Genomic DNA, 51966 nt, shown 5'->3' with positions numbered 1-51966 from the left:
AAAATATATATACTAGTACCTGTTGAATTTTTTCATTGCACATATCACATGGCACTAAAAGAATGAAACTAAGAAACATTACACTATATTTTTAAAAAACCTCAAAAAACTTGGCTCATTTGGATTTGAAGAAGTGTGACAGTTTCACAGATATCCCATCATTAAAGCATGATAAATCTCAAAGTTAATGATTACTTAATAGTGAAATTGGCTTTACTATATGTACCTGGTAAGAAAACAGTATGACACAGATTTCCCATCTTACAAAAAGTCCCATAAAAAAAAAAAAAAAAAAAAAAAAGAGCCCTGGGTGCTACAGTGCTGAAATTCAACTCTCTAAAACTAATGTAGCCCCCACTCCAAAAAAGTGAGAGTTAAGATATAATTAGATATTCACAGATTTGTATGAATTTAGTTTTCCTTCTCACTAATGGAGAGAAGAGTAAGATTACTTTGGAGCATTTTAGTGGTAGGACATTGGAGACTCATAGGTGCAGAAAGAAGTGCAAAGGTAGATGTTAATGACTAACACTATTTTTGGGGGAACTGGAAATGAGAAAGAAACCCTTTTTTCTTGTTCCTCCTCTTTCCTCAAACACTACAAGGTTTCCTACCCTAGAAAACAGAATTCAGGCTACCACCATTGTGGTTAAGTTTCATATAACTTAATTGCCTTTTGTGTACTTGCCAGCTTGAAATCTAGTCACTATAACATTGTTCACATATAATAGTGCATTCTGCCTTCCAGAAAGCCTCCCTGCGTACAATACAGTTTAAAAAAAAACACATCCATTTATAATATGGGACTGCTTTTGCTGCAGGTTGAGGCAAAACCAAGAGACAGTCATAGTGTGTCAGTGATATTTAGGTCTGATTAAGTTAAGAGATGTTTTAGGTTCACGCTGAAGAAGGTTGACATAGTAGAGATCTGTTGATAGAATCACTCCCATTCTCCTAATTGTTCATTTAAAATTTTGTTGAATGCCTATTTTATGCCAGACCCTGAGCTAGAAGCTGAAGATATATAGATGAAAGACATAGATGTCACCTTTAAGAACGTCTTTTAAAAAGCATTTGAAATCTTGCTTCCTGGCAATGTTGTCAGTTTGTCTCAAATAAACTCTTATATAAAAAAAAGAACACCTTTTAATTGGGGGGACCATTAAGAATCAGACAATTACCATAATGTGTTCGATGACATAAATGCATGTAAGCTGAGGGTAGTAAGAGAAAGTTTCTCGTGGAAGAGAGTTATCTTTAAACAAATGAAGGTGGAAAAAAGAAAAGGGAGAAAGGCTCCCAGACAGAGGGAACAAAGACAAGTGTCAGAGAACTTAACCTGGTAAGTTTCCAAAGTACTTTAGCTGCAGGGAGGGGGGATGGGGAAAGAGAGAGGGAAAGAGAGAGAGAAAAAGAGAGAGTCTAGAGGTGGTGGTGGTGGAGGGTATTGGTGGTGGGGAGAGAAAAAATAAGAAATTAAATGAGACAACAGCCCTGGTCGGGGATGTGCAAGAGGCAGCTGATAATGTTTCTCTCCTTCTCCCTTCCCCTCTAAAATCAATAAAAAACATATTTTAAAAAATAAATGAGACAAAAGTTGAAAGACAAAGTTGGATGGATATCTTGAGGGCCCTAACATGCCATGTTAATGAGCTCAGATACTATTGTGAAGGGTACAGGATGGGAGTGTTGAATCTTTAGCATAAAAAAATCTTGATCAGATTTTAATTCCAAAATGATAACTATGATAGCAATGTGGAAGATGTAATGAAAGTGTGTGTTGGTGTAGAGACTAAAGGCAAAGAGACTACTTGGAATGCTATTAAAATAATCTAGATGAAATGTGGTTGTGAGAAAGACCTAAAATAGTTGCAGTAATTAATAGTTGCAGATACTAAGGACTCATAGTATAGGAGATAAATTTAAACTAACATATTAAATGTGGGAAAATATAAACTAATAAAATTAATATCAGCTACTGGATTTTTATTTTTTACAAATTGCCTCTTAAAACAAAAAATTACCACAATTTAGGTTTTTAAAATTTGGCATGTCTCTACTATGCTGTGTGTTCCACATATAATAACAAGTTTTCTCTACTAGAACCTTTAGGAGACCTTTGTTCATTCTTTCATTGGTGTCATTTGGCTTTCACATTGCCAGAAAGAAGCATTTATTATCTATTTCTGTTCTCATTTGCCTAAGATAAAGTACTATTACATGTGCCAACAAGATCATAAATCTAAACACAACACAGGCTCTGGAATCACATGGCAGTACTTAGCTATAAGTGGGAATCAAGGTGATGTAGGCTGTGCTTATGTTAATTATTATAAATTAATGAAATCACAAAAAGGAAAAATATCTGGTAGAGAATTAAAAGATTCTAGTTTGAGAAACACTGATATAGAGGTTTTAAAAATCCTGTTGTCACATACCTAAAGTCAAATTTGTTGCCTGATCTTGTGACTCTTGAGTAGAGCCAAGAAATGCTAGGGCAGGTAGGACAGATGAGTAAATGGGATTATAAAGTGAAAGTAATGGGAGAAAGAAAGGGCATAGATACATTTCAAGGTTCATTCCTATTCAGGGATCAGAATATGATTTCTAATAAAAAAAAAAAGTAGTTATGTCTCCAGGTCTACCCACACAGGGCTTTTCTCTAAATCCAACTTCTCTGTATGAGTTACAACCTATGAGAAAATGTTCCACAGTGTTTCATTGATACAGCAGGAATGATCTATGTCTTTCCTATCTGAATGAGGCATCCTACCTTTCTATTTTATTAGCAAGAAATTCTCTTAGCTTCAAGCAATAATAGTTACTTCCTATGCTTTAGGGCAGGGGTGGAGAACCTTTTTTCTGCCAAGGGTCATTTGGATATTTATAACATCATTCACAGGCCATATAAAATTATCAATTTAAAAATTATGTTGCTATGAAAAAAGCTCCTAGATTTATGGAATTTCGAGTTCCGCCTGCGGTTGCCTTGATAGGGCCAGACCAAATGATAGGGCCTGCGCGCTGGAAGTTCCTCACCCTGTAGGGCAACTATTCAAGCAAAGCAGGAAGAATTGGATTTAGGTTAAAATATTGAGTTGTTGGATGAAAGCTTTAGAAAGTTGGAGATTGGTTGCCAAAGAATTTGTACATTTATACTTGGGTGTTACTGTATGGTTTAGGTTGGCTCTGTGGCCCGCTTTCAGTGTCAGATTGGTTCACCCACATTACCCTCCACTGCGATTGTCAATTGCTTCCTAACAAGAACCAACAAGTTTTCTCTTCTGTTCACTATGGTAAAGTATAATCTCACAGGATTAATTTTTCCTTAAACTTTTGTTCCTAAAGCAAGTTTGTGTCCTAAGTTTTCATAGGGATTTCTATTTCTGGCATTAGGACTTTTGTTTATATATGATTTAAGCAAACAGCTGAGAGTATGAAGGTTAGCAGGAGAGTAGCTAAAGGGATAAAGAACTGAAGAATTCTCATTTGATCCTGATTTCCTTTTCACCACCACCCCAAAGCCCCCACTAAACAAATTAGACTTGATAGAAAAAGTCACAAGATTCAACTATTTTTTAAAGGAAAATTAGAAATGGTTGTTGTCATAGTTCTTTGTGTAACAAATTAGTACAAAACTTAGTGACTTAAAAACCCCAGTTATAGATTTGGAGCTCAAAAACCTGAAATGGGTCTCGCTGATCTAAAAGTATAACAGGGTTGGTTCTTTTCTGAAGGTTAAGGCATAATCTGTTTTCTTGCCCTTTCTAGCTTCTAGAGGCCACCAACATTCCTTAGCTCATGGCTGCCCTTTCCATCTTCAAAGCCAGCAAGGCTGGTTGAGTCTTCCTCACATTACATCACTCTGACACACTCTTCTGCCTCCTTTCATTTATCAAGACCTTTGTGATTATAGTGGGCCTACATGGATATTTCAGGATAATCTCCCCCCTTGAAGGCAACCTTAATTCCATCCACAACCTCACCCCCTTGCAATGTAACAACATATTCACAGGTTAGGGACCGGGATGTGGACATCTTTGGTGGGGGTAGGGAAGGGAGCGTACATTATTCTGGCTACTATAGCTATTTATAATTTATTGGGTACTTGAGTTTAAGAGCAACTTTCCCCATCCCTCCATTGATTCCCACTTTGGTCATCCAAAAGATATTTGACCACCCATTCCAAATATCATGTGTCAAATGGTATAGAAATTTCGAATATACTGAGGATTAGAAATCTGTCAAATTTTGCCACTGATGACTCAGAATTTTAGTGATGTTGACATACTTTAAATTTACATAGGTTGGAAAGTGAAAAAGTGGAGAGCATGGCCATGATAGGAAACTAGAAGAGATAATTAACTTAGAGCAGATATTTTCAACCCTTAAACTAATTACTAAAATTCTTTGGCATGCCAAAAATATTTTTTGCCAGTCTGACAAAAAAAAAATAATTTTGATTCATTCACACTGGACAGTTATTGTTGTGTTGGCTGTTGTCATTTTTTTAAAATAATTTCTTTATTGATTAAGGTGTCACATATTTGTCCTCATCCCCCCATTCCCATCCCACACCCCTCCCCACGGATGCCCCTACCCCCCTGTTGTCCTTAACCATTGGTTAGGCTCGTATGAATGCACACAAGTCCTTTGGTTGATCTCTCCCCCCTACCCCCACCTTCCCCTACCCTCCCTCTGAGGCCCGACAGTCCGATTGATGCCTCCTTGTTTCTGGGTCTGTTCTTGTTCATCAGTCTATGTTGTTCATCATTTCCCCTAGATGAGTGAGATCATGTGTTACTAGAAGTATACTTATAAGAACCGAATGTGAGACGAGCAATAATAGTTATGCTTCAGTCTGTAGTGAGTTTCTTTCTGGACCAACAGTTCTTTTGAGACCCAATTTCAATGTCCACCAGTTCCGTATGTGTACATGTCGGCACTGACTTTTCAGCTCTGGATTGTTGTCATTTTTTTTATTTGACAATCTAAGGAAAAAGAGATCAGGTATTGCATGTTTAAAAAATTCTTGTGGCACATTAGTGTGCCTCTTGCAATATACCAGTTGAAAATTGCTGGCTTAGAGGAACTTAGGGTCAAAGGATATTTTTTAAAATGGGAGAGATTTGACTATGTATATAGTCTAGAGGGAATCATGAGAAAGATGAGATAAGAACAGAGGGATCAATGGTTGGAGCCAGTTTCTTCATAAGATGTGATTATAGGTCAAAAATAGAGTACAGTTGACTCTTGTATAAAACAGGAGATACAGGCACCACCACCCCACCACATGCAGTTGTAACTTTTGACTCCTCCAAAACTTAGTTGTTTCTGAGTATCCTCATGGGATTGGCTCTAGGACCCCAGATACCCAAATCTGCAGATGCTCAAGTCCCCTATATAAAATGGCATAGATCAGTGCATGCAGTTGGCCCTCTATATTTGTAGACTCCCAACAGTGGATAGAAAACAGTACAGATATTTACTGACTAGAGGCCCAGTACATGAAAGTTATGCATGGTTAGGGTTCCTAGGCTTGGCCAACGATCAGGGCTGATCTGCGGGGTGACCAGCGGGGCAATTGGGGGCCCATGCTGGCACCCGTCTTGGCTGACCTGGAGCCTGTGGGCTGGGGGCAGCTCCTGTGTTGAGCATCTGCCCCCTGGTGGTCAGTGCGTGTCATAGCGACTGGTTGTTCCACTTGTCATTCTGCCATTCGGTCAATTTGCCTATTAGGCTTTTATTATATAGGCTAGGCATATGTATAAGTGGACTTGTGCAGTTAAAATCCTTGTTGTTCAAGGGTCAACTGTATTTGATTTTGAATGATACTAGAGGGAAGATGATTAGAATGGGTAAAAATGAAGATAAATTTTAGATGTGAGGAGACAGGAAATTGACCATTATTACTCAATGTTCTCAACTTAGTAAAATAGGAAGGAGGGCTATGTGATGATAATGAGCTGGGCAAGAGAAACGTTGGTAAGTTTGGAATCACTGAAGAGGGAAACTAACCAAAGAAAAGGAAAAAAAAAGGCCTTGTTTAGTGCCTAAGGTAGAAGATCATGATTATGTAGGGGCTATTTTCCATGTGGTTGTATGATTTTTCCACCCCTCAGTCTTTAGAACGCTTTTGTGTATGTAATACCCATAGGATTTGTTAATAGAGGTTTCCATTGCTAATGTGTGAATATGTATATAAAATTCGTCATTTTAGGAAATGGGGCTCTGGCTGGATAGCTCAGTTGGTTAGAGTGTTGTCCCAATATATCAAGGTTGCAGGTTCGATTCCCGGTCAACACACATACAAGAGTCAACCAATAGCCCTAGCTTGTTTGGCTCAGTGGATAGAGCATTGGCCTGCAGACTGAAGGGTCCCCAGTTTGAGTCCTGTCAAGGGGGCATGTACCTTGGTTGCAGGCTGGATCCCTGGCCCTAGTTGTGGCGCATGCAGGAGGGAAACAATTGATGTGTCTCTCACATCAGTGTTTCTCTCGTCTCTCCCTGTCCCTTCCACTCTCTGAAAGTCAATGGAAAAATGTCTTAGGGTGAGGATTAACAACAACAACAAAAAGCATCAATCAATAAATGCATAAATAAGTAGAACAACAAATTGATGTTTCTCTCTACCCTTGCCTTTCTCCCCCTACCTCTTTCTCTCTAAAATAAATATATAAATAAATGAAAATGGTACACTTTAGTACATTATATCTAAATGTACTTCTGTGTGTGTAAAATCAGGAACTCTTCCTCAGAAATTAGTGTTACCACCTCAAGAAACTCAAGTGACAGAATAAAAGTTTATATTGCCAAATAAGAAAGGGAGTGCAGAAAGAAATGAGGGGCATTTTAAATTTAATTAGATCAGGCTCTGAGCATGGCTCAAGGATAAAACTTAGATGATTTTCATATTTTGCTTTTTCCCCAGGAGTCCTTAAGTCTGTAAAACTAAGACAATGCCTGGGTTGGAGGCTGAGGCCTTGCCCACTCAGCTTCTTTAGAACTTTCCCTTCACCTCTAGTCTGCACTCCAGCTCAGGATGCCTCAGAAGGTTCTGTGGATATCCCTAGTGTTCAGAACACCAAAAAACCAACGGTCTAGTGCATATTATTACAGAAATCTCATAAGAGTAATAGTCATGTGTAAAACAATCTGAAATATGTTAGGGACAAATGTAAAGAGAGGCACTCAGAGAATCTGGCCTAACAGCAGGCATGTGGTAAAGACATAAGAATGACATCCCCCAAAGGGTCCTTAGTGCTGCTGCGGAGGTGGGAGAGGCTCCCAGCACTGCCGCTGCCCTCTCCAGCCATGAGCCCTGCTTCTGGCTGAGCAGCACTCCCCCTGTGGGAGTGCACTGACCACCAGCGGGCAGCTTCTGTGTTGAGCATCTGCCTCGTGGTGGTCAGTGTATGTCACAGCAACCGGTCGTTCTGTTCAGTTGATTTGCATATTAGGGTTTTATTATATAGGATTTTAAAAGATACTCATTATATTTGTATAACCACTCTGTGAGTTAAACTAAAGTTATTAATATTTCATTCCATTGAAGGCCTACAAGGTGACTGGCATGTCATGTAAATAGGAAGCAGAATCAGAAAGGTTAAATGACTTGTCCAAGTTGACAAGACCAGTAATTAAAGTCCTATGATTCTAATGTCATCATTCTTTTCATTACACTATGATGTCTCTCATTAACTCATATTTGGTCTATTACTGTAAATTCTTATGGGTTTCTTTGCCTCTTCTCTGGTTTATGTTGCATATCACTATCAGATTAAACACAACTTTTATTAAAAGGTATCACAATAAAGAAATTTCCAGTGGTTTCCGATTGGATAGAGAATAAAAATCAAAATTTTATCTCTGCTTGGGCCCATTAAACATACCTTGAAATTTCTTGAGATAATGCCATTGATGTGAGAGAGACATATCCATTGGTTGCCTCCTGCACACGCCCCAACTGGGGCTGGGGATCGAACCTGCATCCCAGTTAGGTGCTGTTGATTGGGAATCAAATCCAAGACCCCTCAGTGTGCAGGCCAATGCTCTAACCACTGAGCAACACCAGCCAGCACAATGCTTTTGTTTTTAACAGTATTTCCCTTATTTGAGTTACAAATGCCTAAGAGTTACTGCAGGGGACCTGGACATTTATTATATACTAGAGGCCCGGTGCACAAAATTCATGCAGGGGGGGCGGGGGGTGTCCCTCAACCCAGCCTGCACCCTCTCCAATCTGGGATCCCTTGAGGGATGTCTGACTGCCCAGTGGGATCGGGCCTAAATGGGCAGTCGGACATCCCTTTCACAATCCAGGACTTCTGGTTCCCAACCGCTTGCCTGCCTGCCTGCTTGATTGCCCCTAACCACTTCTGCCTGCCATCCTGATCACAGCATAACCACTCCCCTGCCAGCCTGATTGACGCCTAACTGCTCCTCTGCTGGCCTGATTGCCCCTAACTGCCCTCCCCTGCCAACCTGGTTGCTCCTAACTGCCCTCCCCTGCAGGCCTGGTCACCCCCAACTGCCCTCCCCTGATGGCCCAATCACCCCTAACTGCCCTCCTTTGCCAGCCTGGTTGCCCCTAACTTCCCTCCCCTGATGGCCCAGTCACCCTTAAATGCCCTCCCTTGCCATTCTGGCCACCTCTAACTACCCTCCCCTGCAGGCCTGTTCCCCCCCAACTGCCTTCCCCTGCAGGCCTGGTCACCTCTAACTGCCCTCCCCTGCAGGCCTAGTCCCCCACAACTGCCTTCCCCTGCAGGCCTGATTGCCCCAACTGCCCTCCCTTGCAGGCCTGGTCCCTCCCAACTGCCCTCCCTTGCAGGCCTGGTCCCTCTCAACTGCCCTCCCCTGCAAGCCTGGTCCCTCCCAACTTCCCTTCCCTGCTGGCCATCTTTTGGTGGCCATCTTGTGTCCACATGGGGGCGGCCATCTTTGACCACATAGGGGCAGCCATCTTGTGTGTTGGAGTGATGGTCAATTTGCATATTAGGCTTTTATTATATAGGACTAGAGGCCCGGTGCACGAAATTCATGCACGGGGGGGCGGGGGGTGTCCCTAAGCCCAGCCTGCACCCTCTCAAATCTGGGATCCCTTGAGGGATGTCCGACTGCCCATTTAGGCCTGATCCCACACTAAACGGGCAGTCGGACATCCCTCTCACAATCCATGACTGCTGGCTCCCAACTGCTCGCCTGCCTGCCTTCCTGATTTCCCCTAACTACTTCTGCCTGCCAGCCTGATCACCCCCTAACCACTCCCATGCCAGCTTGATTGATGTCTAACTGCTCCCCTGCCAGCCTGGTCACCCCCAACTTCCCTCCTCTGCCGGCCTGGTCACCCCTAACTGCCCTCCCCTACAGGGTTGATCGCCCCCAACTGCCCTCCCTTGCAGGCCTGGTCCCTCTCAACTGCCTTCCCTTGCAGGCCTGGTCCCTCCCAACTGCCCTCCCCTGCTGGCCATCTTGTGTCCACAAGGGGGCAGGATATTTGACCACATGGGGGCAGCCATCTTGTGTGTTGGAGTGATGGTCAATCTGCATATTACTCTTTTATTAGATAGGATAGAGGCCTGGTGCACGGGTGGGGGACGGCTGGTTTGCCCTGAAGGGTGTCCCGGATCAGGGTGGGGGTTCCCCTGGGGCGTGGGGCGGCCTGGTCGAGGGGCCTGTGGTGGTTTGCAGGCTGGCCATGCCCCCCGGCGACCCAAGCAGAGGCCCTGGTATCTGGGGTTTATTTATCTTCTACAATTGAAACTTTGTATCCTGGAGCGGAGCCAAGCCTCCTGCTCGCTCTGTGGCGGCAGCCATTTCTGTTGGAATTAATTTACCTTCTATAATTGAAACTTTGTAGCCTGGAGTGGAGGCCTAGGCTGGCCAGGGCTGCAGAAGCTTGGCTTCCTCCATCGCCCGGGGAAACCCTAGCCTCCTGCTCTTCCAGCTCCGTGGCTGCCGCTATTTCTGTTGGAATTTATTTACCTTCTATAATTGAAACTTTGTACCCTTGAGTGGAAGCCTGGGCCTGCCAGGGTGTGTGGAAAGCTTGGCTTCCTCTATTGCCAGGGAAACCAAAGCCTCCCTCCTGCTCTCTGTGGCCACAGCCATCTTAGTTGGGGTTAATTTGCATACTCGCTCTGATTGGCTGGTGGGCGTGGCTGGTGGTGTAGCGGAGTGGTGGTTAATTTGCATATTACTTTTTTATTAGATAGGATTATATATAAGTAATATATATGTAACATATGTAAATGCATTATTATATTTATCACATACTTATAGTTTATAGAGTAAATACATATATAACTACTGCCTGTGTGTTTTGATGGAGAGGGGGCAAGGAGCATCCAGTAAAATTTCTGACATTGAAAATGAGTCCTCACTCTGCTGGAGTGGCTCAGTTGATTGAGTGTCATCCTGTGCACCCAAAGTTTGCACGTTAGATTCCTGGTCAGGGCACATACCTGGGTTGTGGGTTTGATCCCTGGTCAGGGCGAGTAGGAGAGGCAACCGATTGATGTTTCTCTCTTATATCAATGTTTTTCTCTTTCCCTGTTCCTCTCTAAAATCAATAAAAACATGTCCTCGGGTGAGGATTAAAAATCCTAATATATAAAAAGCTAGGGGCCGTCACAACTGAAATGACTGGACGGACGACCGAACAGCGTGTGTGTGTGTGTGTGTGTGTGTGTGTGTGTGTGTGTGCGCGTGCAGTGGGGGCGGGGCTGCGGCAGAGTCCTCTCCACATGCCTGCGCCAGGGGTCTGGTTCAAGTCCTGGATTGTGATAGGGTGAGTGAGAACTACATAGGCTAAGGCAGTGGTTGGCAAACTCATTAGTCAACATAGCCAAATACCAACAGTACAACGACTGAAATTTCTTTTGAGAGCCAAATTTTTTAAACTTAAACTTCTTCTAATGCCACTTCTTCAAAATAGACTTGCCCAGGCCGTGGTATTTTGTGGAAGAGCCACACTCAAGGGGCCTAAGAGCCACATGTGGCTCGCGAGCCGCAGTTTGCCGACCACGGGGCTAAGGGATCAGCAGGGGGTTAGTGGGGGTGGAGGCGATCTTGGATAAGCAGGGAGCTGAGGCTGAGCAGAGGGCAGAGCCCTGGCCAGGAGGCCTGTGGTCTGGGTAAGGCAGCCATAGGAGGGATTAGTCCTGGGGATGACACAGGACTTTGGCGTTGTGGAAAGAATAACTTCATACATCAAAGATCAAACTGTACACCCCAAATGCTTTTTCTTGGATGGTCCAGGTGGTAGTGTAAAAACATATCTTTATAAAGTTTTAGTACATTATATTAGAGGTCGTGGGGGTACTGTTTTACCCACAGCATCTATAGGAATTGCTGCAAATTTACTTCTCGGTGGAAGAACCTTTCATTCCCAATATAAATTACCAATTCCATTAAATGAAACTTCAATTTCTAGATGATATAAAGAGTGAAGTTGCTAAAACCATTAAAAATGCCCAAATTCTCATTATTGATGAATGCACCATGGCATCCAGTCATGCTATAAATGCCATAGACAGATTACTAAGAGAAATTATGAATTTGAATGTTGCAGTTGGTGGGAAAGTTCTCCTTCTCAGAGGGGATTTTCGACAATGTCTCAGTATTGTGCCGCATGCTATGCAATTGGCCATAGTACAAATGAGTTTAAAGTACTGTATTGTTTGGGGATGTTTCAGAAAGTTGTCTCTTAAAACAAATATGAGATCAGAGGATTCTGCTTATAGTGAAATGATTAGTAAAACTTGGAGATGGCAAACTTGATAATTTTCATTTAGGAATGGATATTATTGAAATCCCCTGTGAAATGATTTGTAATGGATCTATTATTGAAGCTACCTTTGGAAATAGTATATCTATAGATAATATTAAAAATATATCTAAACGTGTGATTCTTTGTCCAAAAAATGAGCACATTCAAAAAATAAATGAAGAAATTTTGGATATACTTGATGGAGATTTTCACACCTATTTGAGTGATGACTCCATTGATTCAACAGATGATGCTGACAAAGAAAATTTTCCCATCGAATTTCTTAATTGTATTACTCCTTCAGGAATGCCGTGTCATAAATTAAAATTGAAAGTGGAGGTTAGGGCTAGGTTTAGAGGATTAGGGACAGGGTTACAAAAAAAAAAAAAAAATTGAAAGTGGGTGCAATCATCATGTTACTGAGAAATCTTAATAGTAAATGGGGCTTGGTAATGGTACTAGATTTATTATCAAAAGATTGTGACCTAACATTATCAAAGATGAAGTATTAACAGAATCTGCAGAGGGAGAGGTTGTTCTGATTCCAAGAATTGATTTGTCCCCATCTGGCCTCCCATTTAAATTAATTCAAAGACAGTTTCCCGTGATGCCAGCATTTGTGATGACTATTAACAAATCACAAGGACAAACTCTAGACAGAGTAGGAATATTCCTACCTGAACCCGTTTTTGCACATGGTCAGTTATATGTTGCTATCTCTCAAGTTCGAAGAATGTGTGATGTTAAAGTTGTTAATACTTCATCCCAAGGGAAATTAGTCAAGCACTCTGAAAGTGTTTTCACTCTTATGTGGTATACAGGAAGATATTAGAATAAGTTTAATTTATCAGTCATTGTATCAGTGTTGTTTTTACATCATGTTTTCGTTGTTTTTATAGCACATCTTTGTTGTTATATCATGTTGTGATTGTTTATTAATAAATTTATATATTATTTTCATATACATTTTACTAATTTTCTTTCATCTGTGACACTTCTATTATAGAGAAAGGGCAAATAGCAATATTAAAATATTTCCTCTAATTAATTCCCTTTTAATGTGCATGAATTTCATGCACCGGGCCACAGTTCTATATATATTGATCTGGATAGTGGGCACATCACATTGCACATTTGGCACTTGATCATTATGTCATCTCTCTTAACTGAAGTATATACATTTTAACTCCTTTAAAGAAAAACTCCTTAGAAGCCTTATGAATCTCACTCAACACAGCTTTTGTCCTTGCCAAAATCACAACCTGTAAGAGACAAATATTTAATGGCATTCTCCAAGCTTTTCTTACCCTAATGTGCCTCACTTCCAACCCATATCTATCTCAACCATCTCCTCAATGGTGTCTCTATGTCTGAGCAGAGATTAAAGGTAACTGCCAACAAAACAGAGGACAAGGATGTTTGAGATCATTATATTCAGGATAAGCTCTAGGGTCCTTCCTTCTTCCACCAAACCAAAGTTGTAGGGAGCGGTTATAGGGTTAAGCCTCGGACTGACCTGCTGGCAAAGCTGCAAACAAGTCTTGATCTTGTGAGTGCTTGATCTTGTGACTGCTTAAGCTTGATCTTGTGACTGCTCCCTAGATATTTCCTGGGTAGCTAATGGGCTGTGGGAGGTGCAACAAGTGCTGCCAAAATAAGTGAAACTTATAAGAACATTGTAAATTACTTTGTTTACCCCTGACTATAAATAAAGCATCAGCATTGCAGTCTGGATCTGTTCTGTGGCCTCAGCAAGGCACAGAAGATCCACCTAGACTCAGCTTATTCTCTTTGTCTGTCTCTTTCTTCATCCTTCACTGCCCTCCTTCAGGCTCGCCGAACCTTTGGCTGTGCTGGCGTGGCACAAGTGGCACCCAATGTGGGGCTGAGCGTGGCCCAAGTGGCGCCCAACGCGGTGCTGAGTTCGGCCCCAGTGGCACTCAATGTGGGCCTTAGTGTGAGGGAACTGCAATTGTCAGGTGAAAGGACGCTCCAGTGAAGCACGTGCAGAAAGCAAAAAGGAAGGTAAGGAGCGCAATTTAGTACTAGCTAGGTGTAAAACATGGGAAATTCAGGATTGCAGGGAAAGAATGTATGCGTATCCATGCTTAAGGCTATGCTCCAAGCAAGGGGCTGTTCTGTGAGGTATGAACAGCTTTTCAATTTTTTGGATTTTGTAAGTAAAACCTGCCCATGGTTTTCCAAGGAAGGAAAGGTAAATATAGAGGCATGGCAGAAGGTAGGAAAACAACTTCACGATCATTATATAGCTGAAGGTCCAGAGGAAATGCCTGCCTCTACTTTCAGTCTGTGGTCCCTGATTCGGGACTGCCTAGAGCCCACTCCAGAAGGGGAGTGGAGGAATGTGGCAGGGAAATGCAAATCTTGGCCAAATTGGGTGATTAGTTATTACTTTGGAAAGCGAAAAAGAAAGAAAAAATTTAAGATCTGTCTTTATATATTAAGCATGAAAAGAAATTTGGCCAGATCTGTTGCTGAAACTTGCCCCGAAGTAAGCAGGATGTGAGGGAAGGGAAACACGTGGCGATCCTATATGGAAGCCCACTCTCTTAGTAGGCTAATTTAAAGTTTCCTTTTTCGCCATGAAAAAGTCGTAAAAATTTAGAAATGTGTCTGGAATTTCTGTGCTCATGGGGAGAGAACCTAGCTGTAAGACAAAATGCGCACATGGTCCGATTTCGGACATTTAGATTGTCTTAAGATGGAATCTCTCTGCAAAAGCTATAGAAAATGAAAAACCCAGAACTGTTTTTTTTTTTTCCTAAGAAAAAAGGCAAAAAAGTCTTCTCAAAAGAAATTCAAGCTAATTCCAGCAACCGGATTCGCATTTCCATAATAAAGAGTAGTTTTCAAAATACTAATGAACTTTGTTAAAAAGTTAACTTTTAAGGCCTTCAGGAAAACCAGTAAATTCTCTGTTACAGAATTTATCCAAAGTAAATGCCTTAAAATAATTGGAATTGGATTTGAATCTCAAAAAATTGTTGAAATATAGATAAATAATGTATTAATTATAAAGATCTAAATAGCCCAGGTAACTGGCTACACCTTTTGTTAATGGAGGAAAGGGTAGACGCCCTTCCCCCAGCAGACAGGTAATCTAATTTCCTGCCAGGAACCATCTTTGAAAAATGTGGTAATTTACATTCGAATAAGCCAAACCTAGTTTTCCAGAGCCACTGGAAATTAAAAAGTAAAGTTTAAATTTGCCTCATAAAAAACCTAGAGGACAGAATTGAAGCTCTTGTATTTTTCTTAGAAATTAAAATGCAATTACTAAAACAGAAAGGGGGAGATGGATGTTATGGGTCACCTCAAAACAAACTCAGTTATGTTCTTTATACTTTAAATTTTTTTAATTGCGATGCAGAGGGTCATACAGCAGCCAAAAGGCATCAGACCTCCTGTACAATAGCCTCCACGGGGTTAGCCCGATGGAAGGATGCACAAACTGGACAATGGTTTGGACCAGATCCAGTAATGATGTGGGGAAGAGGTTGTGTTTGTATCTTTCCAGAAGGAGCAGCGCAGCGCAGCCAATTTTGGTGCCAGAGAAGCTCCTTGTCCCATCGTTCAGAAGACTGAGAGTTGCCCTGATGACAGCAAAGCGGAAAAGGAAGATGACGAAGGCTACGCAAGAGACCGAGGTGCCAACATGGGGTCAGCTGAAGAAGTTAACAACTGAGGCCCAGCAGATGGCAGAAGAGCAGGAAGTAGAAGCTACTCCCTCAACCATGTTTATTCTAGACCCAGCTTATTCTCTTTGTCTTTTTCTTTATCCTTCACCGCCCCCCCTCAGGCTCGCTGAACCCTTGGCTGTGCTGGTGGGGCACACAAAGTAAGCTCCCAAAAGGAAATTGAAAGGAAATCCTAATGTCAACACCAACCTTTTAATCATCACTTTGTATATCACTTTTATATTGCTCACCCTCACGAACGTGAACCTGTATCTAAATATCTTCATAGAATTTCCATTGTAATTGTACTTTGACAGTTTTGAATAGGGTGAAATGACAGATAATAAGTTTATCTAGGTTCCAATTAATTCTCTTACTGGTTATTTAGTCCATGACGATCACAAATTTAAATTTAAACAATCCATTGAAAAGCTGCTTTAAAAAGATTCCTTCTCTTTCTCACTTTAAAATGAAAGTACCAAGGAAAAAAATAAAAAATGAACCCTATTTATTACAGCTGGCTGTTATATTAAGTCCTACAAAATGAAAACTGGACCATGCGCAGTTTTTAGTTCTGTACGTTGTTGGCAAGTGAAGTTCATTACTGGTAAGAGGCACTGAATTAAGATACAGGATAGACAACACTCAGCAAGCACATTACTTCGGATATTTTACATCAGAACATGAAACAAAGTCATGTCAAGGTGTTTCAAGAGTGAAGCTGTCTCCTTACGCCCCTCAATTTTTAAAAATGTTAATAACTAAAATTGAAAGATCTTAATGGATACTAAAGATGGTAGCAGAAACCCTGCAACAAAATATAAAAGAAACCCTAAGGCTTTATGTTCTTTTATCACGTTCCCAGTTTTAGTTACCCGAACAAAGAACTGGTCTGCAGAAGGAACTGACAATACGTAAGGAAGGGCGATCGCGGGTCTTGTCTGAGTGGAAAAAACCTCAGGGCCTCGGAGAGGAGCTGCCACAAATTCCGGAGGGGCAGAGCTGTACTAGTAAGCATTTCCGTTGAGGTGGAACATACTGCTTTTTAAAAAACCGGGCGTGTAGGGGTGGGAGCAGTCAGGCACCGCGGAGGTGGAGGTCCTCTCAGGTGAGGATGCATTCCTAGAGCACCAACCTTTTCATGGAGAGGAGGCCTGAGGAGGTGGCAGAAGTCAAGAGAGCCGTCGGGGAACCACTTTAGAAAGGCCCTTTCAGATTACAAAGCACTCTCACCGGCTTTATCTCCTCCGACACAAAATCCTTTCTGCTGACCTCCAGCGTCCACAGACGTAAAAGGCCCCTCGCGAAGGCCCTCTTCAAAGTCCGGACCCAGAAGGGCCCACTACTGACCCGTTTCGCGGCTCCGAGCCCGCGGCCGCGCGCGCCCCCACGGGGTCCAATAGGCGCGCACGTCACTCACCCGCTGCCAATCGGCGCCGGGCAGCTCACCTCCCGCGAGCGCCCGCCGACCGCCTCTGCTCTCGGCGCAGGCGCTGCTGGGGCCCAGGGCTCGGGGAGGAGCGGACGCCGCCGGTGAGGATGGTGCTGGAGAGCGTGGCCCGCATCGTGAAGGTGCAGCTCCCCGCGTATCTGAAGCGGCTCCCAGTCCCCGAGAGCATAACCGGGTTCGCCCGGCTCACAGGTAATCCCCACCTTCAACCCCTGCCCATCCTCGGGCGCGCCCCCAGGAGGAGGCGGGGGGAGGGGAGGGGGGGCGTCTAAAAATCCTCGGACCAAGGGGCGGGGCGGAGCTCGGCGGGTGGCGCGTGACCCCGTGACCCTGTGGCGCGTCGGCGCAGCCGCCGAGGGTCGCCTGTGCTGCCGCCTTGGACGGGGCGGCTAGGCTTGGTGCTTGTCCTCGCCTCTGTCTCCGGTGTCCTTCCGTGGGGAGACCGGTTTTTTCCAGAGAAGTGAGCTGGGACCTGGCTCATCTTACCGTCGCCATCGCTCTCTGTGGTCTGCTGGTTTTTTATCCCGGCGCCGTAAACGTTAGAAATAGTCTCATTCCCATAGGGGAGACATGACCTATCCGGGGCATTTGAGGTCGCCTCCGTTACTAAGGGTCTGGAGGCCGTTGTGATAACAAGTTGGAGGAAAGGTACATTAGCCAAAAAGGGTTCCAAAACTACTACGGTGGTCCAGATTTTAGAAATTAAATTAAATTTATATATGTAACATTATGTACTTACAAATAAATAAGTAGCCCACAACGCAGATTTCAAATCTAAAGGATGAAATTTTCCAAAATGCAGGCAACACTTGGGAGATTTTGAGTTCTGAGCATTACTTTGTGAGTGGGGTATTTGTAAGCCAGACTGAGAGATTGATCAGGATGTTTAAGGGGGGAAAGCCACATTGATTCGGCCAGCATGGAACTCCTGTTCTGAGTTTCGGGATGGTAAGCATGTATAATAATTTTGAGGTAAACAGGCTTGCTTAGCTTGCAGCAGTCTGGAGATCTATGTTAACTGACTTAAAATACAGCGCTTGGAAGCCTGACTGGATTTATTTTGTGTAGACCAAAAGACAACTAGGACTAATTTAGTGAAAGTTACTTGGAGATGATTTCAACCCCACTACAAGGAAGTTAAAAAATTAATTTTTTAATTAGGAAAACTTTCCCCAAACAAGTGATTTGGGAGATTAAAATAATAATAAAACATAAAAAGCAGAGTCTGGTGGGCAGATAGATTTAGATGGGAAAACTAGATGACTGTTACAAATCTAGAGATCTTTGAGTTATGGACAGAGTTGCTCTGTAGATAAATGGTTGTGAGATATTAACATTTTAGATGTTAAAGGGTTTGGTAGAAAGCTTGTAATTGATTTAATAGAAACCCTGGTAATCAAATAATAAATATTAAACTTCTGAATATCAGAAGCCACATAAAAGTAACATAAAATGATAAAACTGTTTCAAATCAAGTGTTTATAAACATCAAAATCTTATGGTCCAAACAGTTTGCTAGTATCTTGATAGAATTGCAGCAATTACGTAAAATCGTGTTTTTTCCCCTTCATCATTTCTTTTACTTAAGCACTTTATTTTTATGTATTCCTCATCTTGTTCTAACAACTATTTTATCTTATTTTAGATTAACATCACAGTAGGCCTAACACTTCCCCAGCAGCTGGAAATTTTGAATGTTTATATAAATATAAGTATATGTATCTTTTCATAATGCTCAGTAGTAAGTAGCCCTGTACCAATACCAATTGTGGTGTTTTTTTTTTTTCTCTTTTGAATTATACCTTGGGTATAATAATACCAGGTCAAAAGGATGTTACATTTTGTGACATTTGTTCCCAGTTGCCAACTTACTTTTTTAATAATTTGCATAAGTTAACTGCTGAATTTGTAACAGTCAAGAAAAAAAAAAAGCCCTCTTACTCCCACCCCAATCCTGAATTGTGTGTGTTAATTCTGATGATGGATGGTTTTATATTAGTTTCCCTTTTCTGTAAATAGAGTGTAGTTGAAGCATATTAGGACCTATGATATTTGATTCAGGGGCTAGAAGATTTTACAAGTGTGGTGTTTTGTTTTTTATTAAGGATCACTCTTGTCAACAAATATTTAATTGCTATTAAAGGCATTAAGAAAACAACCTAAGTCTCTCTTTAAATCAATAATATATAGTAACTTCCTCTTTAAAGCTTTTAAATATTTAATTCGAGGACTGATTCTCAGAAACAATGACAACTCTGGTAAATACCTTAATAGTACATACTTAAGTCCCATTACAGTGTGTCTAGTTGTTATTGTATTGCTTATTTGTTTAGGAAACAAACATGTTTTTAATAGCTGCTTTATGAAAAAAAAATGATAGTCTGTTTCACTCTGGACAATGACAGTCGTAGACTCTGTTTTGAAGGCTATGGAGGAAAAGCTGTTTCCACTCTGAGTCTGCCCTTAAGAATAGATTGTAATAGCTAGTGACATTTGGCTCCCTTGAATGAGTTACTTAGAGAATCATACTTAGACTTTGTTGAAATAAAAATCTGAAAGATGACTTTTCAGCAATTGTGTAAATGTCTAGGAGACCAAAAGTATTTTCATTTTCTATCTATGACAATTAAGGCAAAAAAAAGTTACAGTTCACATTGTTGCCTGTTTTTCCTTCCCTATTTAGATACAGCGGTTAAAAAAAAAATTGACTCTCATGATGACTCTGCATTCTTAGTAAACACTTGGAGATCCTTAATTACCCATTATCGTATAGTATTTACAGACAATCCTTATTTACCAGAGACAACTTATCTATTTTAGTTTAGGTCACATTTTTAAGACTGAGGCTTTTAAGATAAATTTGTATGATTTTGCCCTTTGGAAGTATAGTGTATCCTAATACTTTGACCTTTAAAAAGCTTTACCTGTCATATAAACTTTTAAAATAGAACAATGAAAAACATCTTCCCATTCTAAAGTCAGAAAATTATTTACTTCTAGATCTAAAAACTAGCTCTTAAACTTTGAATATAGTAGTTATTTCCCACTTGAACTAGTTTGCTTTGAAATGAAATGGTTTTGATCCTAAAGGCAACTTTTTTCCCAGTGAAACAGCTTTAAGGGCATTAGCTCTATTTGTCTAGAAAGGGGCAATTTTGAACAGAGAATTTAGAAGTGGAACAGAGTTAATAACATATTTCCACAAGAAGACATACAAGCATGTTCATAGCAGCCTTATTTATAATATTCCCAAACTAGGAGCAATCTAAGTATCTACCAACAGGAGAATGGATAAACAAATTATGGTATATTCAGAGTGAAATACTGGTTAACAATGAAAAGGAATGAATTACTGATCCACTGATGAATCTCAAAAACTATAATGAGTGAAAAAAGCTTCCGTTATAGAAATCCGTTGTGGAAGATAGACTAGAAAGGGGCAGGAGAATATTTTCTGGGGTGATAGAAATATTTTACACATTTTCAGCGGAGGCTACAGGGTTGTATTTAATTGTCACAACCCAGAGCTAAACACCTGTCAGTTTATTGTATGTAAATTGTACCGTAGTTTTTTTTATTTAAAGAAATGAACCCAAAGTGAGTTTTCTCAATAGGAAGGTATAATAAAACATTAAGTTCAAATGAAAAGAGTTGCATTTATTAATAAGTAAAGTTATTTCTGAAATATTGAATAATTTTATTTCAGAAAACTTTTTTTTTGAGAACTCAGGAAAATATTTACTTAGTTACTGTAAGTTGTAAATGTTCCCCCCATTAGACCAACTATAGTTAAAAGTCAGTTTAATTAAAGATTATATTATATTAGCCTTTGTAGAGAACAATTTCGATCTCATTGAAACATTTTCTTCCATATAACTATTTTGCAATTTAAAATTCCTCAAGTCATCAGGTATTTATTGAGTACTTACTATGGGCCAGGTAGTGTTCTTAAAACAATGATGCTGTTCTGTTCATAATAGTGAATGGGGAAAAAAACACACATTTAAAACTTGATTATTTTATTTTATTTGCCCTTAAGTCTTGAATAGTCTGTATTAGGTTTGAAGATGTATGGTAAAGCCACCCATTGAAAATATTTTACGTTTATCTTTCTGAAGTTCAGACATAGAAGTCATTTGTGTATCTTACCTGTAAATGATACATAAGAAAATGATATAAAATCAGCAACCAGCCCTAACCAGTTTGGCTCAGTGGATAGAGCATCAGCCTGCGGACTCAAGGGTCCCTGGTTCGATTCCAGTCAAGGGCATGTACCTTGGTTGCGGGCACATCCCCAGTGGGGAGTGTGCAGGAGGCAGCTGATCAATGTTTCTATCTTTCTCTCCCTATTCCTTCCTCTCTGTAAAAAATCAATAAAATGTATTTTTAAAAATTATCAGCAACCAAATTGCAATATTATTTTTATGGTATCATATGCAACCTTTTGAAAGGGCAAAAAAAACCTAGTTTCTTATAATATAGTTCTTCATTAAGACCCATGTGTGTCTGTCTATATATACTTTTAAAAATGTTTTTGTCATTCAATTTGTTTATATATCTTTTTTTTTAATATATTTTATTGATTTTTTACAGAGAGGAAGGGAGAGGGATAGAGAGTTAGAAACATCGATGAGAAAGAAACATCGACCAGCTGCCTCATGCACATCCCTCACTGGGGATGTGCCCGCAACCAAGGTACATGCCCTTGACCGGAATCGAACCTGGGACCTTTCAGTCCGCAGGCCGATGCTCTATCCACTGAGCCAAACCGGTTTCGGCTGTTTATATATCTTGATCAAGAATAGGGTGTGATAGCTAGCCCATCTACATAAAAGGTTGAATCTACTCCCTCTTAATTTTATTTCTTCTAAGATAATTTCTTTTAACAGTATCTAAAGTTTCAGAAAATTGGTGTTATAAAATTGCTTGCTACTCAAGTTGCTTTGAAATAGTCTCTCTAGATTTTGTTTTTCTAACGGTGCTGATTCTTTTACTCGACCTTCTTAATCTGTTTATCTTAATAGTGGGAAATAGAATATTATAAAATAAATATTAGAACCATGCTCAGTTTTAATAATATTAGTGTGTCTGATTTATTTTCTTTTCTAAAAAATTGGAAACAGGTGATTTAAAAAACATTGGAGCCCTGGCTGGTGTGGCTGAGTTGGTCGAGCACTGTCTCATGCACTGAGAGGTTGCCAGTTGGATTCCAGGTCAGGGCACATGCTTAGGTTGTGGGCTCGATCCCTGTGTGAGGCGTGCAGGAGGCAGCCCTAATGATGTTTCTTTCCTTCTCTCTCGCTCTCTCTCTCTCCTTGAGGCATCTTCTTGCCCTAAGTGAGCACTTCCCCTGTAGCTCTCTCAGTGGGTGTCTTTTTCTATCTTTGCATGTGTTTGTGGGATGAGGGACCAAGGCAGTTGGCTTATTTCAGGCACTGCAGAGCTGCTTCCACATTGGAATTGTTTTACTCTCCTTCAAAGAAAACTGTCTTCTTCCCTCCATCAGTATCCCCCTTTGCTGGTTGGTATCTGTTGAACTTTAGTCTCTTCCTTACATTTTTTAAGGATGTTGACATATCCTATTTTTTCCTTTCCTTGATAATACTGCACGTTCTTCTCATGCTTAAAACTGCCCTTCTTATATTGTCTTTTTTTTTTTTTTAATTGAGGCCAGTACCTTCATACATCCAGATAATGAAACCAGAAATCTGGGAATCATGAAGAAGCTTCACTTCCTGTATTTACCTCATGTTTCATACTTTTAGTCAGTTACCAAATCCTATTGATTTAAACTACCTGAGTTATCAGGTCTTATGTTTCCAGGTGAGTGAGGGTTGATCACACACCCACGCTGAGATCCCAATGAAAGCTGTACACCATTTCCTCAGAAAATGCACACACACAAGCACATCCGCTATTCTAGGGATCCATTAGTCCTCTCTTTGCTTAATGGCCACTGCCTTAGTTTCAGCTCACGTTATTTTTTTCTCTAGCCCTCTCTGCTCTTCCTTAATGTTTCTCGACTAATCCATCTTCCATCTAATACTAGTATAATTTCATAAATGAACAATTTTTCAGTTACATTAATACTCAGATATTTCAGTGGTTCCCTTTTATATCAGGGCCTTCCATAGTCTGGCACTGGCTCACTTTTACACTCCTTCTTCTCTTTCATTATATCCCAGCAATATTGTAGCACTTCGTTTCCTAAACTTTTCATGTATGTCATATCTCTGTGCCTTTGCCTATTCTGTTTCTTCTGTGTAGATGTGGCTCCTCTTCCCCTCTGCCTGTGGACTCCTATATTTTGTCACTTTCAGAAACCTGTTTAGGTATCAAATCCTCCTCTTTGTTCAACCCTGTCAAGAGTTAATCACTTTGTCCACTGTATCGCTTACTCATGAATGCACATAGTACACAGTACTGTAATTCTTTCTAATAGATCTATATTCCATACTAGGTGGAAAGCTCTTTTGGGGTAGGAACTGGACTGTGTCTTCTAATCTCTTCTAAAATGTATACCCTATAAGAGCAGGAACCTTATCTAAACCATCAGCCTTTATCCCCAGTACCTAGTGCAGTATTTGGAATGTGGTGGGTACTTATATTGTTGAACAAATGAATGAATTATTGTTATTCCTATTTTACAGACCAAAGAAACCTGACTCCAAGTATACGAAAATCTGGATTTATACAACAGATAAACTGAATTAGTTATTTGAAATCCTGCTCTATGCCAGGCACTATAGTAAGCACTGGGTTTCTACAGACAAATAAGTCAGCTGCTGCAGTTGCCTTTAGCACAGTATCTCCACATCGTAGGTACTTAATAATTATTTAGTAAAAAAGTGGGGAAAAATATTTAACAATAGCATATTGATCAGATTTCTTCACTCAGAAATATTTATTAAGCATTTAAATTGATGAAAGAACCCAAAAAGAAGGGATTGTATAAGAGCAAACTTTCTAGAATGATAGAAATACCCTATATTTTGTTTTAGGTGGTGTTCACAGATCTATATAGTTGAAAAAATTATCAAATTGAACACTTAACACAAGTTCAACAGGCTGAACACTAAGTTAAGCCTCAATATAAAATAAAATAAATTGAGCCAAGCATTATTTACACACCAAGGAGACAGTGGTAATGCAGACAAATAAGGCCCGTGTCCTTGTAGATCTTCTGTTGTGACGGGGGATATGATAGTTGGATATAGCCATTAAAGTTCATCTTTCCAAAGGATACTAAAGAATTGGAAAATGTTTCTGATATAATATTAAGTGAAAAAATTATGATATAGACTGTATGGTCTATATCATATGGTATCAATTTTGCTTTTTGTTTTTTAAGTATTTAAAGCATATTTTTAAAAAACACCTCAGAACATAGAAATATAAATGTTATTTACTCTTGACTGGTGGGATTGAAAGTTACTTTTTTATATTCTAAATTTTAAAAAATAAATCCTATTTTTTATAATCTTAAAATAAAAATTACTGTACAAAATATGCATTACACCTAACAATTAGTAGGTAACAGTTTTTCCTTCATAGTATCGAAAATATCTGTAATAGCACAACATATATCAAACAGGTTCATAGGAAATAGCTGGTCTTAAAAGTTTTTTGTTTGATTTTTCTGTATTTCATATTTCTTTACTAAAATCAGCATTAATAAAGTGATTTCTAATTGAGCTTTATAGGCTGTATTATTTTCCTTTATAAAGCTTTTCTGTAGTTAAAGTGAAGTTTATCATTAAGAAGCAGATTATACTAAAAGTGTTATATAAGTTATTTTGTTGTCGGAGATAGTACTACCGTATTTTCCGGCGTATAAGACGACTTTTTAACCCAGGAAAATCTTCTCAAAAGTCGGGGGGGGGTCTCATATGCCGGAAAATACGGTACTCACTCTCAGCTCCAGCACTGGGACAGCTGCTTGTGGGGGATACAGGTACCTTATTTTCCGGCATATAAGACCCCCGACTTTTGAGAAGATTTTCCTGGGTTAAAAAGTCATCTTATACGCCGGAAAATACAGTACCTTTCATTACTATATATCACTGTTTTTCCACCAGTGTGCTGCAAGAATTTTTAAAACATGCAATAACTAACTAGTCAGGAATACTGACCTCTTTTCCTTAGATTGTAACCCTCCCCTGCCCCTCCCAAAAGAAAGACAAAACCCAGCAGCCAACACAACAATAGCTGTCCAGTGTGAATAAATCAAAATGATACCCTTTTACCCTAGCCAGTTTTGCTCAGTGGATAGAGTGTTGTCCTGCAGACTGAAGGGTCCCAGGTTCGATTCCGGTCAAGGGCATATGCCTGGTTTGCAGCTCGATCCCCAGTAAGAGGTGTGCAGGAGGCAGCTGATCAGTGATTATCTCTCATTATTGATGTTTCTATCTCCCTCTCCCTTCCTCTCTCAAATCAATAAAAGTATATATTTTTAAAAATGTATGTTAAGGTTTTCATCTTTACATTCTTTGTTCTTATTTTTTCATTCCCATCTTTACTTTATTAATTTATTTACTTTTTTTTCTTGCTTTCTCCCCCCATTCATTGACTTTTTGACTGAGTTATTTAATGTCTTTTGACTTTTTAATTTTGTAATATACAGTATGATACTTAATGTTATTCTACATTCAACAAACATCTATTGAATAACTACTCTTTCAAGATACTGTACTGGATGTTGGTGCTAATATTCATATAAGGTAATTGCCTGATCTAGAAAATAAGTGTAAATAAATACTTGCAATGTAATGTGATGAGTAAGGAAGGGACTGTCATTTATACACTACATTATTCATTCAGTAAGTCATTCATAAACATTTCTTAGGAGTCTACTTTGTTCCAGAAGAGTAGTAGCACACTGCTCCTTTTCTTACAGGCTTATGGAAGTCAGCTTTATAAATAGATAACCATCTATACTAATAAAAGGGTAATATGCTCATTAGACCAGATAGACCAGACATCTTCCGGATGACCTTCCAGACGACCTTCCGGACATCCTTCTTGACAATCCCAGGGCCAGGGCAGCGCTGCCCAAGGTCCCGGGTGGCGCTGCCCAGAGGAGGGAAGCCTGGGTCCTGGGTGCAGGGGCTGTGGCAGAGACGGTTAGGGGCGATCAGGCAGGCAGGCAGGCGAGCAGTTAGGAGCCAGTGGTCTGGATTGTGCAGGTTGGGCTGAGGGCCCCCCATCCTGTGTATTAATTTTGTGCGCCGGGCCTCTAGTCTATATATATATAAAAGCCTAAGCAACCGTCTGACCAGTAGCTATGATACACAATGACCACCAGGGGGCAGATGCTCAATGCAGGAGCTGCAGAGCTGCAGTGACTTGGTAGCTGTGGTTCTCTGGTGATGCACCCGGAACCAGAGAGGAGGGAGCCCGATTTTGGGGTGCATCACCGGAAAACTGCCCTCTTGCAATCCAGGATCCCTGCAGGCCAGGCCTAGGGATCCATGCACCTGGCCTCTAATCTACACTAATAAAAGAGTAACATGCTAATGGACCATACCTTTGTGACGCCCACAAGCCAATCAGGAGTGAGTATGCAAATTAACCCAACAAAGATGGCAGGTTAATTTGCATATGCAGGCACTGAGTGGCTGGGGGCGGGGCGGGACGCAGGCGTTCCGTACCACCCCAGCTGCTTCGGGCCTCTGGGAAGGTGGAAAGGCGGCTCCCGCCAGAGCGAAGGCGGTGCCGGCAGCCAGGGGGAGGAAGGCCCATTCTTGCACGAATCTTCATGCATTGGGCCTCTAGTAGTGTGATAAAAGAACATGAGGAAAAAGGTCTTGGGAATATATTAGGAAGTGATTAATTTTGCTTTGTGAATTAAGAAAGACTTCTGGAGGAAGCAGTAGTTGATCTTAGTCTTAAAGGGTTTACCCAAATGAGCCATAGAGATAGGCATGGCAAACAGAAGGAATTACTCATGCAGAGAGCACGGGAAGACTGCTACTTGGTAATAGCTTTGGGGTGGCTTCAAGCACTTGAGAGATGAGATGCTTGTGAGAGATGAAGCTGTCAAAGTAGCCTTGCCATGCTATAGAGTTGGTGCTTATAGAAACAATGGTTTATTGCAGCACCATCCAAAAAAATTTTGTGATGATGGAAATCTCTGTGCTGGTAACTTCAGTAGCCACTTAGGCACATGTGTGGCTGTTAAGCTGCTGAAATGTGACTAATGTGTCTTAGAAACTGGATTTTGAGTTTTACTTAATTTTATTTAAATAGCCACACCTGTGTTTTAATTACGTTTTTTACTTTGTATATTTTATGATGCTTTGACATCTTGGGGCCCTTGTTAGCCTTGGAGAACCTGCCCCTCCCAGGACCAGCTAATTCCCAAAGATAATAAACAACTTGCCTGTGGAGCAGCACCTTTCATATGCAAATCAACCAATCCAAAGCCTACACCTTACCCTACCACCTGTATCTAAATCACTCACCAACCAGGATTTCCCTTGTCCCAAATCACCCTGGGTCCTGTATGAAACAACTAGGGACCACCTCAATAGCTGAGAGCCCACTGAAATTACTCCTAAACTGTTTACTCTGCCCCACCTTGCTGTTTCCTGGAAGCCACAGAAAAGGCTTGTGCCCAGGCTTTCCTGCCACCTTCCACCTGATCAACTCTGGTACTTTCCCCTGTGTCCTGTGTGGCATGGTATGTCCCCGCCTCTTGGGAACTGTAAGAAATAAACTTTTCTTTCAAGGCAGTTGTCTCTGTGTCTGTCGTCTTATATCTGATTAAAACAAAATCTCAAGTACAAATCAAAGCAGTCTGGCTAGTGGCTACTATATTGTACAGCACAGATATATAGATAGGCGTCTCTCTCCCAAGAAGCAGTTCTTTTTCATTTCTAGAAGTTTAATTAATCAAAGGATCTATATGGAATGTTTCCACTTTGGTTATGAAAATAGAATAGCCAGCATGACAGGTAAGATCCTTATCCTCACAGAGCTTCATTCTGGTGACTAAAAGATTACACCTCCTGCCCCCAAATTTCTACCATATAGCATTAAGTTGAGCTGGCAAAATACTTTTTTCAAAGCAGTTGCCACTAATATCCTTGGTCTCTTACTAAAAGCTAACATTTATTGTATATTTTTTCTGGGCCAGGCATAAACAAACAGGTTGTTTCATTTAGAGCTCGTAACAAACCTTTGGCACTGTGTTACATAAAACATAGTTTCATGCCCTGGCTGATTTGGCTCAGTGTACAGAGCATTGGCCTGCAGACTGAATGGTCCCAAGTTCGATTCCAGTCAAGGGCACATGCCCGGGTTGTGGGCTTGATCCCCAGTGGGGGGCATTTGGGAGGCAGCTGATCAGTGATTCCTTCTCATCATTGATGTTTCTATCTCTCCCTCTGAAATCAATAAAAATATATTTTAAAAAGTTTCATTTTGGAAAAGTTGGCATTAAGCCAATCTTTCAATAGTTGCAAAGGTAAAACAGTTATCTCTGGAGAGTAGGTTTACCAAGAGAAAAACAGATAAAATGTTATGTCTGTTGGATGTGATTCATGGTGGTTGAGAACAAACTTACTGTCCTGGACTAAACCTGCTTAAGTACAGTTTACCCACATGAAAAATGGGAATAATAATGGTACCTGCCAAATATAATTGTTTAAGCTAACAGTATTAAATGAGATAAAACAGTTGCACTCTTTAGTATATTCATATCTTTCAACATTTATTAGTATGCCTTGGCACATAACCTTCCATTTCTTCCTACTAAGCTATTTTTACATAGTGCTTATGAAAGGGTCCGATAGGCCCTTAGGGAAGGATGTCAAATGATAACACTTTAAGGACAGAAGGGATTCCCTGGACACTAACCAACATTTGATAAAAACATGCTAAAATGTTTATCTTATTTCCGGTGTGTTTATCTCCACAGGCATAGGGACTGTTTCATTTATGTCACTTATATTTCCTATGCCCCAGAACAGTGCTGAGAACTAAAGAAGGCACTTGAAGAACACTTATGGAATAAGATGTATCTAACAATGAGAACATTTCATATACAAAAATTTTAATTAGTTTTTAAAATAGTAGCTTTTACACAACATCTATGTATTTCTTTAGGAATCACTATGCTTTACTAAAAAATGTAAAGCATTGAAACTAAAAAGTTAAAATGTGTTCTGTCTAAAATTATATATGAATGGTAAAGTACAGATAATCTGTTGTATGCTTTTAAACATTGTAGAAATATTTTCTAAACCTATAAAATATATCACACGTTGAATTTGGTTTATAATTATGGGTCATATTTCCTGAAAAATAAATAATGATAAACACGAATATACTTAGGATAATACAGGATATTTGATATAGGACCTATCTCTGAAAATTTTGTTTTCCGTTTCACAAGTCTCAAGTTAGCCCACAAATGAAACAAGGTGGTCCTAGGTAAAGGTGGCTTGATTTACTGATTCATGGTTTTAAAGATGAATATTTAAGAAATTAAGAGAAGTAAAGAATAAAGAGTCTGCTCGAGGATGAGACAAGCTATTGGAGTTCTACTGCGAGAGCACTGCAGACTAACACATGTGCATGTTTAGTTTCAGAATGGCTTCGGTTATTGCCTTTCCTGGGTGTACTTGCACTACTTGGCTACCTTGCAGTTCGTCCATTCCTCCCAAAGAAAAAACAACAGAAGGATAGTTTGATTAATCTTAAAATACAAAAGGAAAATCCCAAAGTGGTGAATGAAATAAACATTGAAGATCTGTGTCTTACTAAAGCAGCTTATTGTAGATGTTGGCGTTCTAAGACGGTAAGATGTCCATTTATACATACACTAAAATTTTGTGTAATTAAGATGTTTTCCTTCTGAAATCCTTAAGTTTGAGGTTCTGTGAGATGAGAGGTTTTTCCATAGTGTTTAGTACTGAAAGTCTGTATTCCTAAATTAAAGTTTGCATTTTATGATCCATACTACCTACATTAGGAAAGTTAGAGCAGCAAGGAAGAAGAAAGATCTGATGTTTCACTATGTTTTAGCAATTAGCTAAAGTAACATAGTTTAAAATACACCTATATTATGAGAGAGGACATAAGGTTTAGTGGAAGAGTTTAAGCTTTGGAGTCTGAATAAATTGTGGTCAAAGCTGATGCCTGCCGCTTACATATGATTTGGGGCAAGTTACTTAATCTTTAATCTCTGATTTTTAATTCTGATAATATATCAACATCACAGACATTTTCAAGGATTCAGTGAGATGATGTATGTACAGTGCCTTATATTATGAGCTAGTAAATGTCTTGATGACATCTGTTAATTTAATCATAGGTTATTTGAGGTTTTAAGTACAATGTTTATCACATCATCCTTTAATAGCAAAGTGTTAGAAACAATCTAGAATCTGATAATAGAGGAATGATTAAAGTATGGTGTAATAAAAATGATGGGGTGCCCAGCCAGTGTGGCTCAGTGGTTGAGTATTGACCTATGAACCTAGAGGTCATGGGTTTGATTCCTAGTCAGGGCACATACCCTGGTTTCGGGCTGGATCCCCAGTAGGTTGTGTGCAGGAGGCAGCCAATTGATGTTGATGTTTCTCTCTCATTAATGTTTCTATCTATCCCTCTCCTTTCCTCTCTATCTAAAATCAGTAAAAGCATATTTTTAAAAATGATGGGGTATTAGGAAGCCACTACAAATCATGTTTTAAAGAATATTCAATGGCATGAAAGCATAATGTAAGACAAGTATATTACAGTTTTTTAAAAATACGTTTTTATTGATTTTTGAGAGAGAGGAATAGAGAGGGAGAGAGAAATCGAAACCTGGACATGTGCCCTGACCGAGAGTTGAACCTGTGACTTTTCTGTGCATGGGATGATGCTCAACCAACTGAGCCACGCGGCCAGCTTATTAGTTGTTGTTTTTTTAAATAAAAATGAATACACATAATAAATGCAGAGGAAAAATATGCTAAAATGTTCATTGTTACCTATGAGTGAATTTTAAAAACTATATTTTAATTTTTCAAAAATTTTGTAATATGCATGAGTTTTATATAAGAAAATATTTTTAATGTATTTTGAATTTAAATTACATTCTTTTTAAATTTAAGTAAATGAATAGGTGAGTTCAAATTTAGAGCTCCACAGAGAACAAAAGCTTATTATGATCCCCTTTTAAACATGTTTTATTGCCTCATATGGAATCATCCAAAACTTTTTATTTAAAATCTACACCAAATACTGAATTAACTATTTAAAATTGTTAGATTTGCTGTGATATGAGAATGGAGTCAGATTAGGTATAGAATACATCTATTACTCAGGCAAACTATCTGATGTGTTATTTTCTTTTTCCAAAGTAATGTACATTTCACAAATATTTCTACTTCTTGAATCATTTAAAATAACACTTGTAATTCTTTTTCCTTTCTAGTTTCCTGCCTGTGATGGTTCACATAATAAACACAATGAATTAACAGGAGATAATGTGGGCCCACTAATACTGAAGAAGAAAGAAGTATAATAGTAATGAATTAGGATTGAATTGTGTGCTGTAAAATCTTATAATGATATCTTTTTACTTTTTGTGTATAGATCTTTCAAATGGTGGTCTTAATTACTACTACTGGTGGAGTAATTATTTCTGCCAATTTATTTTCTTGCTACACTACTGTTTATATTTGATACTTCATATATTCAATCATATAGAAATTAAATTGTGCAACCCTTTTATTCTGACTTCAAAGAATTAATGTATTTTCCTCCAATAAAACCAACACTTCTGATTTTAACTAATTGAGGAAATATCTAAGTCTGGGGCAATAGTTTCCAAACTATTTCTTTGAAAACCAATATTTTCAATAGAATATATAATTTACAATTTTCTCCCTACTCTATTAAACATATTATCTTTCAGTTTTCTTCTGTTTTGATCATTTGAAGGACTTGTTTCTTTTTCAGCCTTCCACACTCCAATCTTTTTAGATCAATAAGAAAAATATTGCTCTTAAGAATTACTTGGGTTTTCAAAGAGATAAACTCTTTGCTTTAGAGAGATTGTTGTCTAGTAAATATAAATATCCCAATTTCAGGGAAGATGTGAACTGGATATAAAATGTTCCAACAAGGAGCACTTATTTACATTATAAAAGTTTGTTTACTTTACAATGGGCTTGTTTGCCTCTGTTTAGGTATATTGTGTATCTTGAGCTATTTGACTCACTGACAGGCTGGGGTGGGGTGGCAAGAACACTTATACCTAAACTCATGAGCTGCTGAAATTTGAAGGTCAATGAGAAATAAACATATTTTTTAAAAAAGTTCAGTGGTCAAAATTGTATTTATATGAATATTTTCCTCTTTATAACAGTGTAAGCCAATAAAACAGAATACAAAAAGTTTGCAAAATAAACTTACCGGAGCTTTAAAACTTGTGTAATTTTTAAGCCTAAGAGTCTATTAGTTTCATCTTATACTGTATTACAGTTATTATATTATTAGCTATTCTAAGTCTGTCTATTAAAGGTAGAATCCAGTCAGCACCCTATGCCTTCATTATAAGTGGAGAAGGTACGGGGGCAGACGTGTAACTCTTCTTCCAATCATAAAGTTATTGAGCACTTAATGTACCAGACACTGCACTGAGCATGGTACCTGAGTTTTTAATTTATTACATGTAATGACAATAGGTTCTGTTGTGTGATCTTGACTTTTACATGACCAACAGCAGGAATTTTAAAGTTAGGGTTAGTAATGTAGTTTTGGTTTTGAGAAGTTTTAGAAGGTATAAATCCAAAATTGTTGTTGCTCTTTCCTCTCCTCACCTGTGAGGAGGGACAAATATAAAATTGTTCTCACTTTGGTTCTGGGTATTATTTCCTAAAACCTTCTCTTCAACAACCCTAAAAAGACTTCTCTTCCAGGTTAACCAATTATTTTCACACAGTTGATCACAAGACTGGGAAATACCCTCCTCACCAAAAGTTTGAATAGCCTGGTCTGTTGTCATGAAATGCTTTTCTTTAAATGTTTCTCAGTAACTCACAGCACAATGTTTGCACATGTCCTAGTGGTTCCCATACTTAGATTTCATAGGAGAAGAGAAAATTTCCTAAAAATGTGGAGACTAAAATGAAATTATCAATTTTAAATTTTGTCAAGAACATTTACAAAATTGAAAACAAATGATCTCATAAAATGTAATTTTAACACCCTGAAAGTAAGAAGGTATACACTCAATGAAGTTTCCTTCCACATTTTCAATTGTTTAAATATATTGAAGACTTGTGCCCAAATATTTTTCCCACCTGTGCAAATTTTTCAGAAGCCTGGGGCTGGTAGCAAGCTGTTGTTTTAATAACATTATGCATTATGATCAGTTGCTGTCACTTCCTCTTGTAAATTCACAGAATTCCATCATGTCTTCCTTAAAAAATAGACATCTAATAAGCAACTGCATCTGAATTAATACAACACAAGATAACTTAGCTCTTGAAATACTTATCTTGGGTTTCTAAAACCTCCAAGAACAGCTCTGTTGTTTATTGAAGTAGTCCTCACGTGATTATTTTGACTACTTCTTACCCAGGGAGCTACTAATTGCCTTACTCAGCAAATGATCACCACCATTACATAAGTAGGTGTTCAAAACTGTTGAGCAGGCTTCAGGTATTAATGATTCATTCATTCATATGGATAATTAAGCAAGTTGTATTATGAACACATTACAAATCAGATTTGAATTCAATGCCTCATATGATGACTCATTAAATTACTTTTGTATTTTGTTACTGAATTTGTTAATAAGTTTATGCAAAGCCAATTAAGCCATCTGCTGATCTATATAGTTCTACTTTCCTTATATGGTCTTCCTTTAGAAACGTGCTTTCGGACTCTTCTGCAAAGAGTTTTACTCTTTCAAAACTCTGTTGTTCAACAGGGTTCTTAAATTGTTAAATTACTAGGGGCCCGGTGCACGAAATTCGTGCACTTGGGGGGGGGGTCTCCTCAGCCCAGCCTGCCCCCTCTCATATACTGGGAGCCCTCAGGGGGTGTCCTACTGACGGCTTAGGCCCGCTCCCCATAAGGAGCGGGCCTAAGCCGAAGTCTGGCCTCCCTTTGTGAGAGACAACCAGGCTGATCAGGGAAAGGCACCAGCCCCATCACCCCGCTGCTGGAGCCACTGCAAGTCACCGCAGCCACCAAGGTGTTTTCATCAACACGGACTCCAGTCCCTTCACCAAGAAAAAATGACAACTTTCTTTAGGCATTTTCAAGATGTGTCTTTCATAGAATATGACATTTCTTTATTTTTTTTATCCTCACCTGAGTATATGTTTCCATTGACTTTTAGAGAATGTGAAAGAGAAAGGGAAAGACAGAGAGAAACATCAAAGTGAGAGGAATACCTAGATTGCCTGCCTCCTTCATGAGCCCTGACCTGGGCCCCAGCCAGGGAGGAGCCTGCAACTTAGGTACATGCCCTTGATCAGAATCTAACCTGGACTCTGCGGTTGGCAAACCTAGGCATTATCCACTGAGCCAAACCGTGTAGGGCAGATTATGACATTTCTTAGCCCTCCAGCAGCAGACCTTCGTTTTTTTCCCCAGGAGTGTGGTGGAAAAGCCCTAGATTACCTTTTTGGATTCTTATACCCAAGTTACTAAGAATATTACGAGTGGCATACAGGGAGCTTAGCCAATGAGCAGTCAGAAAAGGTATTTCCTCTGTAGTTCACACCTATCTCCTGTGATCTCCGGCTCCACCCCTGCCAAGGCCTAAAGCCTCCAGCCCTTGGCAGGGGACCCCCAGCTGGCTCGATCGCCAGGCTCCGCCCCTGGCCAAGGCCTCAAGCCTCTGTTTGAGGCTTGGGCCCTGGGCAGGGACCCCAGCTGGTTCCGATCGCCCGCAGACACCCACAGCTGGCTCTATCGCCCGGCTCCCCCCCCCCCCGCCCCCCCCCCCCCAGCCAAGGCTGCAAGCCTCTGGCTGAGGCTTGGGCCCTGGTCAGGGACCCCCAGCTGGCTCCAATCACCGCAGGGGACCCCAGCTGGTTCCAATGGCCCAGCTCCGCCCCCAGCCAATGCCGCAAGCCTCTGGCTGAGGCTCGGGCCCTGTGCAGGGACCCCCAGCTGGCTCTGATCACCTGCAGGGGACCCCAGCTGGCTCTGATCACCTGTGGGGGACCCCTGCTGGCTCTGATCACCTGTGGGGGACCCCTGCTGGCTCCGATCTTCCCCTCTGATCTTCGGCTCCAATATCCCAGTTCCAACAACCGCGGCTCTCCGAGGCTGCAGCCATCTTGGTTAGGTGTATTTGCATATTTGCTTTCTGATTGGCTGGTGGGTGTGGCTGGTGGGCATGGCTTGTGAGTGTAGCGGAGTGATGATTTGCATATTACTGTTTTATTAGATAGGATGGTGGGTATTTTATTTACTAGTGACCATAAACATCTAACTAGTTGCACTTCATTCATTTAGACTGCAGTTGTGGCAGCATCACCAATCTGGAGAAGACCAGGAGAGATGTACTAGTAATGCACATGTACTTTATTCAGAAATGAATGCCTCAGGTCCTCCACAGCCTCCTTTTTCTTATGTCACACCTGATTCTAACATGTTTGATTATCTGATTTCTGCTGGACAAATCACAGGTATCTACAGGGTCCTATGAGAGGTAGGGAAATAATAAAACATGACAGCTGACTGCAGGGGAGGAGGAAACCAAAAACTAAATTTAATGTGAAAAGCTTAGCACCTCAAGACCATTTAATAGAAGATCCTGCACACCACAGTCCCATCAAAATATACAAGTCATGTTTGATGATGAATTTGAATCAAGAAACTTACTATGTGATGTTTAAAATATGCTTATTTTATTTTAGAAAGGAAAGGAGAGGGAGGGAAACGGAGCGAGGGAAAGAGAAAACATTGATCTGAGAAACACCAACTTGTTGCCTCCTGTACACACCACAACTGGGGTTGAACCCACAACCTGGGTATGTACCCTGACCAGGAATTGAACTGGTGACCTTTTGGTGCACAAGATGATACTCAACCAACAGAGCCACACTGGCCAGGTCAATACTATATGGCATTAAGAAGGTAGGATATGTGTTGTATTTGATGATTCCAGTTTCCACTTGAAATAGTTAAAAGCTCAGTGCTTAAAGTGATACATCCTGGCCCTAGCTGGTTTGGCTCAGTGGATAGAGCATCGGCCTGCAGACTTGAAGGGTCCCAGATTTGATTCTGGCCAAGGGCACATGTCCGGGTTGCGGACTCAGTCCCCAGTGGGGGGGAGGGGGTGTGTGTGTGTGTGTGTGCAGGAGGTAGCCAATCAATGATTCTCATCATTGATGTTTCTATCCATCCCTCTCCCTTCCTCTCTGAAATCAATAAAAATATATTTTAAAAAATAAAGTGGTATATCCTTGCTGAAAATTTGTGCAGGAAATAGCTTGACTCATTCCTGATATTTGGAGGCTTATCATAGGAAGTTTTTCCATTCAATGGAAACATTTTTTATTTCATGACTAATTCATTACAAAATTTAATTTGTTAAAGTATGAGGAAAACTAAATAAAGGAATGGTGATTTAAACCACATGAATTGTGTTAGGTGACCTCCTCCCCCTCAGAGGATTACAATCACATTTAAAAACCCCTCAGCTGCAGTTCACTGACTGCCTCACGGCCCTGCTGGCCCTTTACACAGAGGCTGGAATGCAGAGGACTCCATGGCTGTTCTTTGGTTGGTTGGTTTATTGTTTTAGCTGTGCTGCATCATCAGAGGTTGGACTTTAGTTTGTCAGAAAAGTCTTACTGGAAGCTCACTTTATTTTATCATGTTCACATGGTCTACTTTTAACTTTTGCCCCAGTTTCATAAAGTCATGTAGCAAACATTATTTTAATATAAAAAGTAGGCAGTCCATATTACACTCTCCTTTGGTTTAAATGCTGATTCTTTGCTTACAAAGTGTACTAGTATCTGTGACACTATTCTCAGAGCTCTGTTTCAAATAGATCAGCCACAATGTTAACCAATTCCTGATCTCTGTTATAAGGCTGTAATTTTCCAAAATAATGTAGAAAAGGGGAATAAATTGCATAATTACAGAGATGAACCCTGTACTAGCAAGAAAATAAAACTGTCAACAATTTACTAAATTTTTAAATTTCCTGTAATTTTTATTAATATTCCCCATGCATTCCTCTGCATTATCACATTAAAGATAGGCATCTCTAACATCCATTCAACAAATTTAATAAACTCAAAACCTAGAAGTACAGAGTTTTCAACTATATTGAATGCTGTCAAGAAGTGAAATAAGATGAAAATAGAAAAATGTTCACTTTAAAATGCTGTGTGCAGAGGAGGAATCAAGATGGCAGCATAGGTAAACACCTGAACTTGCTGCCTCACACAGCCACTTCAAAACTACAACTAAAAGACAAAATGGATATCATCCAGAACCACGGGAAGCTGGCTGAGTGGAATTTATACAACTAGAAGGAAAGAGAAACGCGCACTGAGACCTGGAGGAGGTGTGGAGGTGCAGAAGTGAAGTGTGGAGGTACGGAGGCACACGTGGAAAGGGCTGGCAACTGGGTACGCTGGTGTCTTTTTCAATTGGGAGGGTGATACAAGCTCCCAACTGCTCTGAACTCCAGTTCTGGGCGAGACTCTGGGGACCCAGACTCATCCTGGGAGAAATTGGACTGTCTGGCATTGGGCCAGAACACGAGGGCAGCTTTCTCTCAGAGGTGCTTGCAGCGATCATTGTTCCTGCACAGTGCTGCGGGACACAGAGACCCAGGGACCTCTTCAGGGAAGGGCTGATGGTCAGCCATTGCTGTTTGCTCCACCCTGGTGATTCCCTGAGACCCCACCCCACCCAATTTACAGTCCCACCCAAGCTGTGCACAGAGGCTTTTGCATATGAATGACCTGGCCTTTTGCAATCTAAAACGTAACAAACTGCAACTGCATCAGAGAGCCCCAGAGCTTCCAAAAGAAGGCCCAAAGCTGGACAGCAGCTTGCACTGCTTCACAGCTGGGCCTCATCTGGGCACCTCCAAACCCCAAACAAAGAGGAGGAATCTGTAAATTTCTCTGTAGCTCCTGCTGGGTGGCCCCAGACAGTGGCTGACCTTGCACCTCTTTGGAGATCCAAGAGCCAGTGTGCCCAGTGGTCAGAGTGAGACCATGCAGATTACAACTCTCCATCCATAAGAGACACACTCAGGGGGCAAATCAGTGAGCACCAAAGCCCCACTGAAGCAAGTCTTGCCCCATAAGGGTGTCTCCAGCACAGAAGTTCTCCCATAATAGACACAGCTGATCCTCACAGCCAATTGGCCTGGAGGTCAATTCCTCCCAGTGATACTAACAGCAATCAAGGCTTAACTACAACAAAACTGTGCACACAGCCCACAAAGGGGTGCACCAAGAGTGTCCACTTCAGGTAACTGGGGAGGCTGAGCCACTGGGCCCTATAGGACACCTAGCACACAAAGACACTTTGTCAACCCAGGGAAGCAGCCAAAATGTGGAGACAAAGAAACAGGTCACAAATGAAAGAAATGGAGGAAAGCAAACTACTGGATATAGATTGCAAAACCATGGTTATAAGGTTACTCAAGAATCTTCTAGAAACTGCCAATAAATTTAGTGAGACCCTTAAGTATATGAAAAAGGACCAACTAGAAATTAATCATACACTGACTGAAATAAAAAATAATATACAGAGATCCAACAGCAGACTAGAGGATCCCAAGAATCAAGTCAAAGATTTGAAATATGAAGAAGCCAAAAACACCCAACCAGAAAAGCAAAAAGCAAAAAGAATCCAAAAATATGAAGATAGTGTAAGGAGCCTCTGGGACAACTTCAAGCATACCAGCATCAGAATTATGGGGGTGCCAGAAGAAGAGAGAGGGCAAGATATTGAAAACCTATTTGAAGAAATTATGACAGAAAACTTCCCCCCACCTGGTGAAAGAAATAGAAGTCCAGGAAGCACAGAGAACCCCAAACAAAAGGAATCCAAAGAGGACCACTCCAAGACACATCATAATTAAAATGCCAAGAGCAAAAGACAAAGAGAGAATATTAAAGCAGCAAGAGAAAAACAGTTAGTTACCTACAAGGAAGTACCCATATGATTGTCAGCTGATTTCTCAACAGAAATTATGCAGGCCAGTTGGGAGTGGCAAGAAATAATTCAAAGTGATGAATAGTAAAAACCTAAAACCAAGATTACCAAGCAAAGCTATCATTTAGAATTGAAGGTCAGATAAAGAGCTTCACAGAAAAGAAAAAGCTAAAGGAGTTCATCACTGCCTAACCAGTATTATATGAAATGCTGAAGGGTATTCTTTAAGAAGAGAAAGAAAAAGAAAAAGGTAAAAATAAAAATTATGAACAACAAAGTGACAACAAATATATATCTATCAACAAGTGAATCTAAAAATCAAGTGAATAAAAAATTTGATGGACAGAATAAACTGGTGAATATAATAGAATCAGGGGCATAGAAAGGGAGTGGACTGACAATTCTTGGGAGAAAGGGGGTGTGGGGAGTGTGGGAAGAGACTGGACAAAAATCATACACCTATGGATGAGGACAAGTGTGTGTGTGTGGGGGGGGTAAGGGCAGAGGGTGAGGTGGGAACTAGGTGAAGGGGAACTATGGGGGGAAAAAAGAGGAACAACTGTAATAATCTGAACAATAAAGATTTATAAAATAAAATAAAATGCTGTGTGCAACTGCAAAGCAACACATCGGAAAATCTAGAGAAAATGCATGATTTCCTAGAAAAACATAAATGATGAAAAGTTAACCCATGGTGAAATTTAAAATGTTAATAGAGCAATATCAAGTGAAAATGGAAAAGTGATTTTTTAAAATCCATAATTTAAAAAGTACTAGGGTTGCAAGAAAGATAATTCTAATGTCATTTAAATCTCAATTTTTTAAAAAAAGAGAAAAAACTTGCCAGTTTTTTCATTTGGCTAGTATAACATTCGTATAAAAAGCTGGTAAACATAAGACAACACTTCCCCGCCGCCTCCCCCCCCCCCCCCCCCCCGCCGCCCCCTGCCTCCAGAGCAATGCCACTTATACACATGGATTAAAATACTAAATAAAATTGTGGCACTGTAAAACAAACAATGAAAGTCTAATACATGATGGGAAAGAGGATTGTCTTCCAAGAATTCAAGTGTTTTGATCTCTCGTTAATCCCTGCTACACCACCCACTATACCATCCTAAATCTCAAAAATGCCTTTTTCTCTATTCCCCTTGCAAAAGACTCCCAAAATCTACTTGCTTTCACATGGTAGATCCTGGTACCAATACATCACAGCAGCTAACCTGGACTGTCCTGCCACAGGATTTAGAGACAGTCCTCATTTATTTGGTCATGCCTTAGCCTCAGTTCTTCAACACCTCGACTGAACTCCCAGCATCCTCCTCCAATGTCGATGACCTTCTGCTATGCAGTCCTCTAACTGCCTCACAACTACACACCCATACCCTTCTTAATTTCCTGGGTGAATGGGACTACCGCACACACCCTCATAAACCCCAGCTGTCCTGAACCACAGTCACCTACCTTGGTTTCACTCTCACCCTACAAAGCCAAGCCATTACCTTGAACTGTAAATGCCTTATCTCCTCCATGACTGTCCCCTTCTCTAGACAAGAAATACTCCCCATCCTTGGGCTTGCTGGGTACTTTCACCTCTGGGTTCCCAACTTTAGTCTTCTCGCAAAGCCCCTCTATGATGTGGCGAAAGGACCCCTCAATGAGACTTTAGGTCCCAAGACCAGCATCTCACCCCATATAATGCTCTGAAAACTGCTCTTACCTCAGCACCCACCCTAAAACTATCTGACCTATCCAAACCCTTCATTTTATACATGGACTAGAGGCCCGATGCACAAAATTCATGCACGGGGGTGTGTCCCTCCACCCAGCCTGCACCATCTCCAATCTGGGACCCCTCGAGAGATGTCCGACTGCCCATTTAGGCCCGATCCCAGTCGGACATCCCTCTCACAATCCAGGATTGCTGGCTCCCAACTGTTCCCCTGCCTGCCTTCCTGATTGCCCTTAACCGCTTCTGCCTGCCAGCCTGATCACACCCTAACCACTCCCCTGCCAGCCTGATTGATGCCTAACTGCTCTCCCCTGAAGGCCTGGTCACCCCTAATTGCCCTCCCCTGCAGGCCTGGTTCCCCCCCCCCCAACTGCCTCCCCTGCAGGCCAGGTCCCCCCAACTGCTCTTCCCTACAGGCCTGGGTCCCCCTCCAACTGCCCTTCCCTGCAAGCCCGGTCACCCCCAACTTACCTCCTCTGCCGGCCTGGTCACTCCTAACTTCCCTCCCCTGCAGGCTTGATCGCCCCCAATTGTCCTTCCTTGCAGGCCTGGTCCCTCCCAACTGCCCTCCCCTGCTGGCCTGATCGCCCATAACTGCCCTCCCTTGCAGGCCTGGTTCCTCCCAACTGCCCTCCCCTGCTGGCCATCTTGTGGTGGCCATCTTGTGTCCACATTGGGGCAGGATCTTTTGACCACATTGGGCAGTCATCTTGTGTGTTAGAGTCATGGTCAATCTGCATATTACTCTTTTATTAGTTAGGATAGAGGCCTGATGCATGGGTGGGGGCCAGCTGGTTTCCCCTGAAGGTTGTCCCGGATCAGGGTGGGGGTTCCCTTGGGGCATGGGGCGACTTGGGCAAGCAGCCTATAGTGGTTTGCAGGCTGGCCATGCCCCCTGGTGACCCAAGCAGAGGCCCTGGTATCTGGGGTTTATTTATCTTCTACAATTGAAACTTTGTAGCCTGGAGTGGAGGCCTGGGCCCGCCAGGGTGTGTGCAAAGCTTGGCTTCCTCCATCGCCGGGGAAACCCAAGCCTCCCTCCTGCTCGCTCAGTGGCCGCAGCCATCTTGGTTGGGGTTAATTTGCATACTCGCTCCTGACTGGCGGGCATGGCTTGTGGGTATAGTGGAGTGATGGTTAATTTGCATATTACTCTTTTATTAGATAGGATAAGGGCATCACTCTTGGCCTCCTGGGCCAGAAATCGGGGCCAGACCTCAAGGTCATTGCCTATCTTTCTAAACAGCCCCCCCATTAGGGACTGGCCCGCCTGCCTCTGGGCTCTAGAAGTGCGAACGCTTCTGGCCCAGGAAAGCCAGAACTTACCTTCTCCCAGCCAATGATGGTCTATTCCCCACATGCACTCAGAACTTACCTCCACTAAAGCCACCCTCTTCCTGTCCCCTCCAGGCCCCAGCCCATTCATCTCACCCTCATGAAACTCCTCATATCACCTCATGCCACAGTACCTCCCTGAACCCGGCTACCTTACTCCTGCTTCTACCTTCAGATGACAATGAACAACTCATGCCCAGACCTCGTAGATTTCAACAGCCTTATTTCCCACACATCACCGATGCACCTTTCCCCGAGGTGGCAGACACCTGGTTCATAGATGGCAGTGCCAGTACACACAACAGGTAATGAGTGGCCAGTTATGCAAATGTCTCCAATAACCCAGACTACAGAATCAGGGGCTCTGCCCCACAGCCCCTCCTCCCAGAAGGCAAAACTTAACAGCCCTTACTCGCGCATTAACTCTAGCAACTGGACAGATTATCAACATCTATACTGACTCCCGCTATGCTTTTCACATCCTCCATTCACACGCTACAGTCTGGTTGGAGCAGGGCTTCCTGACAACCAGAGGGTCCCCAATCACAAACGCCAATCTTATTCTCAAGCTCCTTCAGGCCGCAAGATACCCTAAAGCGGCAGCAGTAATCCATTGTAAGTGGCATCAATGATAAGGACTCACTGCCCTAGGGAACAACAAGGCAGACAGGGAGGCAAAAAGGTCAGACACATACCAGCGTCGGAATCCCAGCTATTAGCTATCCCCTCCTACAACACTGAAGAAATCTCCGGACTCACACAGGCAGGAGCAGTTTGGGAAGGGTCCTGGCTCATCACCACAGGAACACTACCTACAACAGACACCCCAAATCCTAACCCAGATTCACAACTCCCTCCAGGTAGGATATAGGCTCCTCCTTAAATTCCTTCAATCCCTAATCACTTGCCACCAGATGGCCACACACCTCAAGAACATAACCAGTCAATGATTTACTTGCTCTCAGACCTCTCCCCAGGGTGCCCTCAAAACGCCCCCATCTTTTCCCACTCATCAGGCTGGAGGACAGGTTCCCAGTCAAGATTGGCAGGTTGACTTCACACACATGCCCCCTGTAAGGCATTTCAAATAGCTACTAACCTTTGTAGACACTTTCTCTGGGTGGGTAAAGGCCTTCCCCGTCACCTCAGAAAAGGCTACCGAGGTAGTTAAGGCCCTCGCCGAACATCTCGTTTCCCACTTTGGCCTGCCCACCTCCCTCCAGTCAGATAATGGTCCAGCCTTCATCTCTCAAGTCATCCAAGGCGTGGCCACTGCCCTACAGGTCTGCTGGAGCCTACATATCCTTACCATCCTCAATCCTCTGGCAAGGTCGAGAAAATGAATTCAATCCTGAAACAATACCTCACTAAACTAAATCTTGAGGTCCAAGAAACCTGGATCACCCCATTTCCCTTAGCCCTCATTCGCATTCGATCAACCCCTCGAGCCCCCACATTCCTCAGCTCTTTTGAGCTTATGTATAGCAGACCCTTCCTACTTGGAAACGTCCCAATTGCCTCTAGCCCTTTGGGAGATTATCTCCCCACCCTCAGTCTCACTTGCCACCTCCTTAGGCAGCAAGCCAACCAGGCCTTCCCAGGCCTACCACTGACTCTCCCCTGATCCTCCACTAGAGCCGGGAGATTGGGTATTCCTCCAGGCATCCTACCGCATGGGGACACTGAAGCCCAAGTGGACAGGCCCAAACCATGGAACTCCTGACCACACCGATGGTGGCCAAACTATGAGGATATCTATCCTGGGTCCACTCCTCCAAGTTGAAGCGAGCCCCTGCACTCCAGGCTCCACTACCAGTCAGCTTGTATATGCATGTCAGTCTTGGACTGACTCATCTCAAACTTACAGAAATTCCTGAGGAACCATAAGCCTCAGACCCCTATGAACCAGCTTCCCCCATCACCCTCACTGACCTGTTGGTGCTGGTCCCTGTCTCTCAGTCCCCACCTTGGCCAGCCCCCTCCCTACCCAATGACCTACTGCAGAACAATTCTATGATCTTATCCTATCCTTACTCAAAGAAGTCCCTTCTTTTCATCCCAGTACTGAAACACAGTTACTTTCTTGTGGGATTGTTATCTTCAGGGAAAATTTCATTGACTTTTTCCTGGGACCAAATAACCTCCTGTCTAGAAATAAACTCTGGGGATTAAGTTAACTAGAATTTAGCCTGGGAGGCCCTTACTCAGCCTTTATTCTGGCTGGTAGTACTCCTCGGGATCTCCCTTGTCATTTTTGCTTTTTAAATGTGCCATTGCCTTATATCATCTGGTTGGAATTAGGCCTATCGCAGTTAGAGTCTACAATGACCCACCAAGCCTTCTCTTCCTCTTATTCTGTATGCATGTCTACCCAAACCTCTTAAACATCTCCCAAGTCTTCACTATCTCTCTCGAACCCTCAACCTAACACATCACTTCCTCAACACCGCCAACCCCACTCTCATGCTGGACTGCTGGCTCTGTCTTCCCCTCTCATCAACTAGTTACACGGCAACCCCAACCTCTTTACACGCATGAGCTGACTCCAGTCATCCTTCCACTGTAAGAAACATAGAGAGCCCTAGTTCTTACTCATTTGCCTTAATAAACTTTATAACTTCCAAATCATAGAAATGGCAAGAGAAAACTCACAGGAAGAGCTATTCAGTTACTCCAGTCATATTTATAATTTTTTTGTTAATATTTTTTCCATTGATTTTTAGAGACAGTGGAGAGGGAGAGACACACAGAAAGAAACATTGATGTGAGAGACACACGTTGATTGGTTGCCTCTCCAACATATCCCAACCAGGGCCGGGATCAAGCCTGTAACCGAGGTATGTGCCCTTGACTGGGAATCAAACCCAGGATCCTTCAGTCTGAGGGCCAATGGTCTATCCACTGAGCCAAGTTGACCAGGGCTCCAGTCATATTTAAACAACATAACTGAACACTCATCCAAAATAATTCCCCATTTTAGGACCAGTAACGACCAACACTGTCCTAGCATATCAGGCACCTCTTTACATCAACAGAACACTCCCTACAGTAAAGGTTTTAGGCTATCTTGATCAATGCTTATGCAACTTTACTCTCAACCTTCAGCCTTCCTCTGACTGGGCTGTTTTGTCACCCAAATAGCCCCTTTTCTGAAACCCGTTTGATTCTCAGCTTGGCCATCTCAGTGACCTTCCCAATGATCGATACCTCCCAGTTCTGTTTAGGTAGATCCCTTCCCTCCGATGGCTATTTCCCATGGCAGAGTTGCAATTCACAATTACAATCTGTCACCGACTCCCCTCCCATGGCCTTACCCATTCTGAATTTTGGGTGGAGACTGAGAGGAAATATGTATTTTTTGAGAATACCACCACCGGGGCTACACAATTCAATCCCAAAGGCCCTTTTCAGGCCCTTACGGGGGCAACCTTAGCTGGAACTTGCTTTGTTTGGGAAAATGAGAACAACAAAGTTACTCACCTCTTCACCACTGAGAACAGTTTCTGCTTAGAGAATCAGGGAATCTCCTTTCTGTGCGGTACCAAAACTTACCTCTGTCTCCCAGCCAGCTGGACTGGGACCTGCACCCTAATTTATCTCACCCCTGAGATAGACATTGCCCCTAATAATTGGTCCTTTAAGGTTCCTCTCACTGTTTACATTCGAACCAAGCGGGGCATTGCCCCCCTTCCCCTCTTTGCTGGCCTAGGAATAGCTACAGGCCTAGGCACTGGGATGGAGATGAGCACCCTCCCTTTTCTACTATCAGAGCCTGTCCAAAGACCTTGCAGACAGCTTAGAGGAAACTGCCCAAAGTATTGTTGCAGTACAGGACCAGATAGATTCACTGGCAGCAATGATCCTCCAAAATCAGAGAGGACTTAACCTCCTCACAGCTGAGAAAGGGGGCCTATGCCTATTCCTAGAGGAAGAATGATGGTTTTTTTGGTTGTTTTTTTGTTTAGAAGAAGAATGCTGTTTTTAAGCCAAACAGTCTGGCACAGTAAGGGAGGGGACCAAGAAGCTAGTTGATAGGAACTCAAAAGTCTGACAACTTTCGGAATCCTGGGCACCTGGCTACAGATTTTAACTGGACCTCCTGGCTTCTCCCTCTAGTTGGACCCCTCTTAATGCTCTTCCTGGTACTCATCTTTGGCCCATGCATCCTAAGAGCCCTTTCCTCTTTCCACCAAAACCGCATTCAGCAATTACGAATAGATCCATAAGGAAAATGATGCTATTCCAGACCTACACTAGAGATCATCCCGTCCCTCAATAGCCAACTAATTAGGGACATCTCTACATCCCGCCTAAGCATGAAGAAGTTACAGAAGAACAAGATTGGCCTCTTTCATCAACCCCAGCTGGCAGGAACCTCAGCTAATAGGAACCTCAGCTTACAGGAGAAAAAAAAGGGAGAGGCTGGAATGTTAGGCACATCCTTACATTATGCCCCATTTGGGGCTCTTGCTTCTCCTAGTGGTTTCCTGTTATTTTCATTATAGGTTAACAGCCTTCAGTTTCCAGTAGACCACCTCACCCAGTTTCCAGTGGACCACCTACACCTGGCCCCCACCTGCACCTAGTTAAAACGGCTACTATGGCCTTTACAGGGGACACACATATCCCACTCCCCCTATTCTGCCCTGCTGATGCCATTTGGGTCTCAGCTCTTCTGCTCGAAGGTGTAACAATCTACACTAATAAAAGAGAAAAATGCTATGCCCATAGCCAATCAGAGCGAGTATGCAAATCAACCCAACAAAGATGGCAGTTAATTTGCATACGCAGAGGGAGGGAGGAGTGAAGACTGAAGACAGCATAGAAGGTAGAGGGAGGAAAAGAGGAAAGCAAGGCGGCTGCTGGAGGGAAAGCGCTGGTGGCGCGTGCGGGGTGGGGTGGGGCGGGGAGGGGGGGTGGGGCGGGGAGGGGGGGTGGGGCACGCAGCAGTGGCACACGCGGCCGAGGAGGCGGTGGCAGTGGGTGCAACATGGCAGGGTGCACGGCGGCGGGCACGGTGGGTCAGTTGGGCGTGCGGGGAGGGGTGCACAGAGGCGCCGGTGTGCATGGCTGTGGAGGCAGTGGCGGCAGTGGCCGCAGGCGCGGTGGGGCGAGCAGGCTGGGCAGGAGAGGTGGGGGGGTAGGAGAGGTGGTGGTGGTGGGAGGGAAGCCCGCTGGAAGTCTTGCAGGAATATTCCTGCAACGGGTCCCTAGTCCATATAATAAAAGCCCAGCGACCAGAACGACCAGAGACCAGACCCACCTCGGCCCCTTGCTGGGCTGACACCCCAGCAAATGGTTAGGGGCGATCAGGCAGGAAGGCAGATTGTTTAGGGGTGATCAGGTAGGCAGGTGAACGGTTAGGGGCAATCAGGTAGGCGGGCAGAGCCCCGCGATTAATAGCCTCAAAGAAGGAGACCCAGGCCACAGGGAGGCACGCTCGGCAGCTGCGTCGGGAGGTGCTGGCGGCAGTGGACGCTGAAGGGCAGGGCTGGCACCACAGCAGCTCCTGAGCGGGCATGGCACCTGCAGCCTGGCCGAGGCCCCAGGGTCAGCCTCCCCCTGTGGCTTCTGCAGGGCTGGACTGCCACTCTTCCTGCTATGATGCTTGGGCAGATCCCAGACCCTTCCATGACTGTGGGCTCTCTGCCAGGGCTCCCCAGCTTGGCCCTGACTTCAGAGCAGCTGAAATACGCTGACATCCACAACATTGGGGCGACGATCGCCCCTTTGCATTTCCTGGAGGTGAAACTGGGCAAGAGGCCTCAATCTATGAAAAGTGAGCTAGATGAGGAATAGAAGCGAAGAAAAAGAACAAAGGTGCCGGGAAAAGAACAAAGTGGTGGCAGCCCCATGCCAGAACAAGAAGGAGCAGATGGAGTTTCTGCAGTGGGAATCTGAGTGGCTGGAGCTCATGAATGCAGAGCTGAAAACCCAGATGGAGGAGCTGAAGCAGGAGTGGCAGCAGCTCATCCTGATGCTCAACTGGCATCGCCCCACCTGCGTTGTCAGGACTGACAGTGTTAAGACCCCCGACTCAGAAGGCAACCCACTGCTGGGGCAGCTGGAGAAGTGATCATGGGCTGGGAGGAGGAAGAGGAAGAGGAGGAGGGTCCCAGAGGGCTCTTCCTTGCTGCATGAAAAACTCTTCAATGAGGCTCAGCACAGCCAGCATTGGCCAGGCTTTTTTGTGAAACTCAGATCATCCATACCAGGGGAAGAAACCCAGGCTGATGAAACCCAGGACCAAGCGCTGAGACCAAAGTAGTCATGAGGAGGGCCTGTTCTTCTTGGGGCCAGGATTGCAGGAGGCAGGACAGAGGTTCTGGGCCAGAGAGACACCCAACCAGGCAGTTTCCAGGCACTTCTCCGGCCTTTCTGCCAGGGCACCCACCTACAGGACCTCTGAGTAGCTAGGAAAAGCCATGAGTTGCAACCAAAATTAGGCTGAGTATGGAACTCAGAGTGAAACTGCAATCTGCCTGCCCCCAGGCCTGACCCTGACCCTGACCCTGATGCAAGGCTGGAGAAGGGCACAGTGCCAGGCCCTGCTGTACCCACCCACTGTGGTCCAGCTCAGTCCTGCCAGGAGGTGCAGCTGGGGCGCACCCTCGCTGGCCCTGGCTGCCACGGGTGCCCTTCCAAAGCACATACTCACTGAATGTTTACAGACTGGCTGTCCTGGCAGGGCTTTCAACTGCACATTTTTTATACTTTCTTTTAAAAACAAAATATGTTTTACAAAAAAAAAAAAAAGATTTTATACAAGCATTATATAAATTGATTTCTATAATCACTCGATGTGATACAGTATAAATATGCTATGGTGTGTTGTTATGAACAGATATTCAGCAGTTATGGCCATTGCATGTAATTTCTAAGTACTGTAGTCTCTGGGTGTTGGGGATGGCAGGGGTGAGGTGCGGTGCATTTCCATCCTGATAAACCCTTCAGAGTACTCAGTTCTATATTGCTCAGTAAACATTACTCCTGCAGGGAGACACAAGCTCCTGACTGCTCTGAACTCCAGTTCAGGGCGAGACTCTGGGGACCCAGACTCATACGGGGAGAAACTGGACTGTCTGGCAGCAGGTGGAACTCAAGGGCAGCTTTCTCTCAGAGGTGCTTGCAGTGATTACCAAGGGACACTGAGACCTGGGGGCCTCTTAGGGCAGGACTTATGGGAAGCCATTGCTGTTTGCTCCACCCTGAGACTCCGCCCCATCCAAGCTGTGCGCAGAGGTTTTTGCATATGAATGGCCTGGTCCTTTGAAATGTAAACTTACCTATCAAACTGCAGCTGAGTCAGAGACCCAGAACATCCAAAAGAAGGCCCAAGGTCCCACAGCAGCTTGCATTGCTTCACAGCTGGGCCTCATCTGGGCACCGCCAAACCCAAAGAAGAGAAATCTGCAGATCTCTCCGTAGCTCCTGCTGGGTGGCCTCAGGCAGAGGCTAAATTTGCACCTCCTTGGAGATCCAAGAGCCAGATTACCCAGGGGTCAGAGTAGGACCATCCAGATTACAACTCTTCACATCCATAAGGGACACACTCAGGAGGCAGACTCAGTGAGCACCAAAGCCCCACTGAAGCAAGTCTCTCCTCATAAGGGTGTCTCTAGCACAGAAGTTCTCCCATCGTAGACACAGCTGATCCTTACAGCCAATTGGCCTGGAGGTCAATTCCTCCCAGTGATACCAACAGCAATCAAGGCTTAACTACAACAAAACTGTGCACACAGCCCACAAAGGGGTGCACCAAGAGTATCCACCTCAGGTAATTAGGGTGGCTGAGCCACTGGGCCCTATAGGACACCTAGCACACAAAGCCACTCTATCAACTCAGGGAAGCAGCCAAAATGCAGAGACAAAGAAACAGGTCACAAATGAAAGAAATGGAAGAAAGAAAACTACTGGATATAGATTGCAAAACCACGGTTATAAGGTTTTTCAAGAATTTCCTAGAAAAGGCCGATAAATTTAGTGAGACCTTTAAGTATATGAAAAAGGACCAACTAGAAATTAAGCATACACTGACTGAAATAAAAAATAATATACAGAGATCCAACAGCAGACTAGAGGATCCCAAGAATCAAGTCAAAGATTTGAAATACGAAAAAGCAAAAAACACCCAACCGGAAAAGCAAAAAGCAAAAAGAATCCAAAAATATGAAGATAGTGTAAGGAGCCTCTGGGACAACTTCAAGCGTACCAACATCCGAATTATGGGGGTGCCAGAAGAGAGAGAGAGAGCAAGATATTGAAAACCTATTTGAAGAAATAATGACAGAAAACTTCCCCCACCTGGTGAAAGAAATAGACTTAGAAGTCCAGGAAGAGAAGAGAACCCCAAACAAAAGGAATCCAAAGAGGACCACACCAAGACACATCATAATTTAAATGCCAAGGGAAAAAGACAAAGAGAATCTTAAAAGCAGCAAGAGAAAAACAGTTAGTTACCTACAAGGGAGCACCTATGCGACTGTCAGCTGATTTCTCAATAGAAACTATGCAGGCTAGACGGGAGTGGCAAGAAATATTCAAAGTGATGAACAACAAGAACCTACAACCAAGATTACTTTACCCAGCAAAGCTATCATTCAGAATTGAAGGTCAGATAAAGAGCTTCACAGATAAGAAAAAGCTAAAGGAGTTCATCACCACCAAACCAATATTATATGAAATGCTGAAAGTTATTCTTTAAGAAGAGGAAGAAGGCCGAAACCGGTTTGGCTCAGTGGATAGAGCGTCGGCCTGTGGACTCAAGGGTCCCAAGTTTGATTCCGGTCAAGGGCATGTACCTTGGTTGCGGGCACATCCCCAGTAGGGGTTGTGCAAGAGGCAGCTGATCGATGTTTCTCTCTCATTGATGTTTCTAACTCTCTATCCCTCTCTCTTCCTCTCTGTAAAAATTCAATAAAATATATTTTAAAAAAAAAAAAGAGAAAGAGGAAGAAAAAGGTAAAGATAAAGATTATGAACAACAAATACATATCTATCAACAAGTGAATCTAAAAATCAAGTGAATAAAAAATCTGATGAACAAAATAATCTGGTGTATATAATAGAATAAGGGGCATAGAAAGGGAGTGGACTGACAATACTTGGGGGAGGTGGGAAGGGGGAGTGCAGGAAGAGACTGGACAAAAATCATACACCTATGGATGAGGACAGTGAGGGAGGACAGGGTGGGGTGGGGTGGGAACCGGGTGGAGGGGAGATATGGGGGGAAAAAAAGAGGAACAACTGTAATAATCTGAACAATAAAGATGAAAAAAAAAAAAACCCAACAAAAACAAGAAAAAAAGAAAGAGGGAGACCCAGGCCACTGGCTGGCAATGCTATAGTAGGTGTGTGGCCGGCCAGAGATTGCCTCGCAGACAGAAGCCCAGGCCAGCCAAGCCATTACACCCCATGCCTGTTGCCTGCAGAGGGAGGTGACAGGGGAGCGGGGGGCAGCTCTGCACAGATGGCAAGCAGTGGCAGCGATGGGGTGGGGCCAGCTGCCTGTAGCCTGGGGAAGGAAAGTCCCAATAGGCCCTGATCTCAGGCCAGGTCTAGGGACCCTACCAGAGGGGTCCTGGATTGTGAGAGGGTGCAGGCCGGGCTGAGGGGAACCCCCCCCCCCCCCCGCAGAGCACAAATTTTCGTGCACCGGACCTCTAGTAAGTTTATAATTCTTTACCACTTTTGGCCTTGTGCATTCCTCCTTTGGCGACCCTAACACATACCAATAAGAAAAGCTAAATCATTAATTGGATTTGATAACATGAAGGCCCTTTTTACATTATTAAGAGCAGTTTTAGTTAAATGGGAGCAAAGAATG

General features: G+C 42.5%; 1 protein-coding gene across 1 annotated transcript; it reads left to right on the top strand.

Moving 5' to 3' along the window:
• The first annotated feature begins 16930 nt into the window (after positions 1-16930).
• On the top strand, positions 16931-32717 carry CISD2 (CDGSH iron sulfur domain 2). The gene is made up of 3 exons (XM_008156637.3): positions 16931-17113; positions 29509-29723; positions 31350-32717. Exons 1-3 carry the CDS (start codon positions 17011-17013, stop codon positions 31437-31439), a joined length of 408 nt encoding a protein of 135 aa, XP_008154859.1. The 5' UTR covers positions 16931-17010; the 3' UTR covers positions 31440-32717.
• The last annotated feature ends 19249 nt before the right edge of the window (positions 32718-51966 follow it).

Source organism: Eptesicus fuscus, chromosome 2 (assembly GCF_027574615.1).
Source record: "Eptesicus fuscus isolate TK198812 chromosome 2, DD_ASM_mEF_20220401, whole genome shotgun sequence".
Classification (NCBI taxonomy): domain Eukaryota; kingdom Metazoa; phylum Chordata; class Mammalia; order Chiroptera; family Vespertilionidae; genus Eptesicus; species Eptesicus fuscus.
This window is presented reverse-complemented; position numbering and strand designations above follow the sequence as displayed.

Bases quoted from the DNA above. Each gene is read 5' to 3' on its own strand.
- CISD2 (XM_008156637.3), top strand. From the start codon at position 17,011: ATGGTGCTGGAGAGCGTGGCCCGCATCGTGAAGGTGCAGCTCCCCGCG. The intron at 17,114-29,508 runs GTAATCCCCACC...GTGCATGTTTAG, and splicing joins CGGGTTCGCCCGGCTCACAG to TTTCAGAATGGCTTCGGTTA. The intron at 29,724-31,349 runs GTAAGATGTCCA...TTTCCTTTCTAG, and splicing joins GATGTTGGCGTTCTAAGACG to TTTCCTGCCTGTGATGGTTC.